Below are 71,780 nucleotides of genomic sequence, written 5' to 3' on the forward strand. Positions count from 1 at the left end.
CACAGCTTGAGATGTGGTCCTGTGCTCAAGAGGTTTACAGTTTACCTGAAAACCGAACCAACCCAAGATAAAAATTAGTGAAAAATAAAGGACTAAACCGGTGCCTGGCACAGAGTAGGCATTCAACAGGTTTGTCAATTAAAGGAATGTGTGAGTGACCAGAACTCAAGGTACAGAGGGCAAGTGCCCAAGGAATTCAGGGGAAAGAGAAAGCTGCGTGGGTGTCTCCAGGGGGAAAGTGCCAGAGGCTCCTGGCTTTTCTAAGTATTCCAAGTGCCCAGCGCGCACCCTGGGACCAGGATGTCTGCGGAAGACGCGACCTCGACCCCCACCTCCGGTCCCAGTCTTGCCTTGCGTACCGGCCGGTCCTCGCCGGCTGAGCCGAAGTGAGGAGAAACGAGCGGCGGTTTCTCACTTCCCCCCATGCGGTGGAGGGTCCAGAAAAGTGCCAGAGGGGAGGAAGCGCAAGTCCACGGCCCGCCCCGTTGCGTCCCACCCCCTGCGTCCCCTCCCCTTCGGCCACGGGAAAAGCGGCCGCGGGCGCCGCTGCTAGCTGTGGGGTAGGAGGACGCGGCCGAGACGGAGCGCGGCGGCCAGCGGACGAGATGCGAGCGCGGCCGCTGTGGGCCGCTGTGCTGGTGCTGGGGGCGCTGGCGGGCGTCGGCGTCGGAGGTGAGTGAGGCTCTCGCGCGGCGGGGACGCAGTCAAGTGTGCAGACTTCGAGCGGGGAAACCGGGCGGGCGGGTCCTGCGCGGCTGCGCTCCGAGTGCGCGGGGCCAGCCTGGGGCTGTCGGAGCCCGGAGCTGGGGACCTTCCGGGCCCCGCTGTGGGAAACGCGAGAGGCTACCTAGGGGCGGGTCCTCCGGGACACCGAAGCCCTTAGCCAGATTAGGCGCCTGCTCCGGGCGGTCTCAACGTGCGCGGTGAGGTGGGCGCATCTCTGAGCCCCGAGTTCAGCCCCGGCTGCGCGCATCGCAGGTGGTCCCGGCCCTCTGAAGGCAGACTGGCTCTGGAAGCCAAGGCGAGCTGGGGCTTCCCGGGGCTGTTCCCGCGCGTTGGCAGAGGGATGCGGTTGTAGCTTCTCGGATGAGAGTGTGTGCGCCCCCGGGTTTGCCGGTTACTCGACATTCCCCTTTCTCTTTGTGTACACTTTCTCCCAAGTTTCTGTTTGGTTTTTGCTTGGTGGCTCCCTGCGAGAACGATTCGGAGGAGGATGAGGGCTCTGCCTCCTACAGTGTCCTCGGGTGGCAGCGGTGCCTCAGCTTCCGGGACAAACCCAGCATCCGAAAAATCTCTACTGTATGCGAGCTGCTACGCCAGGGGTCCCTGGAGCTGGCTTGGCTCCCTGGCTTTGTCTCTCCTACTGCTGCACACACTATCAGCTGCCAAGGCAGCTGGCATTCGGCCTCCTTGGTGCTGGGAGGGGCAGAACAGAGCACAGCCCAAGGGTGCTGCCCGTGATCTTTCCGGAGCCTGGGTGACCTTCCCAGGGAGAACTCTGGCTCCTGGTCCGCTGTGTTTCTCTGCAGAGGACGCACAAGTGTGCATATACCTACTTTGAGTGAAAGAGTAGTACTCATTGTAAGGCAATTTAGTTCCTGCAGAAGATATTTTTTAAAAAGTAAGATTTATTGCTAAGGCCATTTGGAAGATAGCTAGTCAGAAATACTTGATGACTTCCTTCAAGACTCGTGCATGTATAAGAGATTGTGCAGGAGAGGGCAACAGCATCATTTTAAAAAAACACTTTATTGAGGTATGATTGACGTACAAAACTCTGTATATATTTAATGTATATGACTTGAATTTGGAGATAAGTGTACACATGAAATCATCACCACAATTTATGACCCATAACTTGATGAAGGAGTTAGAGATAATATATAGGGGGCTGTTTAAGTTATTACTGCTGAAGCTTCCCATGTGACACATGCTCAGACAGGTCAGCTGATGTCTTTAGCCTGCAGTGAGCACCCTGATGACCATGGCATGGAATTATGAATCTCCAGCATTCAACCCTGGGAGAGGTTAGAGCCTTGGTTCAGATGCTGCCTGAATGGAGAAATCCAGAGGCAATTCAGCTGTCTCCCACGGAGATGCCTGCTTCCATGAACTTAGAACATTTTTGCTTTTTTTTTTTTCCCCACATCTACAGCTTCCTGAATTTCGGAATGATTTCTGAATCTAATCATTATATTTTCTTAGTTTTAGAAGTAAGTAAGGTAACACAAGATAGAGCCTAGCATGGTGCTTGGATCAATTAGTGAAAATGAAGAACGTATTTGTTATTTTGGTGTCTCTCTCTCCACCCCTGAGTATACCTTTTGTCGATCTGTTTTTTTTTTCAATAATCCGTAGAGGATTCCACTGCATTGACATACCTAAGTTTGCATGAAATATCCTCTTGGGGATCTGTTCACAGATTCATTGTTGTGATTGGGGTGATTCCAGAAGTGGTGATAGGTTGTACTGAGCTAGCCTCAGACTCCCTCTGAGAGGCAGGATAGAGTCATATTTAAGAGCATGGGCTCTAGAGCCTCCAGAGTAATAAGCCCCCAGTAAAAGCAGTTGCAATTGTAGTTAAATCCCCCATCTCAGTGTTGGGGGCTGGCTTGAAGGTAACATCAGATCCCTGGGAAGCAGACACAGGATAAGAGTTGGAGAGCTATATTGGGATACACAGTGTTGAAGAGACAGAGACAGAACTGTGTGGGGGTGGTACAGAGGGGCCGCCCCAGAGTGGGAGAATCTCATACGGGGAATAGAGAGGTTGTTTGAGCGTAGACTTGAGTTTTGGAATTTATGTGCAAAGGTGATCTTTTTAGCTTCACTCAAGAGCTCTTGGGTCTTGTGGCTTCCCCAAATATGGTTCTTTTTTAAAAAATAAATTTATTAATTTTATTTATTTATTTTTGGCTGCATTGGGTCTTCGTTGCTGCACACGGGCTTTCTGTAGTTGCAGCGAGCAGGGCCTACTCTTTGTTGCGGTGTGCGGGCTTCTTACTGCGGTGGCTTCTCTTGTTGCAAAACACGGGCTCTAGGCGCGGGTTTCAGTAGTTGCAGCACGCGGGCTCAGTAGTTGTGGCTCGCGGGCTCTAGAGCACAGGCTCAGTAGTTGTAGCGCACGGGCTTAGTTGCAACGCGGCATGTGGGATCTTCCCGGACCAGGGCTCGAACCCGTGTCCCCTGCATTGGCAGGCGGATTCTCAACCACTGAGACACCAGGGAAGCCCCCAAATATGGTTCTTTATTCTAATCTGAGAGCTACTGAGTAACAAGTTTTGTTTGCTATCACCATCTAAATTGATTAGTTCTGAGCTGAGGTGCTGCTTTCTCCTCCTGATTTATATCCTGGAAACTCTCCAACTGAAACCCTCTGCAGGAACCCTCAGAGCCTGGAGAGACATAGGAGGAAGCCTTGTTGGCTAGGGAAGGGGACAGCTATGATTTAAAGCCAATCAGATGTGGGTTTAACTCTTGATTTTGCCTCTTATTATCTGTCTTACTTTGGGCAAGTGACTTAATCTCTTGGGTCCTCAGTTTCCTCATCTGTAAAGTGAAGGAAATAATACTTCTATGATTGTGCCAATTAAATGAGATAAAGGCACAAAAAAAGTTTTCAATAAATGGCATTATTCTTCCTATCCTTAGTAACTACAATGTATTGGAGGTAAGGCTGCTACTGCTTCATGCATGAATACAATCCAGGTTCCTAAATGAGACCCATGGGATCCCTTTTCCCATGCCTATGTGACAGGGAACTCCTCCTTATTTCAACCCATTCTGCATTTGTGGCTTGGCATATCTCAGCCACTCCATCGCAATAAGAATTCACAGAAGAGTCCAAGAGGAAGAGAGGCCCATACATTTGCTTTATCCATGAGAAAACCTTAAGTCCTGTCCCTGGGAAAAGAGGAAAGTAAAATACATTCACAGGTTTTGAGAAGAAGGACATGTCTATTTTGTTTGACACTCTATGCCCAGTGGCTGACACATAGGTGGCAAAATACGTACCTATAGAAAGCTATGAAAAGGCATCTAGAGGAGATGTGCCTCGCCTTAAGATACCCAATATTTGAATATCTGTATTCATTCATAGACGATCCTCAAGTGCTCCATCTGGACATTCTGGAGGCTATTAGAATACAGTCAAGACCACGAGTTCTTTGGGCATTTGGACCTCTATACTTTTGCACCATTTAGACCTCTGCTCTGAGGGTGCTGGAAACTCAGGGGATCCTCTGTGAAGTGTTTGCTTTTCCCCCCACCTCCTGGGAGAATATACACAGGAGGGCAGCATTCTTCTTTACCACCTTCAAAACTGTGAGTGTGAGTGGCTGAGGTATCCTGGGCACAACATAATTGGGGCAAGGAGGTAACAGTGAGCAGGGGGAGTCTGGATATGACTCTGGAATTTTCTAGTAGAAATTCCCCCTCTACAACTCCCCACCCCACTCAGGATCTCTGGTTATCATCCCTTCCCAGCCCTAAGACTCCTTCTGCCCTTTTTGGCAGGGATAGCCAGGAAGCATGCCCACAGAAACCACAACTCATGAATCAGCAGACAGATAATTAACTGGGGGAATGACTGAGCGGCTTCAGGGATCAACCATTTGGCTTGACCCAGCCCCCTCTGCTGCCCACAGAGCTGGCCTGCTGCTTTACCCCATCACCTCTTCTCTCTTCTCCTGACCCCTGGCCCTTTCTGAGTGCGACAATCATTGTGGCTGATGGAGCTCAGGTCACAAGTGGAAATGCAGGTGGAAGCAGGGAAATGACACTGCCTGTTCTCCCTGTGTGAACTGCTCGTGTTTATTTAAATGGGAGACTCTGCAGCAAAAATTTATAAAATCTGCCTTTCTCTGCATTCACACAGTATCGCCAGGAACACTCTTTTCTTTATAGTTAGTTTATTTAGGTATAATTTATGTACTGTAAAATTCATCCTTTTTAGGTGTACAGTTCTATGAATTTTGACAAATGCTCACAGTCAAGTAACCATCAGCATAATCAAGATACAGAATATTTCCATCACCCTAAAGAGTTGTCTTGAGCTCCTTGTCAACAATTTCCCTTCCCCACCTTTATTTCTTGGCAGATCTGTTTCCTGTCCCTACAATTCTTCCTTTTATAGAATGTCATATCAATGAAATCATACAGTGTGTAGCCTTTCAAGTCTGGCTTTTTTCTTTTTTTTTTTTGCGGTACGCGGGCCTCTCACTGTTGTGGCCTCTCCCATTGCGGAGCACAGGCTCTGGACACGCAGGCCCAGCGGCCATGGCTCACGGGCCCAGCCGCTCCACAACGTGTGGGATCTTCCCGGACCGGGGCACGAACCCGTGTCCCCTGCATCGGTAGGTGGACTCTCAACCACTGCGCCACCAGGGAAGCCCAAGTCTGGCTTTTTTCACTTAGCATAATGTGTTCGAGACTCATCCATGTTTTTGCGTATATCAGAATGCTAAGAGGTTATCCCAGGCTACTCTGTCTTCCTCAGGTTCTGAGACAGTTACCCTGAAAGCAGGGGGCTATATCTGTTAAACCCAGATCCAGCTTTCAATTTCTAAATTTTGAAATTGGATAGATTCATTTGCAACCAGCACTATTATTATCCTTGGTCCTAAAAGCAAATGTGGTCAAATATGGTATGTCACAATCTTTGGAGCTAGAAGCTAAGTAAACTGGGGCTATTTCTACCTTTTAAATTTTGAGGTAACATCTCTGAAAAAAACAACCCACCATAAGTCTTCCTTTCTGGTTTCTTTCATGTTCCCACAAAAAGACTTCTCTTCCTCCCTGCCAGCATTTCTTAGTTCAACTAGTAAAGCTATTTAAACATTCACGGGGTGAATGAGGTGATATATGCTCATTATATGAAAGCCACATATTGGAGAGTAAATGGCTGGTTCCCCTCTAATTCTGTTCCCCCCAATGTTCACTATTAATTAGATGGTGTGTTCTATTCATATTTTTTTGTAAAATCTTGCATATGTAATAATTCTTGCATATGTAATAATGCAAGAATTTTTGCATTATGTAATAATGTATGTAATAATTCTCATGGGTATGTGTATTCCTTTACCTAAACTTGCGTATGTAATATGTATATGTAATAATTCTCATGGGTATGTATATATGTAATAATTCTCATGTGTATGTCTATTCTTTTACCTAAACTGTGTTACATCTTTTCAACTTACAAAAGCCACTTCTTTTGTTCATATAGAGAAAAGCCCCTCAGGGTGAAAAGAACTGTGGGTCTGGAATTGAGAAACCAATATGCAATTCATAACTCTACAGGCTTTTCTGTCAATTTGCTGGGTGATTTTGAACAAGTCATCTTACCTCTGGGCCTCAGGCTCTTGGGGTCTCAAGGGCTGCAAACGGGTGAATGTGTCAAAGGGAGAGATGTCGGTTTGCTCTTGCCCTTCCCCACCACCAACTGGAGAAGTTTTTCCTTTAGCTGATTAATAATGTGGAAGTCCGTGTAAGGATTTCTTTGTGGGGGGAAAAAAGGGAGGTCTGCAGTTAAAAACAAGCTTGAAAAACTTCGCCCTGGAAGAAAGCTCCAGAAGTTTGGCAAAAGGCACATCTGTTTGCTGATGGGATTCTTGGATAGAGGGAACCCAGGTCTGTGAGAACTGCTGATTTCAAACCCCTGCTTTAGCCACTGCACGTGATAAACTCCTCCAGGTTCAACCTGGGCTGGAGCCACCTGCAAGGGGCAGGTTTGACCAACTCCCTGGGAAGGTGGAAGAGGAGGGAGTGTGGTGCCTTCATTCTGGGACTCCTACAAATTGAGAATAGACCACACTCTCCTGGGAGATTCCTGAAGGCTGTGGGAGTGGGCTGGACCAAGTTTCTTCTGGAGTTCCCCTTGAGCTTTGGGATTCCAAGAGGTTACCGGGTTTTGGTGCTGAAGGTGCTTGCTTGTAGAGAGCCTGGCATGCCCTGGGGAGCCTACATTTAAATGAATGCAAATGTGGAGACTGAGGCAGAAGAGAAGACATTTAAAATTAGCTTTAATTTTTTTTTTTTTTAGCTTATAAAACGAATTCAGCTTTTTGTGGGGGAAAAAAAAAATCAAGGACATTCCCTGGCCATCCAGTGGTTAGGACTCAGCGCTTTCACTGCAGTGGACAAGGTTCAATCCCTGGTCAGGGAACTAAGATGCCACAAGCTGCATGGCACGGCTGGAAAAAAAAAAAAAAGTCAAGCAGTATAGAAATAGAATAATGTAGAAAGTACAAGTCCCTTGTAGTCTTGTACGTAAAGATAACCACTGTTGACAGTTACTCCAGAATTTTTTTCCTATGTATATGTCACCGTATATAATGATTTATCATTATTGTTGTTTCTCAAGCAGAATCATCCACAGTAGGATCATTGTCACTTAATAATATACCGTGGGCATCTTTTTATATCAGTGCATGGCCTTCCATTACTACTTATGCCAAGAGCTGTAACTCTAGCCAGAAGGCATATTGCTATATGGATATACCTGAATTTTCTTCACCAATTCCCTGTTGATAGACATTGGGATCACCCCCAATTATCTGCTACTACAGATAAAGCGGCAGGGGACATCCTTGTTCATTATTATGCACCTTTGTTCAAGTGTTTCTGCAGGCTGAATTTCTTTTTTTTTTTTTTTTTTTTTTTTGCGGTACGCGGGCCTCTCACTGCTGTGGCCTCTCCCGTTGCGGAGCACAGGCTCCGGACGCGCAGGCCCAGCGGCCATGGCTCACGGGCCCAGCCGCTCCGCGGCATATGGGATCCTCCCAGACCGGGGCACGAACCCGTATCCCCTGCATCGGCAGGCGGACTCTCAACCACTGCGCCACCAGGGAGGCCCAGGCTGAATTTCTTAAACGAAAGCTGCTGGGTCAAAGGACACGAATATTTTAAATTTTAATTTTAATAGGTTTTCTAAATTGTCCTCCAAAATGGTGGGACCCATTTGCCTTCCTACCAAGACAGGCTGGAAGCAAGGGCTGGTGACAGCACCACCGCCTGCTGTTTATACCCACAAGATATGAGCCGCAGGAGGAAAAGTAGCAGAATTGGACAGTTGAATGCCAAGGAGGTCACCAAAAGGGTGCTGCTGGGCTGGGCCTCAAACAGAGCTTGGTATGGGCTTGCCTCTTTTCTATACTGAATGAGTCAGATGGGAGGTGGGGCCTGTGCTGATAAAATTTTCCAGAACTTGAGATGCAACATTTGAGTCAAATATTAGTTAGTCCGTTAGGAAGAAATGGACATGTGTGCAATAACTGAGGGGTCTTGGGCCCTGGGATGTTAGGTTTCCTAGAGTATTAGTCAGCTTGTTGATGCTTTCTGCTTGGAATATATATACTTCCAGGGCTGGGCAGCTTGAAAATCATCTAATGTAATACCGTTTGTTTTACAGAGAAGCAAAAAAGGAGGTCCTGAGAGGTGAGGTGACTTGCCCAAGATAACACAACTAGTTTAGTGGCATTGGTGGGGTCTAGCCCTGGGGGCTCCTGTCTCCTGGCCAGTGATTCTTCACTGTATCCTGTAGAGACCAAGGACCCTCTCTCATCTGACCCTGAGGCGGGTAGGGGTGTGGGGGGGATGGGCATTCCTAGTGCAGGAAGTGATTTGCATGAAGGTAAGTAGGAAGGAAACCAGCATTTACTGAGCATCCACTATGCTATCCGTGGTTCTTTCATCTATGTTATCTCATTTAATCCTAACAACTCCTGACGTAAGTGTTCCACCCATATTTGGGAGCATGGGGGAAAGGAAGGTCTCCAGTGCTTGGCTGATGTGGCTGGGTTGCACCTGTTAAATAGGAGGGAACAATGATAAGTTCTCGAATAGGGATGTGACAGAGACTCAAAGAGTCACTGGAGCTTAGAGAGAGCACCAGAGAGATGAAGGGACATGCCTGAGGTCACACAGCCAGTGGAGCAGTAAAAGTGGTTTTAGACCTGAGGCCTCCTGTCTGCTGTCCCACCACCATGCTTCCCCCACCACATCCACCGTTACACTGTTCATCGTTTCACTCCCCCTGCCCTCAGGGTGTTTTCCAGGGGCTGGGTGTTAATTTTAGATAATAACTACACAGAAGACAGGACTCTGTCCTTTTTATGCAGTGTTCAGCGTAAAACATGGTGACTTAATTATCCCAGTTGGAGAAGATAACAAGACATGATCTGGCTTCGCTTACGAGGGCAGGGCCTACTGGCTGAAGAAAGGTCAGTGAAAGGGCATGGCCAGTGGTCAGTACCTTTGAACTTTGTCCAAGGGGATCCACTTGCTCAGGGAGAAGTCCTTCCTGTCTTTCGGTTGTGTCCCTCATGCCAGTGGATCAGCAAGTCCTCAGAGAACATCTAGGGTCTAACCATGCCATGGATACCACTACCATCCAAATCCAACCCCCTGCCATCTGCTGCCTGGATGGTTGTAATGCTTCCTAATTGGTCTCTTTCTGGTCTTGTTCCCCTACTGTCTGCCCTCCTTTCGTGGCCAGGATGATCTTCTTCTGCTCACCTCTGCTCACAGCCCACCAACGGCTTCCCACCACATGGAGAATGACAGCCACACTCCCTACCATGGCTACTGCTTCCCAGTATTATGGCCTGTGACTGCGTTTCCAACCGCCTCTCTATCTCTCTCGTCTTCCCTCTCTCTTCCTGCTGTTTCTTTAAGAGGCTGAGGACCATCTAGCTGCTGTGGGTTCTTTCTGGAATACTCGTCCCCTGGATCTTCCCATGACTCACCCCTTCATATCATTTTGAAATATCACTCAGAGAGGCCTTTCTTTAAAGGAGACACCCTCCCCTTACCGATGCTTTGTCCTGCTTTATTTTCTTAGTGCCTTTGCCCCTGTTTGAAATTGTACTTTTTCGTTGTGTATGTTTTGGCTTTCTGTTGAGCATGTTTGATTTTCACTAAACTCTAAGCTCTACAAGAGTAAGGGGGTTGTTTATTTCATCAGTGTGTCTCCAGTGCTTAGCAGAGTGCCAGACACAGGTAGGTACTCAGTGAATATTTGTTGTGTAAGTGAGTGGATGAATGAATGCCAACACCATTGGTATATGTTAGCAGAAAAGTATAAAAGAAAAGTAAACACTTTTCTGTTATCCATAGGTGGGTTAACCATTACAAAATGGTTAGGCCAGCTTTTTTCAATCATGCAGAGTATTTCAGAGCAGTGTTCCTCAAAATCATGTCATATATGCTATGGAAATGCAAATGCATTTTGTATTATTAGCTTCTTAGGGCTGCTGTAACTGGGTGGCTTAAAACAACAGAAATTTATTCTCTCTGGAAGCTAGAAATCTGAAATCAGGGTGTCAACAGGGCCATGCTCCCTCTGAGACGCTGGATGGACCCCTTCCTCATATCTTCCTAGCTTCTGGTGGTAGCTGGCAACTCTTGGCGTTCCTTGGCTTCCAGCTGCATCACTCCAATCTCTGCCTCTGTCTTTATACGGCAGCGTTCTCATTGTCTGTCTTCACGTGGTGTTTTCCTCTTGTGAGGACATCAATCATGTTGGATTAGCGCCCACCCTAATGACCCCATCTTGATCACATCTGCAAAGACCCTATTTCCAAATAAGGTCATAGCTGTAGGTACTGGGGGTTAGGACTTCAGCAAGTCTTTCTGGGGGACACAGTTCAACCCGTAACACGTTTTAATATTGGTCGAGGCAAATTGTACACAAACGGCTTCTGATGTTAAGTACCATATTTAATTGGCTCTGATGCACTTTGTTTTTAAACATTTGAAAATCCCTGAAATCAGCATGCCTCCTGTACGGTAGTTTGGACTCCCTACTGCTTTGGGCGATGCTTACTGAAGCTTTCTGCTCAGAGCACAGAGGTACGTGTTACCTTGAATCCCACCTTCCTGTCTTCTTCCCCTTCCTTGGATTACTGAGCTGCTGCTGCATGTAAATGAAAGAACAAAAATAAGATCAACTTTCTTAACAACGTGTTCTAGAGAAACCACTTGTTGCATCCATAGCACCGTTAGCCTATGTTTTGTTCTTGGATGACTCACCCAGCCAGGTGACTGCAATGGAAGATCAGGCACTGCCTGAGTCACCCAGTGTCCCCATGGACCTATTTGAGAAGTCACTAGTCAAAGGTCAGTGGCGGGGCTGGAGACCCAGGCCAGAGCTCCTCCCTGCAGATAGTAAGAGAGATGTCCATGGTGTCTGCGGTATGGACAGTCCTCCCTTCCACTGAACACCTCTCCTGCTGACTGAGCCCTCTCCTGGAGTCCCCTGGCCTCACTGGGGTGGCCCGTTCCTGGCTAATTGGACAGCATATCCTCAAAATATCTCTCATTGACTCATTATGACTTCCGCTGGTTCCAACTCCCTTCCTTGTTCCCTTTTTTTTCTCCATTTTCCCCACCCTTTGTCTCTCTTCTGGTTCTGTGAATTGGGCTGATGTGTCAAACCACAGCCTTCTACTTCTACTTTCCAGGCAAAGTTCTTTGCTGGTCTTGTCTATGTTTTCTAATTGGCCTTCTCTTCTTGGCCATCCCTCCTAGATAATATTTTTGATCCCCTGCCTTCAACTGCGTGGGCCTCAGGATAAAAACAGCAACAATAAAAACAATAGCAACCATAGCAGCAGCAGCCTTTATTGAGAACTTTCTGTCTTGCCAGCTGTTGTGCTCAGAGTGTGACAGGGATTGGTTGCTTTATAACTACACTGGGAGGACCAGGGCCAGTCCTCCTGTTGCCTCGCTGTGGCTAAGCTGTCCAAGAAAATGGGTGCTAGGGGTTGTTAATTTGTTTCAGTGACAAAGTTCTGATGAAGATCCTTGATTCTCCAGCAGAGCCGAGTCTGGGCCTCCGAGGCTGAGCAGGAACATAGGCCTTATGAATGACTGGAAACAGGCCCAAACTCCTTCCACATGTTTGGGGGAAGGGGTGGCCTCAGAGCAACGGCTCATTGAATCAGCATGGCCCAGGCGCAGAGACTTCTGATGACTCAGTCACTTTCAGCCACTGCATTCTGGGGAACCTGCCTTTGGTCGCAGGTCTTGGTGGGGGGCATCCCAGGAAACGGGTTGGGGGGGGAATCATTGATTCTCATGAAATCAACCTGTGATTCATTAAAAAGGAGAGGTAAGGGGAGCTGGGTAACCGTGACTCCCCAGCCATGACTTCCTAAAGAATAAGTCCCAGCAGCTTATATCATCCTCTGGGGTCAGGGACTGCCCGTTCACTGCAGGGGGGCCTGCTGTTGTTTATTTCACATCTGGTAAGGCTTTCTTTTGTGGCTATGAGTCAAGGACTCATGGGGAAGTGCTAATTTGAGAATGAATGGATGGCTAAATGGATAGACTGGGAAAAGTTTTCAAAAAATAATTAGACAGCGCCCACACCTCCCACGGCCCTCTTCTCTCTTCTGACTGTGCCCGCGATCTTGTGCTTCTCTCCCTACCGAAAATCCATGTCACTTATGTCCAGAATTACTCCCATGGATGTAGATTCTCATGGAAACTTCAAAAAGGGATGCCTAAAATAGTGCAGGCTATGCTTCTCTCAGAACTCTTCCAATAAGGCAGTAAAGGGGGGATGAGTTCCCATCTGGCTGAGAAAAGAGCAGTTGTGAGCTAACAGATGGCCAGGCAGCCCATGTAGGGAGAGGCCTTCAGGCAGCCCATGTAGGGAGAGGCCTTCTGGATGCATTGCTGGTTCTGAACATTCAGGCATTCTGAATCTGGCAGCTCTGGGAAGATTGGCTACTTTTCTTCCATTAGAGACAGTACATGGCTGAGGGCCACGCCAACTCAGAGGTGGCATTGGTGCCTTAGGGCCAGGTCTGGAACCACCCGTAATTTCCACCTCGCAGTCCTCGTATCACACGCTTAGGTTGGAGTCAGTCAGAGGCTGGAGCCCCAGAGGTTACTCAGGGGCTCACAGTAGCCTATCACTTGCAGAATTTTAGGGTTGGGAAAGGCCTTTTTAAAAATAAATTTATTTATTTATTTATTTTTGGCTGCATTGGGTCTTTGTTGCTGCGCTTGGGCTTTCTCTCATTGTGGCGAGCAGGGGTACTCTTCGTTGCTGTGCACGGGCTTCTCAATGTGGTGGATTCTCTTGTTGCAGGACACGGGCTCTAGGTGCGCGGGCTTCAGTAGTTGTGGCACATGGGCTTAGTTGCTCCGTGGCATGTGGGATCTTCCCGGACCAGGGATCAAACCCATGTCCCCTGCATTGGCAGGTGGATTCTTAACCACTGTGCCACCAGGGAAGTCCTGGGAAAGGTCTTTGAAGTTAGACAGACTCAGGGCTCTGAGGAAATGTAGGGCTTCCAGAAGGCGCTTCAAGGACTCCACATATAACCTAGTGTTTTGTGGAGAACAATGAAAATTTAAATTGCCCAAGGAACAGTTTCAACCCATTTGCCTGTTTTATATTGGAATTCTATGCATAATTTGGAGAAATGAGCTCAGTTGCTTAAAAAACAAAACAAAACTGATCTAGTCCAATACCTCTCAATTTGCTCTAATATATATTTATTGAGCATCTCCTTTGAGCAAGGACTGAGGCTGGGCTGGGCAGAACAGGCCTCAAGAGGCTTAAAATCTACTGAGTGGCAGTGCTGTTAAGGCAGATACATAAATAATTATAAGTTGGGAATACTGGAGTGAAGAAACTGAGACTGAGAGGAATTAAATGACTCATCCAAGGCTATATTATTAGTGGGTGACTCAGTTAGGACCACAGTCTACTGACTGTGTGTGTTCCTTTTCTGTTAGGTCACTCTGCCCTGAGATGGATACTGTTAAAGTACAGTTTTCAAAGAGTTAAAACTATGATTCTCATACAACTATAAAATGAACATGTGTCAAAGATTTCATCCAACATAATGAGGGAACCAATAAGATGACTAGTTCAAAAGAGAATTCAAGTAAGGGAGTTATAGTCGGTCAGTCAAAGGAATGCTGAAATCAGTTACCTAACAGATTCAAAATTGGTTAATGTTCTACAAGGCAATCAACCTTAACCTTTGGGGGTTACCTTTTCTGGATATTTATGACAGAAATCACTTACGTTGCTGTTGGATAAGAATCATATACGTTGCTCTCCATTGTTGTTGGTTTTCTACAGGTCAACCTCTATTCTTACAGAATCATAAGATAGAAGTCAAGCAAATGTACACATCCCTGGAAAATCAGATAATCCCTAAGCATGGTGGGTCTACTAGTCAACCCTTTGCATTACCTTGAAAGGACACCCAGTACTCCCTTTGCCTATTTCCACATTTTGGATAATTTTTCTTAACAATATTTTGTGTATGTGTGTACACACACATTTGCTGGGTGTTTTTTTTTTTTTTTTTTTCCCCAGATGTTGAAAGGGAGTTCAGCCACGCTGTTATAAAAGGGACTGAGAGAGCTCCATAAAAAGTTTCAGGGACACTGGGAAAACATCACAGTGATGAGGTTGATTTCCCCCAAATATATTTGCTGGTCTTACGAACTGGGGGCAAGGGACCACTTTAGAAAATTGGATAAAGTAATTGTCAAGATAATTGGGTCATAGTAGGAATGGGTCTCCCTCATTCTGCTCTTTGCACAGTCGTCCCTCGGGATCTGTGGGAGATGGATTCCAGGCTCCCCTGACAACCAAACTCCAAGGATGCTCAAGTCCCTTACAGAAATAGTTTAGTGTTTGCATATAACCTTTGCACATTCTCCTGTATTCTGTAAATCATCTCTAGATTACTTACAATACAATGTGAATGCTATGTAAATAGTTGTAAATCCAGTGTAAATGCTATGTAAATAGTTGCTGGCACGTGGCAAATTCAACTTTTGCTTTTTGGAACTTTCTGGAATTTTTTTTCCTGACTATTTCCAACTCGTGGTTGTTTGGATCTGCGGATGCAGAACCCACGGATATGGAGGGCTGACTGTACTGCAAAAGGCCTTCCTGGGGCCCTGGAGGTTTACCTGACTGAGGCCAGGAAGGCTAAGCTGGGGGAAGGAGGGAGGATGGGGACTTCTGTCCAGGCAAATGTCTGGGGTTTGCTTCCTGGTTGGGCTTCTCAAGGCTCTTTTCTTGCCTCTGGTTGTCTCTGCTCCTCCCTGCAGCTTTTTCTCTGTCCTTTGACAGTATGAAGACTGTTCACGCTTGAGTGGCATTTTGTAGTGTACCCAGTGCTTCTCCTTTACCTCACTGACTTCTTTGCACAAATCCTATGAGACAGATATTATCACTTCATGGAGGTTAACTAACTTGACCAAGGTCATGACACCTAGTAAGAAGAGCATTCAGAATTCAAATACAGGTCTTCCAACTCCAAAATTCCATGCACTTCCAGCTTATATCAGTCAACTTTTTCTAATATTTCTGCGGTTTTCCCTAAAGCATTCTATATACTTGGATCCCAAGATATATGTATTGGGAAGCTTGAGAAGATTTGCTTTCCCCTGGCAGGCCAGTAGGACACCGCCATGGCAGTCACCCCCCACCCCCATATTTAGACTGTGTGTTAATGTTAGTGCATCCAGGCTCTGAATTCCCTGTGTAGCGGCTGTGACTAAGTCACTAGAATAATTGGAGAGAGGGTACGTTGCCATGGCTCTGGGCCTGAGATTTTCATTTGTACAATGCAGGTGTCAAATCAGTTGTTAATTAAAGCCTTTCCATCATTTATGATCTGACACTTGCTCCATCACTTGCCACCACAGTGACCTCATCAGTTGAGGGCCATGATGAGTTTCTCCTGACCTTCCTCATTCTCCTTCTCCCTTACCAAACAGCCTGTGTTTGGTAAATGTCTATGGGATGGTTAAGGTGTATTTGTGTGCATCTGAGAGCTGTAAACCTGGGCATTTGGGACAGCTGGGAAAGGATGGGGGAAGACCAGGTACTTTGTCATGTCAAATGAGATACTAATGCCTCTGTCTCTCTGTTGCAGGGCCCAACATCTGTGTCACACGAGGTGTGACCTCCTGCCAGCAATGTCTGGCTGTGAGTCCCATGTGTGCCTGGTGCTCAGATGAGGTAAGGAGCAGATATCCGACTTTATTTCTTCCCCAGACTTAGCTGCTTTTGTGTAGAGAGAGACCCATGGGGATATCTCCTTCCTCCTAAGTATACAAGCCCCTTGTCCCTGCTGAGCAAAACTAGGAAGAAGCCTTCCCATTGATGGGTGTCGAAGGGAGCTGTCATGGGCTGTTGCTGGGAATGCCATCCAGAGTGTATCGCATGGCCCCGGCCTTAGGCAGAGTGATTAGGCCTGCTGGCCTCTCTGTAGCCATTGCCATCCTTTACCACACTTTGCTTGATTTTTGTTGGGGTGCAACACCCTGAGAAGCAGGGCCTCGGGTCTCAAAAAGGGAGGCATGAGAGGGTTATAGGTACAAAGGGGATGTTGGCTTATGAACATTCCAGAACTTTTAAAAGGCAAGTAAGAGAGGGGTCTTGCACTTGTGTGGGGGGCTGTTTAGACAGAGGATCTTTTCTCTTCCCTTTTCCTGTCTGATGACTGGACCCCCATGGCTTTACATTTTCCCCTTTCTTTCTCCTCTTCCTCTCCTTCCTTCCTTCTCTTGGGAAGGTGTCAATGAAAGAGCTGGGCCTATTTGGTGAGGCTAGGAGGGTGACAGGAAAGGGTTAGCTGTGTCTAGGCAGAGGATTTGTTGTGTCTGGGGCCCTAGGGAATGAGTGTGTCTGAGGGAATGGCTGTGTTTGTGGCTGGGATGGGAATTTGGAGCTGGCAAGAGCTGGGGGGTGAGTGTGGCTGGAGAAGGTCCAGTGATTACAGAGTCTGGGGCTGAATCATGGGCCTGGTCCCCGGCAGGTGGTTACCTGAACTCCTGGCCTGGCTGCGTGTCAGCCACCTGAGGCGCCCTCTCTGTCCCTGCCCTCTGCAGCTCTGTGACTGCTCTAACTCAGGCCCTCATTCTCTCTGCTTCTCTTCCCAATCTGCTGAGTTTCCTAAAAAGGCAACCTCCCTGGAAGGCTGGTGGGGGGTGGGAGCCGAGAGGCTGTGTTTATCCCTCAACGAGAGGACAGCCAGAACGACAGAGGCCAGCCCAGCACACTGCTTTGGCCTCTGAGCAGTTCAGCACGAGAACTGCTTCCAGAGGCAGCTGCCCAACATCTGGGCCACACTGACTTCATTTAGCAAACGAAATATTCCCTGGGGCTGGGAGTTGGGGATGGGGCTGCGTTGAGCGAGCCCTTCCCCTCCACCCCCGCAGGTTCTCCACCCCTCTGGGCTGAACTGGCTGCTCAAGTGTGATGTGGCCTCCTCCCTTCTCATCTGCCGTAGGCTCCTTCCCTGGGTCACCATCATGATATTATTAAGCTTCTTTTATGAGGAAGTTGGAATTCTGCAGCTGAATCCTCGAAGAAGGAAGAGCTGGATGGGGAGGGTGCCTCATTGGATTGGATGGCCTGTAGCTGGTTGGAGCAGTGGGGTAGCCAGGGCAGAAGCCCTAGCATCACTCAAAAGATGCTGCCCTCTCTTCAACCCAAAGCAAGACAAAATTGGAGAAACTGTGGTTCAGAGGAGTCTGGGATTCTTGGAATGTCTGTCACCTGTCTTGATCTGCATAGGAACAAGCCAGGTAACTGGCCTGCTGAGGCCATGCTGAGGCCTGACCAGACAAAGCCCTTAGGTCATGTGACCAGAATTTGGAGATATATGTAGAATATTTATTGATGGCCGTGGTGAATTTTTTCCCATGGGGCATACCAAGGTGGGAGGAGGGAAGAAGGAGGGTGGGAAAGGCACCAGGTAGGATCAAAATATAATGTAGGACTAGCCTAGGGATGGGGGATGGAGTCAGAGAGAAGATGGGTGTATCCAGGACCAAAGAAAACTAATGAGAGGAGATAGATGGTCCAATAAGATATTTTCTAGGAGGATGGAATTTAAAAAGGAAAGTTTTTTTTTTTTTTTTTTTGTTTTTGTTTTTTTTGAGTGATAAAGTCAGATTTACTGCTCCGGATTGAATCCGTGGACAGGACCTAGGGAGGGGAAGGGGGACACAGGAAGTTAGTGAAGCATCCTCCTGGCCTTTGCTGAGTTCTCAGCACCCTGGGGAAGCGGGAGGGCCAAGGGCTTAGTGAATGACTACCGTTATCTCTCTAAGAGGGGAGGAGGGGGAGCAGTGGAGACCAGTGTGGGTTAACATTTGTCAACCAGGGAGAAATGGGAGGTGGGAATCCCGGACTGTAACTTGAACAGGACTGCTGTTTTTTTTCCTGAGGGCTTCCCCTGTGCTGACCAAGTTTAACTGCTGGAAGTGTCTTGGCTGTTGATTTTAAAAACCAAACGTGAACCATCTGGGCCATTTTGCACGTGATTTGTTGAATAATCAACCCTGGAGAGCCCTCTGCCCCTGCCTCTCCTACCTTGGCTGTTACAGGCGGAGTTGGCAGTGCCTGGACAAACAACTGGTTGGGCTCAGCTTTCCCTGGTCCTGGAGGACAGCAGCTCTGGGTGTGGATAGCAAGCCCTTGGCTGGGTAATAGGAAAACATAGCCAACGTGGATGAGTGCAGAGTTTTGGGCTCATCTGCATAGGGTGTGTTCTTGGGGGACTGGACACTGATACGGGTTGGGGTGGTGTGCTGTCTCTGGACTGTGAATCTAGCAGAGAGACTGGCTTCACAGAGAGGTTCAACTTGTGGTCTTGGCCTTGGTGGCATCGTGTTGGGATCTAGAACCTTCCAAATTTGCCTGCTGGTAAGAATCACCTAGGGTGCTTGTTAAATATAAAGGTTTCCAGGATGGACCCTGAACCTATTGCATCAGAATGGGTTGTTACAATAGCAAGTTTGGCAAATATTGCTAATGGAAGGGGCTGATCATTGGGGTCATGATGGGTGGAGCTGGAGTTAAGGTTGCCAGATAAAATACAGGTCACCCCAGTTAAATTGGAATCAAACAACAAATACTTTTAGTGTAAGTATGTCCCAAATACTTTTAGCATAAGTATATCCCAAATATTTACCAAATTTGGCAACCCTAATGTGGAGAGAAATACTAGGAATTCTTCTATAGTCCTGAGTGCACATCAGAAGGTAGACCTGCTCACACTCAGCCTGACATCCACAGATAAAACAAGAAGAATGGGTTTGGATCCCACAAAGAAGAAGACTCTAATAGGACTTACTTCTCATTTTCTTCTCTGCCTTTTTGGTGTGGGGAGGTTTAGGCTGCTGTTTAATTCCTTTTTAGTCACTAATATAATTTCATTCTCACTTCTCTGCTGCTTTTTCTTTCTTCCTATTTTTTTTCTTAATCTGGAGGGCAAACTCTCATCTTGAGTGTTTTGCCCCAATTTTTTATCATAAAAAAAAGGTATAGGGCTTCCCTGGTGGCGCAGTGGTTGAGAGTCCGCCTGCTGATGCAGGGGACACGGGTTCGTGCCCCGGTCCGGGAAGATCCCACATGCCGTGGAGCGGCTGGGCCCGTGAGCCATGGGCGCTGAGCCTGCACGTCCGGAGCCTGTGCTCCGCAAAGGGAGAGGCCACAACAGTGAGAGGCCCGCGTACTGGGAAAAAAAAAAAAAAAAAGGTATAATATTAAAAGTGCTCCTCCTTCTGTAAACAGTGGGGTGTGAGTATCAATAACCATAAACTAAAATGCTTTCCTTTTCCTCTCCTTTCTCTCCCCTCCACACCTCTCTCTCTCTGTATGTTCAAGTGATTTCTTGTCCTTACCAGATGTCAGGAGAACAATGTTAATTTTTTTGGATTGGAGGCATTTGTTAGCACTCTGGGGAAAACAATGTACCACGACCTATTGTTCCTGTCCTCCAAGAAAGATTATGCAATAATAGCAGTAGTTAGAATGGTAATAGTAAAAAAGAGTCACCTATTTGAATTTATTCGTTTATATCAGATCAAAAGGATTTGAGTCTATTTGACTTTCGTTGAGATTTTTATATTTTGAAAGCATTTCCCATTCACAGTTTTATCCCCTGTCCAACCCTGTGAAATAAGTAGAATAATGACAGTTATTCATGCTGTACTTTCCCAGTTTCTAAAATGGGATTAATGGAGAATGGGACTAGGAGCTGAATTCCCGCCAGGAGAGGGCTTGCTGCAGGGCTGGGACCTCCCACTGCTGTGCTCCGGCTCTTCCCCTGGGTCTTGGTTATCTTTGCCCTTTTTGTGTAACATCTGGTTTCACTGGGAACTGGAACTTGAACACTCCTCCCCCGCTCCTTCCAGCTTTCTCTCTGAGTAACCTGGACACATTCCTTTTACCTTCTCGGCCTGGGTTATTAAGAAAGGAATGTGGCCCAGATGTGTTGAGGTCAGTGCCTTGGTGTCCTTCTGGGACAGCAGGCTCTCAGGGAGAGCGTGGCCGAGGAGCAGGCCTGTTATGTTCCTGACCCCTGAGGTCAGCGACCAGAGAGGGAGGGAAGGAGACAGTGTTTGTTTCTTAGTGTTTAGATTTCTTCGGAAATTCATAACAAACCATAAGCACTGTCAGCAAGGCTTGGCACTTCAAACTTTCTTCTAATAAACACCGCCACGTTAGGAAATGGGGGTCAGGAAACCCCCTCCAAGATATTCTCTCCCTTCACCGATGCAGCCTGAAGATACATGATGGCCTTGCTGTTCTCAGTGTTTCCTGGGCTGCCCCTTCCCTCTCTCTCCTTCAGCATCTGTCTTAGTCCTGGAAAGGATCAGCAACTCAGGGCGTCTCGGTCCATCTAATCATTGCCTTTTTTGGAAGGTTTTCTCTCTGGGGTTTTGTGGGACCCTGGAATCAGAGATACAGTAGGGAGGTTTTTTTAGCAAGAAAGAGACTGCTTCCTGAGAGAGAAGGGCTGGGAGAGATGGACGGAAGCAGCAAGAATTGGGGCACAAAAACGTTAAGTGTTCGTGAGTTCTCCCTTCTGCCATTCTGTCCCTGGCAGAGGGACCTGGCTGGGTGAGGGGTGGGGATTTTCATCTCTCTGAGGAGCTCTGATGTCCTGTTGGGATCTTTTGAACCAGGAAGACTAAGTCTCATGTACCATTTCCCATTGCTGATGCCATTTCTCTACCTCAGACCCGTGACGAGGAAGAAGGAAGCTGCTGGCTTCTGGAAGCTCTTTCCACATTTTGCCTGGGCTAGGGCGGTCCTCATGCCATTTGGCTTCGTCCGTTCAGGCTGCTGTAGCAAAAATACCACAGACAGGGTGGCTAAACAACAAACATTTATTTCTTACAGTTCTGGAGGCTAGAAAGTCCAAGATCAAGGTAGCAGCAAATTCAGTGTCATAGATGGCCATCTCCTCACCGTGTCCTCCCATGGTGGAAGGGGCCAGGGAGGTGTCTGGGGCCTTCGTTTAAAATAAGGGCACAATCCCATTCACGAGGGCTCCACCTCATGACCTGTCACCTCCCAAGACCCCACCTCCTAATACCACCACCTTGGAGATTAGGGTTTAATATATGAATTCTGGGGGGGACACACATTCAGTCTGCAGTACTGTTGGTGTTGTTCATGGTCCCATCCACATGGGGAAGCCTTTCCGCCTATCAGAGGAGGGCTGGGCAGGAGTGGGAGAGGGACGTTGAGCATCGGGAGGGGTTTAAGCTACAGAGTCCTGATTTTTTGAGTATGGATGTCTCCTTGTGGCCCAATCCCTCTCCTGGAAACATGGCTTCCAGTCACCTGAGGGGCAGAGGAGGCAGAATGTTATCTATCCTTCCCACACCTCCCTTATCCCCATCTTGCATCCTGTTCCCTACCTGGTGCATTCTCAGGTGTGGCTCTTCCCGGGACTGTTTCTTCTACATTCCTGCTTCTCTGCCTTGATTCCCACTCTACACAGAATGCAATACAACTTACCGTTTTATGAGGATAATTACAGTCAGACAATCCACTGAGCATCTCACTTCTGCAACTTCTTAGCTCTGTAGCTTTGGGCAAAATACTTAATTTCTCCAAACCTTCGATTTCTTACTTGTAAGATTGGGTTCCTCATTTGTGAAACCTCCAAGCCTCAGGTTTGCAATTTGTAAAATAATAATAATTCCAGCATTACAGGACTGTAATCAGGAGGACTGCAGTAATCCATGTAAAGTGCTTCTTTTGGTACCTGACATGCAGTGAGTACTCCATACATGTTAACACTAGTTGTTTTGGGATGTTGGTATGGGTTATTCAGCTGACTTCTGGAAGTGGTTGTGAGAGGGGGTGGGTAAGGATGCGGGGGATTGTGGGGTTGAAGGCCTAGATATTTCGAAATAGGTCCAAGGAGGAGTTTTCTAGCTTTCCAGGCAGTTCCCCCAGCCTGGCAAGAAGCCCTTATGGGCTTGTGCCCACACGGTGCTGGCTAAGTTTGCTGAATGTCAGAGCAGGAAGGGACTGAAAACACCATGTCATCTAACCCCTTTAACAGGGGTGAACAGGTGAGGAAACTGAGGTTCAGTGGAGTGAAATGACTTATCTGAGGTCACAGGCTGGTTAGTGGCAGACCTAGGATTGAACCCATTTCCTGATTTCTAGTGTTCATTCTGATGCAGCATGTCCCCCGTTCGATACTCAGGTGGAAACACACACTGAACCCCAGAGGGCTGTGGGATACACACCGGGGTGTTTGGAAGGGCACTCAGTCTGCCATTTGGCCAGGGTGAGGGAGGAAGCTGAAAGTGATAGGACAGGCTCTGGTCAGTGGCTGGACATCATGGGATTTGCCTAAGCTTGTGAAGTTTATTCAAAATTAATTTATCCAGGAACTATTTATAGAACATCTTACAATAATAGCTAAGATTTATTGAGCCCTTACCCTATGGCAGGCACCGTGCTATGTGTTTTACACTCACTGTCTTATATGGTCTTGCAGAACATCCCTGTGAAGCTGGGGCTATTATTATTTTCGTGTTATAGATGAGGAAACGAAGCCTGGAGACTTTAGGTGACTCACCCTAGTAACCAGCTAGTAAGAGGCAATGCTGAGATATAGTCTCAGCCAACCTGTGCTCTTAGCCCCTGCTCTCTGCTGCTTCCCCATATCCTCCCCCCATCACTTAGTCGTCAGTCTCACATTGTGTGCTGGGAATAGAGGGGAAATGAGACACACATAGTCCCTGCCCTCGTGGATCTCACACCCCAGCCAGTGTTTTACCACAGTGCCTTCCAAACTGTTTTGACCCTGACCTACAGAAAGACGTACATTGTGTATCATTATTTATTATACATACTATACCCTACTCCCCAACATATAAACCTTTCCCGGGACTTCCTTGGTGGTCCAGTGGGTAAGACTCCACGCTCCCAACGCAGGGGGCCCGGGGTTTGATCCATGGTGGGGGAACTAGATCCCACATGTTACAACTAAGAAGCCCGCCTGCCACATTGAAGATCCCTTGTGCCGCAACTAAGACCTGACGCAGCCAAAATAAATGAATAAAATAAATAAAAACTAAATATTAAAAAAAAGAAGCTTAAAAAAGATTGAAACTTAAAAACTTAAAAAATAAATAAATAAACCTTTCCCAAAACAATATTTACTTTTACAACTTACATACTTTGATACTTTCTATTCTATTATGTTGCATTTTAATAAATTGGTGGTTGAGACCTACTACATTGATTTTTGAGACCCACAGGTGGGTTGCGCTTTACAGTTTGAAAAACACTGGTCCAACAGGCCTCTTATTGTACTGTTCCTCTTCCTACCTACCCATCCAAGAACAGGCACTCACCCAACCTTTCTGATGCCTCAGTCTCCCCCTTCTGTACAACAGGCCTAGGGGCTATCTTAGGAAGGACCACACAAGTTCATTTATGTTGGTTTAGCTCCAAAGTGCTGGGTAAGCTCTAGGCTGCTGGGATGTGGCAGAGCCTGCAGGAAGCAGAGAACCACCGTAGCTCTGATCACAGGGCTTCCTCTCGTCTTACAGGCTCTGCCTCCGGGCTCGCCCCGCTGTAACCTGAAGGAGAATCTGCTGAAGGATGACTGCGCCCTGGAGTCCATCGAGTTCCCCATCAGCGAGGCCAGAATCCTGGAGGCCAGGCCCCTCAGTGACAAGGGCTCTGGAGACAGCTCCCAGATCACTCAAGTCAGTCCCCAGAGGATTGCACTCCGGCTACGGCCAGGTAGGGATCCTGCAGAAGTAGCTCACCGTGGAATTGGGGTGGGAAGAGAAGGATGTGGAGGGAAGTGTGGGCAGGAGAATGGAAGAAAGTGGAAGGTTTGGGGACTTGAAGTCAGAAGATCTGAGTTTGAATCTTGACTCTTCCATATATTAGCTGTTTGACTTTGGGCAAGTTACTTAACCCTTCTAACTCAGTAGGTACACAAAATATGTTTGTTTCTTCTTTTCCCCAATGCCTGTTTTACCCAGCATACAGCTTTTTATTGAGGCTCAAGTGAGTCTAAGATGAGAAAGCAACTTGTAAGCTCGTTCTCCATGTAAGATTGGGGCAGGGCATGCATGGGGGCAGAGAAAACAGAGGCAGGAGACCTTCAGAGGGAGGAAGGATTAGGCTAAGAGACAGGATTTTTTTTTTTTTTTTGAGACAGGCTTTTAAAAAAAAATTTTTTTTTTGGCTCCATTGGGTCTTTGTGCTGTGTGCAGGCTTTCTCTAGTTGCGGTGAGCGGGGGCTACTCTTTGTTGCAGCGTGCAGGCTTCTCATTGCGGTGGCTTTTCTTGTTGCAGAGCATGGGCTCTCGGCATGTGGGCTTCAGTAGTTGTGGCACGTGGGCTCAGTAGTTGTGGCTTGCCAGATCTAGAGCACAGGCTCAGTAGTTGTGGCTCACGGGGTTAGTTGCTCCGTGGCATGTGGGATCTGCCCGGACCAGGGATTGAATCCATGTCCCCTGCATTGACAGGTGGATTTTTTTTTTATTAGTTTCTGCTTTATAACAAAGTGAATCAGTCATACATATACATCTGTTCCCACATCCCTTCCCTCATGCATCTCTCTCCCTCCCACCCTCCCCATCCCACCCCTCCAGGCGGTCACAAAGCACCGAGCCGATCTCCCTGTGCTCTGCGGCCGCCTCCCAGACAGGTAGATTTTTAACCACTGTGCCACCAGGGAAGTCCAGAGACAGGCTTTTCTGAAGGACTCATTTTGACTTTTCAATTAAGTCAAGAATTTAAGAAAGTACCTTCTACGTGCAAGGCGTATATTGGTAACTATGGGATTCAGAGAAGGGTGGGACATAGTTCCTACCTTTTACAGAGTCTGAAGTGTAATAACTGCCAACACTTCTGTGATTCAGGGTGGTAGACCCTTGGGACCCAGAGGACTAGACAGATGAGGATTTAGAGAGGGTGGAGACTTTTAGAATGGAAAAGAAGAGGTTAAAAATAGGAGGGTCAAGAGATTGGAAGAGGAATAGAATTGCAAGGGGAGAGGAAAAGGGACCAGGGCTTTCAAGTTTGGTTTGATTAAAAAGTTACTTCAGGAAATTCCCTGGAGGGCCAGTGGTTAAGGCTTGGTGCTTTCACTGCCAGGTCCCGGGTTCAATCCCTGGTCGGGGAACTAAGATCTCACAAGACAAGTGGTGCAGCAAAAAAAAAAAAAAAAAAAGGTACTTCATCCCAGCTGTGTCCAGATCTACTTAAGTCTTAGAGGGAGAAGAGGAGAAGAATTAACGTCCTTCTGCCTTGCAGATGATTCGAAGAACTTCTCCGTCCAAGTTCGGCAGGTGGAGGATTACCCTGTGGACATCTACTACTTAATGGACCTGTCTTATTCCATGAAGGATGATCTGTGGAGCATCCAGAACCTGGGTACCAAGCTGGCCTCCCAGATGCGTAAGCTCACCAGTAACCTGCGGATTGGCTTCGGGGCCTTTGTGGACAAGCCCGTTTCACCATACATGTACATCTCCCCACCAGAGGCCCTCAAAAACCCCTGCTATGAGTAAGTCTCTCTTCTAGAAGCCAGGGCAGCATCTCTCCCCATTGCCCCAGACAAATCCAAGTCCTGCTTCCTCTTTCTAGTCTAGGGTAGCTTTGTTGGCTGCCTTCTGGCCAAATCATATCTCCTCTCTACCATGGTCTCCCTGGCTGGCAAGTGGGCCAACCCATTGATCTGGAGTGTTGTATTAATAGAGTCCAAGGCTGTTTGGAGACCTAGAAAGGAAATCCATCAGCTTCTTGGTCTAGGCCACGAATAAATAGTATAAGTAGTTAGAGGAGTTATGATTTCAGAATGATTGATTCCATTGCTATTGTCATCATTGTCCTCGTTATCCAGACTATGAGTCCTGCAGGGTTAAAATGCAAGGAATTAAGTCCTAGAGGAATAGGAAAGAGTGGAAATGATATTTGTTGAGCCCTCTAATAGCATAAGTTGATGTGTCCCTCTGTTGAGAGTTTGACTTACGACTGAATGGCTTATTTATTTGTTGGAGACTATGCAAATCCATGGATTATAATTTAAAGTGATGGTCACCGAGCCTGACAAGGTATGAATTTACTTTTTAGATTCGAGAGTTATATGATGTGCCTTTTTAACCTTCTGTCTGGATTGTAAGGTTCCCCAGAAATTGTGTCAGCCATCAATTAAACAAACCATTGGGCTGGGGACAGAAATCTCCTGTTCGGCACAGGTCTATCAATTTATTGATAGTTCAGGGACATTGTTATTGATGAACTTTTGCTTTGTTGTTGTGTTAATGTTACTTTAGAGAAGTGTGAAGTATAAAGTGATAGCAACAACAACTAGAGCCTCACTGTGATCTCAAAGCTTTACATCTATTAACTCATTTAAGCCTCACAACTCTTATGAGATATGTGTTATCATGTCCCCACTTCTTTATAGGTTAGGTGTAGAGAAGCTTGCCTAGGGTTCCATGACTAGTAAGTCAAGGAGCTGGGATTTGAACCCAGGGAGTCTGGTTCCACAGTTCACTCCCTTATCCTCTGATCTAGCTGGAGATTAGGTCAATGTGATGCCTAGGTAATTTGAAGGGTTTGGAGTCTTAAACTGTCTGGGTAATGGTAGTTGTATAGAACTCGCCTGGGCATTCCACTGTCTATATCTGTCCCCCTCTTTTCCCTCCCACTCCCCATGCAGCCTTTTCCATCAGATGTCTGCTTAAATCATTCCTTCCCTCCCCAGTATGAAGACCACCTGTTTGCCCATGTTTGGCTACAAACATGTGCTGACGCTAACGGACCAGGTGACCCGTTTTAATGAGGAGGTGAAGAAGCAGAGTGTGTCACGAAACCGAGATGCCCCAGAGGGTGGCTTTGACGCCATCATGCAGGCTACCGTCTGTGATGTGAGTTTGGAGGGCATGGAGTGCCAGGTGTGGGTGGTGCAGATTAAAACGGGGAAGGAAGTGGCTCAACTGTGGGGATTTCTATGTGAAATACGAGACAGGAACTAAACAGAGCTTTGTACAATTTGAGCAACAAGTTGCTCCTGATCAGCAGCCTCTGCTTGTATCCGCTCCCTGGCCAGAGCTGATACTTTTTTTTTTTTTTTTTTTGCGGTACGCGGGCCTCTCACTGCTGTGGCCTCTCCCGTTGTGGAGCACAGGCTCCGGACGCGCAGGCTCAGCGGCCATGGCTCACGGGCCCAGCCGCTCCGCGGCATGTGGAATCTTCCTGGACTGGGGCACGAACCCACGTCCGCTGCATCGGCAGGCGGACTCTCAACCACTGCGCCACCAGGGAGGCCCATGAGCTGATACGTTTTTGAACCTCAGTGGTCCCAGACGTTTTCTGGGGAGAGGATCTTCTCTGGACGTGTATCAGAGTCAAGGCTGGGTTCACTTAACCTCAGCAAAGTGGGCAGATGTCCAGATCGGATTTCTTCTAGCCCAACCCAGCTCTGCAGATGCAGATGGGTTTCTAGATGGGCCATGTGATTATCATTGAAGAAGTTCTATTTGGAGTTGAAGTAAGTGTCTTTCAGCTGCTTGAACTAATGAGCCCTGAGACTGTTTTCCTAAGAGAACAGAAACCCCTGAGTTGGAAAACTCTAGCTTATGTTCCAAGGACTTGACTGAGGCCCTTCTCCAAGACAACTTGTCTAGCCCTTCAGATGGGGAGCTTCTTGGGTCTTTATTTTGTACCAGTGACATGGCTAAAGTCGCTGTCTCTCTTTTGCCTTTTTTTTTTTTTTTTTTTTTAACAGGAGAAGATTGGCTGGAGGAATGATGCCTCCCACTTGCTGGTGTTTACCACTGATGCCAAGACCCATATAGCGCTGGATGGAAGGCTGGCTGGCATTGTCCAGCCCAATGATGGGCAGTGTCATGTGGGCAGTGACAACCATTATGCTGCCTCCACTACCATGGTGAGATTCTCGGTACCACCTATGGTTCCTATTCACTCTGGCCAGGACTGCCCTAACCCAGGCAGAGTCTTTGTGTGAATATGAAAATGGCAGCCCTTCCTCTGGGCAAGGCTCAGGGCTCTTTTCAGCTCGCCCTCACCTTTCCCACCTACTGGACACCCTCATCCAGGGTACCACCCGTACAGCCATTAGAGATGGTCCTGACTGTGGTCGGTGTTACCACTGCCTCCAGCACCAGCAGCATCGTCATGGCATCCAGAATGGACCCAGAGGACTTTTGCAGGTCCAGCTGGAGAGCAGGCCATCCTGTCCACTGTGCATGGATTAGCCCCTTCTTGGAATATCATGCTCACTTGTGGTTATTGGAAGAAGACAGAGGAAAAAGAGACAAAGATCATCAAAAGCATAGAAAGCCAGTCCTGTGAGGAAACGTTAAAGGGCTCAGAGTCATTTAGCTGGAATAAAAGAAGGCTAAAGGATGGTTTAGCTGATACATGAGAAGACTTTTTTTTTTAATTTATTTTTTATTGAGGTAACATTGGTTTATAACATTATGTAAGTCTCATGGGTACAACATTATATTGCTACTTTGGTGTATGCTACAGCATGCTCACCACCAAAAAGTTAGTTTCCATTTGTCACCATACAGTTGGTCCCCTTTACCTATTTCTCCCTCCCCACAACCCCTTCCCCTCTGGTAATCACTGCTCTGTATGAGAAGACTTCTTATAAGTTGTTTTCTGTATAAGTTGTTTTTATTTAACCATAGAAGGTTAAATAAGAGGAGAGGAGTTTACATTGAAACAGGAGAAATTGCAGTAAGCCATAAAGAAAACGTAGAGCCCTGCAGGATGCTGATACTCTGAGTATCTAGAGGGAGGTGTGAACTCTTCATTTCTTAAACACAATATAGCAACTACCTCATCTAGGTGGCTTAAAGGTACATCTGTGAAAAGGAACCTGAGTTGCATGATCTCATGAGCTCCCTGAAAGGTCTAGGATTCCAGGGACATGTTCATAATTTACCAGCACCCCCATTTTGGCTTGAATTCTTTGGTGTCAGCCATATACAGGTTGAGCACTACCAGGCAATGGGCGAGTCTGTAACGATTGACACCTAGTCTATGCAGGGCCTTACCAGGGGCCAAGGGAGATAACAAGACTATAGAAGGTCCCACCCTTAGGGAGATTTTGGTTTAGTCCGAGGAGATGTGGTACCAATAACAGAAGATGCATGATTACTGCTAACTGGATAGAATAGTTGATGAGGATTTTAGGTATTCAAAAGAGGAAAGCTCATCATGAACTGGGATGATCAGGGAAGGCCTCCTGGAGAAGGTGGGACCTGAGCTGGATCTTAAGGAAGGAGGAGGATTACCAAAAAGAAGGCCACTCGAGATGGGAGAAAGACAGTGGGCCAGCTCAGTGGTAAGTAGAAGGGGGAGAGAGGTGAATGATTGGAAAGGAAGGTTGAGACCACATGGTGAAGGATTGCAAGCAACAACCCAAGGCATTTGTCAGTAGCTGCAAAATGGGAGGAAGCTTCAAAACAACGAGGTCTGGCAGTACCTGACCCAGGGAAGCTGCTCCTTGGTACGAATACACTGAATTTGAGTAGGAAGACAGAGGTGCTTAGTTTTGGCACTACCAGCCTGTACCTCTTTATCTATCCTTAGAACTCACAACTGGGTTTGTGTTTGCCTCACATTGTCATGGGGTGAAAAGGTCTAAGTCCCACCACTGTCAGAGCCATGGCCCAAATCACCCAAGTCCTAAGGCTTAGAATCCATGGATGTATGTGAATAGACTTCTTAACTAACCTCCACATCCCCTCTTTTCATAGGATTATCCCTCTCTGGGGCTGATGACCGAGAAGCTGTCCCAGAAAAACATCAATTTGATCTTTGCAGTGACTGAAAATGTAGTGAATCTCTACCAGGTGACTATGCCTTTGGGGCTTCCTGGAGTGGGAGTGGGGCCTGTGATGGGTGGACTTGTCTCAGGGAACCAGCCCACACCAGCTCTGGCCATGGTCCCTAACTGGGAAAGACCCAGGAGCTCATGATTCCTCTCGACGGTCTCTCTCCTCCAACTTTGAACCTAGCAGGATAGGGGTGTTGATGTTTGCAGTGGTGGAGGAGAGTAATTCAGTGGGGAGAGGGGTGTGAGAGGTTGTCTATAATTTTGCTCAGTGCTGAAAAACTGCTACATATATTCCTGGCAGTGACAAGTAAAATATCCCATCCTTCCCTCAAGTTTCATTTCAAGACCCTCAATCTGATTTGAGGAGGGCTTTTGGAGACCACCAGCTTCATCAGTCATCCCCGGACATCTTTGTCTTCCTTTCTAGAACTATAGTGAGCTCATCCCAGGGACCACAGTGGGGGTTCTGTCTACTGATTCCAGCAATGTCCTCCAGCTCATTGTTGATGCTTACGGGGTAAGTGTCTTACACTGGGAATGGGCCTGCTAAGAGTCCACTTCACTTGGCATTACCCAGGAGCGCTCAGATTTGGGAGTCCTGGCTGCACATCCACCATGCAGCTTTCACTGCCTTCCTCTTATTCTTCCAGAGGCCAGGAAGTGATAGCCAGTGCTGGGAGGACGGCAGCCTTCTGAGACAGAAACGGCTCAGAAAGGAAGGCTAAGGAGGCTTAGGAACAATGGGGGAAGAGCTTAGAAAAGATGGAAGAGAAAGAGAGGGTGGGGATGGTGATGAGGAAGAGCAGGGCCCTGAAATTGAGGGGGGCGGGGGCAGAGTGATGGAGATCTGGGCCCCAACAATAGAGCAAAGAGGGAGCTGAACCATGGGGAATGTGAGGTTGATGAAAAATCAGGTAGAAAGTGCTACTAGCCAAGGTGACCAGTATTAGCACTCCCTTCTTGCACATCCGTGAGGCCTGCAGGAGGGCGTAGCTGGTTTAGATTTTACCCAGACTCACCTAGAAGCAAGTGGAGAAAGAGAGAGAGCAGGTCTTGGGCTGGAAATATAGCAGGAAACAGGCTCCTAGGGATGCTCTGGCAGCTTGCAGGTGGACCTCAGCATCTGGCACTGCAGGTGAGTCCAGGACCATCTGGGAGGTTTTGCTTGGGATGTAACTGGCTCCTACTGATTTCCTCTCAGCCCATTTTCTTATCTTCTCTTGCCCTTTTTCTGCTCAGAAAATCCGCTCTAAAGTAGAGCTGGAAGTGCGTGACCTCCCTGAGGAGTTGTCCTTATCCTTCAACGCCACCTGTCTCAACAACGAGGTCATCCCAGGCCTTAAGTCTTGTGTCGGACTCAAGATTGGAGACACGGTGAGGTGGGCTGGGCAGGGGCTGAGGCTGCAGCTCTGACCTTAGCCTCTGCCCCAGAGCGTCTGTGGGCACCCACCCCTTCCTTCCCTGTACCTTCTTTCTTTTTTTTTTTTTTTTTTTTTTTTAATGAATAGCAAATTGATTTATTGGTTAAATTAGCAACTATGGAGCATCCTGACAACAACATAAAATTAGTGGATAACTCACCAGATACTGGCTCCTAGATTTTCATTTTAATTACCACTTTGAAACAACATAATTTAGTACCAAAGGTTTAAACACCCAGTATAATTGCTAGACTGTGAAATCAGCATAATTTATATCTCATCAGCTATACAAAACTCATCAATTTTTCTTTTGAAAACGGTAGTAGAAATCCCAAAGAATAAGGGAGAGACTACTAATTAAAGGCCATGTTTACTAATCTAGCACCATAATTCCATTCTCAGGACCTCCCAAGTGGCTGGAAGGAGGAAGGGAAGAAGCGAGGATGTTGGAAAAGTAAGGGCTGTTCTTAACTTGTGGCCCCATTTGTGCTGTAAGGCAATGCAGGGTCTAGCAAAGAAGAAAATTGCTGAGGCTGGAGATGAAAACAAAAGCTTTTGGTTCAGATGGTAAAGGAGGCCCTCAAGAACAGCAGAATCAGTTTATCCAGGAGGCAATGCTGGAGTCAGCCTCATGAACTAGGGGGTTTCTTCTTGGCATCCACGTCCTTTTTAATTTCTTCAAGTTTTTTAGCCAGGTTTGGTATGTCATAGTTCTGAGCCAGATACATTCCCACCACGTTGCCAAGAGTAAATCCAAGCAGGAACTGGAGCATAGTGTCGGCAAGGAGGACGTGTAGGTCAGCTGCACCTCCGTGGGCCGTCCGAGAGTGCCTCCCCCGGCGCGACGGGCGGAGCCCGCGGCCGACTTTGTACCTTCTTTCTGAATGTCCTTACAAGTGAGGTGTAATGGAGCTGCCAGCCTTTTCCTCTGAGGCTTCTGTTGCCTAAACCTTCTCTATCCGTTAAGTAACTTCACCATCAGGATTTTTTAAAACTTGCATTTAGGTTACCTCTGTTTATGCACAGTTGATTGCAAATGAAAATATTTCCACCTTCAGCCCCTAACGGGTCTCCAGCCTCCCCTAAGGTAATGCCTTTCTTTGCTTCACAAGGTAAAACGGCAGTGTCATCTATAAATATTCATTGACCACCGACTTTGTGCCAGGCATTGTTCCAGCTGCTGAAGATTTGGCAGCAAACAGAATAGGCAAAAATAGCCACCCTCGAAACTAACACAACATTTTAAATCAATTATACCCCAATAAAAATTAAAAGGAAAAAAAAAAATAAACACATACACACACAAAATACCCACCCTCCTGGAACGTCAGAATGCAAATGTTCATTTTGCCTCTCCAGTTCGTCTATAGTTTTCCTTCCTTAGTGGCTGGTTCTTCTCTGCTTCTGCCTTAGGGGAGAGGGGTTGGTGAAAGGGGTGGAAAAAAAGAGGGGATATCTATAGCTATATCTACATCATCTCTGTCTATATATCTGTTTCCATCCATCCATCTCTCTATCTTCTAGGCACATGTGCACATACCCTATGTAAAAAATATTGGCCTGGAACATGTTTGATTGCATAAGTGATGAAATGTTTTGTGGAAATTGCACAGTAGACCCTGAGCCTGTGGTTGGCCACTGTGTGGTGTGAAATAGTGCTTTGTATATCTTGATGATATTACGTAATCAGTCCCACTAGCTTATTTGGCCACGGCAGAGCGTTTGCAAGATCAAAGGTTCTTTTCTGCTTGAGCTGGTTTATTTTCACGTATGGAATTTTAGAAAAAAGCGATCTCGTGATTGTAAACCATGTCTACACCCAGCCAGATATGCCCCAACTGCACAACTATCCCCAGGCTCTTGCTTTGGCTTTGCAGACCGTGGTGGTGGGAAGGCTGAGGAACTCCAGCTTGCTTGGGGACAGGACCCCCAGTTTGGGTATTCCTGGGCAGGGCAGGGAACAGCTTCTTTCCCTCCAGGGCTGGAGTGTCAACAGGGTCCACCTGTGTCTGAATGCGATCTTACTTTCCATCCAGGTGAGCTTCAGCATTGAGGCCAAGGTGCGTGGCTGCCCCCAGGAGAAGGAGAAGTCCTTCACCATCAAGCCTGTGGGCTTCAAAGACAGCCTCACCGTCCAGGTCACCTTCGACTGTGACTGTGCCTGCCAGGCCCAGGCTGAGCCTCACAGCCACCACTGCAACAACGGCAATGGGACCTTTGAGTGTGGGGTGTGCCGCTGTGGGCCTGGCTGGCTGGGGTCCCAGTGTGAGTGCTCAGAAGAGGACTACCGTCCCTCCCAGCAGGACGAGTGTAGCCCCCGGGAAGGCCAGCCCATCTGCAGCCAGCGGGGCGAGTGTCTCTGTGGCCAGTGCGTCTGCCATAGCAGTGACTTTGGCAAGATCACGGGCAAGTACTGCGAGTGTGATGACTTCTCCTGTGTCCGCTACAAGGGGGAGATGTGCTCAGGTGAGTAGAACTGCACACCCCTCCCGTCCTGGTACCCCCACACACTCACACATCTGCAGCCTCTAGAAATGGATGCAGGCCAGGGCTTGAGGTGGGCACAGGAAGGCCCGGGGGCAGAGCGGGTAGATGGTGTGCCACTCCAATGGCAGGAAACAGAAATGAGTTTCTCTTTAATCCTCTCAGCTCCCTCTGCCCTTGCTCGAGGGGCACAAGGAAGAAAAATGAACATCTGCTTCCAGGGACTTCTCTCCTAGAAGAGGGTGGGGAGACGTGGGGAAACTTGAAAGTGAAGATAGTTTTTTTTCTTTTCCTTCATCTGCCCTTCTGCTAGTATTTTGTCACTGGTTCCTAATCTTTTCGAGGATATGGACCAACCCCTTTTTAAGTTTAAAAAAAATCACTGACATCAGATGAATGGATAAAGAAGATGTGGCACATATATACAATGGAATATTACTCAGCCATAAAAAGAAACGAAATTGAGCTATTTGTAATGAGGTGGATGGACCTAGAGTCTGTCATACAGAGTGAAGTAAGTCAGAAAGAGAAAGACAAATACTGTATGCTGACACATATATATGGAATTTAAGAAAAAAAATGTCATGAAGAACATAGGGGTAAGACAGGAATAAAGACACAGACCTACTAGAGAATGGACTTGAGGATATGGGGAGGGGGAAGGGTAAGCTGTGACAAAGCGAAAGAGCGGCATGGACATATATACACTACCAAACGTAAGGTAGATAGCTAGTGGGAAGCAGCCGCATAGCACAGGGAGATCAGCTCGGTACTTTGTGACCGCCTGGAGGGGTGGGATAGGGAGGGTGGGAGGGAGATGCAAAAGGGAGGGGATATGGGAACATATGTATATGTATAACTGATTAAATTTGTTATAAAGCAGAAACTAAAAAAAAAAGAAAAAAAACCTACAGTGAGGTATCACTTCACACCAGTTAGAATGGGCATCATCAGAAAATCTACAAACAACAAATGGTGGAGAGGGTGTGGAGAAAAGGGAACCTTCTTGCACTGTTGGTGGAAATGTAAATTGATACAGCCACTATGGAGAACAGTATGGAGTTTCCTTAAAAAAAAAAAAAAATCACTGACAGATGGTAATTAAATTTTTAGTATATATAGGTTTGGAAACTACATGATGTCAGAATATGCAGTGAAGTTAGTAACAATTATTTATTTATTTTCAAACAATTATTTTACGTGAATTTATTTTTTCATCACAAAAGACGTGGAAAATAGTAGTGTATATGCAAGATATTGGAGCACATTTAATGTGCCAGTATACTTAGGACAATGACTGGAAAACAGTGAGCTCTTATTAAATGTTGGTACTATTTTGTTATCACTATTGATACACTATTACTTTTTGTACTCTAGATCGCTGTTGTCCAATATGGTGGTTATTTAAATTTAAATTAATCAAGAGGAAAGTTTAAGTACATTTAAATCTAAATCAAATTCAATAAAAAATAAAAAATTTCATTTCTCTGTCACTCAGGAGCCACATGTGGCTAGCTGCTGCCCTTTTGGACAGCACAGATGTTTATTGGATAGCACTGCCATAGAGAGTCCCAGCCTGCAGATTGGGGGTTATGAATTTGAGTCCTTCTACCTGCAGGTTACTGAGTTTTGCCCTTCTCATTACAAAATTCAGTAAAATCTTGAGGCCCACTGGTCATCTGAAGCTGGTTTCACATTGCCCCAAAGCCCACTCCTGGGGTACTTCGCCAGCTAGAAGAAGTCCAGCTAATGTGAATGTAATCTTTATCTGCAGACACACTGACAACACTCCCAGAGGCAGTTAGGCAGTCTGAGTTGTTCCTGGGCACTGGGGATACATTTCTGCTGGGCTGTAGTCACTGTGGCTTAATCCCTCTTGTGAGAGATAGATTGGAGATATTTGCAAATTGGTTGGGACCGGTTTGTGGGTGTATTGTGTGGCCAATCAAAGAGAGATTATAATCGGCTTCTGGGGTGATCAAATCCATGACCCAGATTGGCTTCACTTGCATTGGGGTTCTAACCAGCTGAGCTAATTTACCCAGATGTTCACTTTAACATCAGCCTTTCAGAAAGCCTGATGAGGAATGTAAATGTGTGTCATACTAAAGCATGCCCAAGTAATACAAAAATGGCTATTTATTATCTACAACATTGTTTCCTTTACTCTTTTTTTTTTTTTTTTTGCGGTACGCGGGCCTCACTGTTGTGGCCTCTCCCGTTGCGGAGCACAGGCTCCGGACGCGCAGGCTCAGCGGCCATGACTCACGGGCCCAGCCGCTCCGTGGCATGTGGGATCTTCCCGGACCGGGGAACGAACCCATGTCCCCTGCATCGGCAGGGGGACTCTCAACCACTGCGCCACCAGGGAAGCCCATTTACTCATTTTTTAAAATTAATTTTTATTGGAGTATGGTTGCTTTACAGTGTAGTGTTAGCCTCCACTGCACAGCAAAATGAATCAGCCATACACATACAGATATCCCCTCCCTTTTGGACTCCCTCCCGTTTAGGTTACCACAGTGCATTAGGTAGAGCTCCCTGTGCTATACAGTTGTTTCCGTTACTCATGCCAACAAAATTTGAGAGAGAGATTGGAGAAAAATGGTATCAGAGAGATTATGGGAAAGTGAGATCAGATACGCACAGACACACAGACAGACACACACATACACACAGATCAACCTGAATTAGGGTGTGAGGCAGAAATTTCAGTTCCTTCTAATATTTAATAGTATTTACATCATATTCTAGTTTCCAGAGGGAATGGTTAAGTTTGACATGGGAGACCCATGAGGAGAAGTTTGGGGTTGGGGGGACGAGGGTTACCCTAGGAGAGGCCTACACATAGCCTACGGGGGCACCAGGGATGGAGGGAGGTCCTCTCCTCCTCTGTGGCCTGATTGTTCCTGGTCTGATTGAGGCCTGTGGGAGGGACCCTGGCCAGAGCGTGTTTCCTTTGGCTGCCGGCCACACTGAAGCCACAAAACAAAGCTGCCGGGGTCAGCAGTGCTGGTTCCTGCCTCCCAGCAGTGCAAGAACAGCCCGTGCTCAGTGTGCTCCTGCCAGTTCCACGAGGGAACCCAGGACAGCCGCTGCAGCTTCTCAGAGGCCTCCCTCTCCCTTCCTGCCAGGGTGTTGGGTGCCCACTGGCCTCAGGTCTGCATCCTGTGGTGCCATCATCACATTCTCCATTGACAGATACTCAGGAACACATGCTCCTTGAGCACCTGCTCTGTGCCAGGCACTCGATCCATATGGGTGAATGGGGCTCATGCATGATTCCTGACCTGGCCAGGCTTATAGCCCAGCTCGCCAGTGTCCCTGCCCAGAGCTGCTGGCCTGGTCTCTTCTTTGCTCAAGCAGGGGCTCATGAGGCAGGAGCACTTGCCTTGGCCATTGTTCCAGCCCCTGGACGTCCCTGTCCTCTCCTCCCCACCGGAGGCATGGTCTTCGTGGTCGCACGGTATCAGCACCCCTCAAACGTCAGGGCGTGTGTCCTTGTCCTCAAGGGACTCTTCCACCTGCCACCTCCATGAGCATAGATTGATCAGGCACCCACGTGAGCCAGGTTCTGTGCTGTGTGCCGTAGTGTTGTGGGATAAAGAGGCAGGAATAAGACAGTTTTGCTCTCGATTAACTTACTTAAGGAGAATTCACAGCACGAGGCAGAACCTCCCAGATCCCGGAAGTGGGTGTTATAGGAGTCCTCCGGAGAGAGACTCACTGTGGACAGGGGAGGCCTGGGTGGCTTCATGGAGGAGGTGGGAAGTCAGAAGAAGGGCTGGCTTATAAAGGAGGGCGGTGCAGTGAGGCGCCAGCCCAGAAGGTCAAGCTATATAGGGAGGGTGACCTCATTCCTTCTGACCTGGAACACCCGCCCCTCCCTTTCCTCCTCCCTCCCCCGCCCCTCCCCTGCTGCCTTCTTCCCTACCTCCCTCTTCCTTCTTACACTTTCTCTTCATTTCCCACCCTCCTCCCCTGACTTTCCTGTGAACCCCTTTTGCTGGAGGGGTGCCAGTCCTGTGACATTACCACACTGTGGCTTCCTTTTAAGGGTTGACCCTGCCGGGGCCTTGGAGTCAGCCTGCCACTTCCACTCCCAGCCTCACTCCCTGGCTGGCCTGCACACGTCTTCTCAAAGATCGCTTTGTTTAGCCTCACAAAGGAAACACTATGGGACAAGCGTTTCAGAGGAGACTGAGGCCTCTGAGTGCTGTCAGGCCTCTGTGATGTCTTTTCCTTATCCGGGAGGTGTGACCAAAAGCTGGGTGTAGTGGACACTGTGGGGTCCCACTCTGCTGGCTGGCCCACCCATCCCCCAGCGGCTGGTAGGGCTACTGATAACACCTCATAGCTGCCCCTTCTCTGGAGAATTACATTCAGCTGACAGGAGCTGGATTGCTCTCAGGGCTTGGCTAATGACTGATGGACAGTGGGGTTACACAAAGCCATGAACGGCAGTTCATGCTCCTGAGCCCACCGTGGGATCAGGTGGAGGGGAGTCTCCGGATGAGACCGCATTCCTGCCAGCCTTTGCCCCCTGCCCTGTCCTGCTTCCCTCCTTCCCTTCTGCTTCCCCAGGAAGTCCCTGGAGCAAGAATCCTCGCCACAAGCTATACTACCAGGGAACCCCACCTCAGAATGCAGTCTTTCTTCTTTCTCCACCCTTCTGCCAGCCCGGTAGCTCTACTTTCTAGATGTCCTTGGCAGCTGGGGCAGAGGAGGTTGTATTTCCCTTCCTTCTCGGGAAGCAGACACACACACAGTGAAGGTGTGTCTGAGTCTTGAATGCCAGTGTGGTTCCTAGAGGATTATGCTGGTATCACTCATCCTTAGTGGGTGATACCCGTCCAGAGGGACCCATAGTGGCCAAGGGACATCTATCAGACCCACTGGGGTCACCAGGGCTGCCAGCTAGTTGCTATTTGAGCTTGGCTGTGTACCACCCTCTCCTCCACCATCTTGGGGCCCATCTGCTCACACAATGGCATGGTTTTCAGACCAGTTCAGGTTACTTCCCCCTTGCTCCCTGCCTTTCCTCTGATTAACAATCAGATTTCTATGATTCACCCACTTCTTCCTGATTCAAAATCCTGCAGAATGAGTCACCTTTCTGTAGGGTTTAGGAGCCAAGTTTTAAAGCCTTGGTAAATGAATATTAGGGGAATATAGTGTTGAGAGTTAATGCCTACATTTAAGCCATCCAACCCCCCACCCTAGTCTCTCTGTCCCGTTCCTATACTCATGTAGGAAAGTGAATAGGTCTTTCCTACTGACGGCCCTTTGCAATACTATGATAATACAACCCAGGGCACATGTTGGTGGAGGTTTGTGTGAATTCCCAGGAATTTAACTAGGATGTAAGCCCCATGATAGTAGGGACCTTGCCTGTCTTGTTCGCTGCTGAGTCTCCAGTGCGCAGGTTGTGGTATGAGCTCAGTAAATATTTGTTGAATGGATGGATAAATAAACATTAATGGCATGCCTACTCTGTACCAGATGTTATGTTAATCACTATTGTTGGAAAAATGAATATGATATGTGCTCCCCCATCAGGGAGCTCACAATCCAGAAAGAGAAACAGATAAGCAAGCAAATGGGTTGAACATCAGGGTTGAAATAGAGGTATTTATAAGTGCTGGGAGAGCACATGGGCAGACAGTTGATTTGGCCTGGGGAGGTCAGGAAAAGTTACGGAGGGAAAGGAACATTTGGGTTGGGCTTTAAAGGGTGAGTAGGAGTTTGGTAGTGGTCACAGGATGAAAGGGCATCTAGGCATAGGGAACAGCAGGCAGAGAAGCACGAGGCTATGAGGACAGTGTAGAAGATGATTAACGGCTCAGTGTGGGGGTGAAAGTGTGGCAATGTGAGGAGGGGTAAAGCCAGGATGCTGTCCTGGGGTGGGGCCTCACTGGCTGGTCTGCCCCCTTGGGCTGTGTGTTTTCAGGCCATGGCCAGTGCAGCTGTGGGGACTGCCTGTGTGACTCCGACTGGACCGGCTACTACTGCAACTGTACCACACGCACCGACACCTGCATGTCCAGCAATGGGCTGCTGTGCAGCGGGCGGGGCAAGTGTGAATGCGGCAGCTGCGTCTGCATCCAGCCGGGCTCCTACGGGGACACCTGTGAGAAGTGTCCCACCTGCCCTGATGCCTGCACCTTTAAGAAGTGAGTGGGCAGAGGCGTGAGTTGGAGAGAGTTGAGTGTCTGGGGGTCCCCCAGGCTATGCAGGTTCTCCCTTACTCACCAAAGCTTTAGGGAGAGGAGTCTGTTACAGCAAATGACTAGCTTTCCTCTTTCCATTGAAAACTTGGGGGAAAACTGGAGGTAGAGCCAAGCGTGAAGGGGACAGAGTAGTACCAGCTGGACTGCTGTTGGAGAAACCTCTCTTTTAGGCTGGATCCTGAATCCCTGAGTTGGGAGGAAGGCTAAACCAGCTGACTCCTGGGGAGTGTTCCAGTGCTGATGTTCTGAATCTGTGCGGGATGCGGGGCTGGGGTTACGGAGGACACTGTGTGAAACAGGAGAAGTTCACCGCTGCAAATGTCCCTCATCTGGGCGTCAGAGGAAGTCCCTGCTAGCCCAGGCCTGTGGCATGGCTGTTTCTCTTACTACTTTAAGCAGAGCTAGATTCATGGGCGTGCAACCTGCACATTTGTACAGAACCCTGTGCTTGGAAGGGCTCTACACTTCGTTTAATGTTCTGCTGTCACTGTTTTGAAATTCCTACTAAGTTTTGAATGAGGAACCTGACATTTTCATTTTGCACCGGACCCCCAAATTATGAGACCATTTCTGACTTTAAGGCTCCCAGAAGTGGCGTAGGGTTCGCCCTCCTGTCACAGTCTTGGATGGGACATACAGAAGTTTAATGAAGTTACCGGGGGCCTCTGCCTACCTGGCCTTACCTATAGGTGAGGAGGGCACTCCCACCCCGAACTCCAGACGTGACTATCTGGGACCCCAGGATTGTCTTACAAATGTTTTTGTTTGTGTTTGTTTTCTGGGGTGGAACAGTTTTCCTGGTGTATGGCAGGCAGAGCCAGACTGAAACACATTTAGGTTTGTTCTTTCCCTGCCTTCATCCCTATGTCCTCTCTCCTTTAGGGAGTGTGTGGAGTGTAAGAAGTTTAACCGAGGAGCCCTATACGAGGAGAATACCTGCAACCGTTACTGTCGTGATGAGATTGAGCCTGTGAAGGAGCTTAGTAAGTTCGGCATGTCATAGAGTTGCACACACCCATGTTCTAAATTTTTCCGATTTAATCCCATAATTCCTACCTCAAAGGCATGTTGTGCAGGCCTGATGTATAGTAGGCACTTAAAAGCTGGCTTTCTTGAGAGTCCTCCTGCATCTTTACTAATCTGTTCAGCAGTCCCTTCTCCTACTGCTTCCCAGAGCCCACGGGCTCAGCAAAATCCTGCAAATATGTCTAAATCAGGCAACCCTAACTTTACCACCCCAAGGAAAGGAAGATAATGTACCCCATTTTACAGATGAAGAAACTGAGGCACAGAGTGAGGAAGTGGTTACCCATGATAATCTTAGCTTAGTAGGCTAGTAATCATTTACTAAGTTTATCTAACTAAGAGTGTTAAGCAATGCCCGGGCATACAGCTTTGCTGGTTTAGAGGGAAACCTTCGCCCTTATGGATTTGTAGCCAAAATCATTAGCCTGAAGCCCTTTTGGCTCTCCAGAGCCCCTCCTGGAGTAAGACAGATAGAAACATGATGGAGAGCAAAACTCTTGCCTGCAATTATTCGGGTTTGTATTTCATCTTGACTTAAAAGGAGATGATCTTTGCTGCTGTCACATACCTGACGTGGTTATCTGGGCCAGCTAGGCATTGGGTGGTGCCAGGAGATGGCAATCTCTCTGGAGATGGTGATCTCCCATGAAGGCAGGAAACACATTTTCAGTGAGAGCCACAGTAAGACATAGCTAGCCAGCCAGCTTCTGGGTGGGGTGTTATGGGAAAGAGTTAGATCTCTGGACCCTTTGGCTAATATCAAAAGTGGGGCTGGAGTGAGGGTAGTGATTTGGGGATTGAGTTTGGAGAGACTGTTTTTCCTCTGGAGGAGACCAGGCTTCCTATGATTAGCTTAGATGGAACAGGCTGCAGAGATAGGAGGTATTTTTATCATCTAGACCAGATGGGTATTCCAAGTTAGTCGATAAGTACCCCAGCCCCCCACCATGATAACCATAAAAATAAATGCTTCTTTGTGTGGAATTTTATAACTCATACAAATTATAAAAGTATCTTTTCATGCACATTATCTTATTCTTCTCCCAACAACCTAGTAAAGTAGAACTTAGTACTATTGTTATCTTCATTTTGAGGATAAGGAAATTGAATCTCAAGAAAGTTAAGTAACTTGCCCAAGCACATTAGTGGTGAGTTGAGACCAGAACTAAATCCTGAAATCCTTACTCTTTCCACTGTCCTATAACACTGCTGGTTTACTGAAGGCATATTGAGTTAAAGTCCATAGGATGTGCTTTGAGACTCACATCCTAGTCCTACTCCATCTCTTATTTGCTGTGTGACCTCGGCACATTTGCCTAATCTTGTAGGGGCATAGTGCAGCTGGTGGAGGGTAACCCATAGTTTCACAGTCAGAATAACAGGTTTTAGAATTAGAAGGGATGAAGCCAACAAAACATGATGGGAGTCAGAGAAAAGGAGATGTCTTCCCTGGAGAGGAACGCTGGACCGGAAGCAGAAATAGAAGAAATATAAGGGCTGAGTAAACAAACGATTGAGAATCATTGAGCAAGCAGAGAAAGGAAAGAGGGGGAAGGGAACGCCCACTGTGTGTTAGGTAGTTTACTTCATGCTGTTTGATTCTCAACCACCCCTGTGAGTGAGGGTATCTTTTCTTCAATTAGAAGAAGAGAGAGATTCGGCGAGGTCAAGTAACTTAGCCGAGATCACATAGCTGGTAGGTGATAGAGCCAGGTTTTGAATCAGATTATGTAATACTTTTATGTCACGTCCCTTCCAGAGGAAAGAATAAGAACCGAAAGGGGCCTGTGAGGGACAAAGTACATCAGCGAGGGTCATCGAGAGGCAATTGCCAGGCACCACAGCCCTCGCAAATCTAGGCATCTTGCCTAATGTCAGGCATACGGTTTCCTGTCACGTGCTTTCCCAGACGTCCCATGACTGGCTTTGGAGGTGGCTCCATCTTTCCGGAATTGACTTGTTTTTCATCCTCCCATCTTTCCCCCTCCCCCAGAGGACACTGGAAAGGATGCTGTGAATTGTACCTACAAGAATGAGGAGGACTGTGTCGTCAGATTCCAGTACTATGAAGACTCCAGTGGAAAGTCCATCCTGTATGTGGTAGAAGAGCCCGGTGAGTGAACCCTGAGGGTCCCAACCCTGCCCCGCAGGGAGAGGGAGACCAATATTAGGCAGTTATTTCCACCCATCACTCCTCTTAAACAGGGCAGCCGGGTTAAACCTGACCTACAAGTGATAAGTCAGGGCCTATTATCTGGGTGTGGGGGTATATACATACAAATATTAGCAAGAAATTACTTGCTAATTTAGGAGATAGAAAAATAAGAAGGTGGGTAAGGAGAGGAAGAAGGGAGGTATGGAGCTCATCAAGGAACAGAGTATATATAGCATGGAGTCTTTTGAGGTTGATAATGTTAAGAAGTAAGGAATTTCAATTCTAGCACTTTCCAGCACAAGGCATCTGCTCTTCTAAAAGTTAAATGGTTGCCAAGAGCAACCTGCTTGCCGCTTCAGAGGAAGGCCTGAGGTTTGATGTTTGAGGGCTTGAGGTTTGAGCTGCCCTTGCCAGCTTCACCACGAGATGTGGTTAAGGGTTTGAGGCACCGGCCCAAGGCTGCCTTGAACGCTGAAAAGTTACCTCTTGTTCTCAAGACCCTCTGGAAGCAGGGGAGCTCATCCCGGCATACACAGACCCACCACAGATTTGTCACCATCCAGCATGGTAGATTTGCTCGCTTCCCCTTATTTCCTTCATCTCCTTTCTTTCCCTTAAACAACGGACTAAGTAATGAATCATTTGACAATATTTTTGAGTACTTATTATATGTCAGGCAGTGGGCTAGGTGCTGGGGATATAACAGTAAATAAGGCAGATGTGGTACTCACAGACCATGGGGGAGAGAGGCATGTAAATCGGTAATGACACTGCAGAGGGATAAAGGCTACAGTAGGGCGGGCGTTGGGGGTTGGAGGGGTGAACAAGAACTTTCAGGAGTGAAGGAACAATTTCTGAAGGCAGAGGGTAGATCAGTTGGTCGCTGGACATTCTTTACAGCCGTAGGAATTTCTTCAAATCATCCTTTAGACCAGGGGCCAGCAAACTTTTTTCTGTAAAGGGCCAGATATTAAACATTTTAGGCTTTGTGGGCCAGATGGTCTCTGCTGTGACTACTCAACTCTGACACAGTAGCAGGAAAGCAGCCATAGACTATAGGCAAATGAAGGGGTCTGGCTGCATTTACAAAAACAGGTGGCCCGTTTGCTGACCCCTGCTTTAGGGCAGTGGTTCTGAAACTTTTGTATGTTCCCTTGTTCAAAAATCCAGAGTCCTGAGCCCTGTCTTACTTCCACAAGCCTATGCCTCTGTATTCTTTGTTAATGCTCCTGGTAATTGTGACATATTCCCCAATGTTTGAATGCCTCTGCTTTAGATATATCACGTCTCCTGATGAGCCATCTCAGACCTCCTCCAGCCTCCATTCCGATGACTAGATTTGGTGACCTGTTTGATTCTCACAGCAGCTGTGCTTCCCTTTACATGGGCCTTCATCACACTATCAAATTGCTTCTTTTTTTTTTTTTTTTTTGCTGTACGCAGGCCTCTCACTGTTGTGGCCTCTCCCGTTGTGGAGCACAGGCTCCAGACGCGCAGGCTCAGTGGCCATGGCTCACGGGCCCAGCCGCTCCACAGCATGTGGGATCTTCCCAGACTGGGGCACAAACCCATGTCCCCTGCATCGGCAGGCAGACTCTCAACCACTGCGCCACCAGGGAAGCCCAAATTGCTTCTTTAATCACCTGTCTCCCTCAGCTGATCATAAGTTCCATGAACACAGGAATGGTATCTGTCTTATCTACTGTTATATCCCCATACTTGGCTCAGTCATTTACAGAGAAGATACTTAATACACAGTTTTTGAATGAATTAATAGGACTGATTATTCCTAGGAGACAGACAGACTTATATACATCTTAATATCTGTTGGGAGAATTTTAGCTGCTTAAAGAAGGGAGGAGTTGAAGGTGGGAAGAGGGCTACATCTATGTCACCCAGGGTGTTGCTGTCCCCGTGGGTAGAGGAAAGCATGGGGTCCCCATTTGTGATATTGTTCATCAGCCTTCCCAGAACTCTCATCCTTTATAAGGGAGAAGGAAGGTAAGGAAAGGGCATCACCTGTTTTATTTTGTGACTCAGGGAAGTCTGGCATGGGGAAGTGGAGAGAGAGGAGTCTGGGTATATCTCTCCGGGGGAGCAGATGTAGGTTAGTTGGGCCAGGACTTCCTCACACTTTCCCATCCACCTGTGTTAACACTTTAAATGGATTTTTCCACACCCTCCCGATCTGTACCATTGTCCCTTCTCATTACAGAAGGGCAGTGTGTTCTTGCTTTGGGGTTTAAGATTACTTCATCTCTTTGTTATAACAATCCGGCTGGTGCTCCTGCTGTATCACTTACCAAAATCATTTGACCTGGTATTCTGAGACTGGAATCTACTGGCTGGAGTTGTGGGGAACGAAGATGATGATAACTGGGATGGTAACACATAACTAGTTAACAGAGTGGAGGGTAACTTTTTAGGCTTACTGCCAGTAGACCCCTTCCTCCACATTAGGAGATGGGACCCTAGACCTACGTTTCCTACCTTGTAGTCCTGGAGTTCCAAGTTCTGCCTCTCCTCTCACCCCAACCTCCAATCATTTTCAGGGTCTCTGGCTTTTAGTAGAAGGTAGCGTCTGGGGCCCTGAGTGTAGGAGGAGATTATTCTCATTCTCTTCCCTAGCTTATGCCCTTGCAGATGTCCTTTTTGAAGGGCTGAGCCACAGCAGGGCAGTGAAGAGGGCACCACCGGAGTTTGACATTGGCCAAGTGGTGTTCAGCCCTCAGGGTATGAGCTCCCCTGAGCTGAGCCCTCATCACTTCCAGAGAGTGTTGCCTGATAAAATATAATATGTCCCATGCAACATGTGGTACATACTTAAAAAGTTATTTGTTGTTCATCTGAAGTTCAAATTTAACTGGACTTCCTGTACTTTGGTTTGTCAAGTCCGCTAACCCTACCCTGTCTTCCCTGACCTTGGGTCATCACCCGCCGTGGGTCGTCATCACTGTGGCTGGGAGGGCTCTCCAGAGACCACCTGATCTTGTGTCTGCTTCCAGGAAGCCTGCCATCCACCCCTTTCAGGACAGACGGTTAAGAGATTTAATTTTTCCCCTGAAGATCTGGCATTCTACCTGTCCTGCCTGTACTGACATGTAAAATTGAAGAGATTCCACTTTGAGGTTTGAGGGTCAGCCCTACCCCAGTCTTCCAGAGAACTTGTAACTGCTTTTCCCAGAAGAACGGGGGCCCTTCACTCCTAGGACCTCGGACACTGGAACCTCACAGTCTCTCTCCAGACATTTCTTTAATTATAGACAGGTGGTAATTTGGTGGGATGGGAAATAGCCAGCTTGGATTCTGGTGGTGGCTGTTTTTGGGTAGTGTGTGGTGAGCATAGTGTATATGTTTAGAGAAGAAGGTGGGAGACAGTGTGGGAAGTAGGTGTGACTCCTGTCCAGGCCCATCAATACTCACATACACAAACACCTAATTAAATAACACCTGAGAAGTTACTGGAGCGAGGTCACTCATCAGACATCTGTGGTTGATGGGAAGCAGAGCTGTTCAGAGCATACTCATCTTGGCCCTCAGAGGGGTGACGTACCTCTGTTTACGTTGGTTGTTGACTGGGATTGAACAGGAAGTCAGTTCTCAATAGGGTTAGGATTTTGGATGACTAAATATTTTGGGAAGAAACCCAAAATATTGTCTTGGCTGGCAGACCTCCTAGTCTCAAAGTATGCTAAAATGGTCATTGGTTCTCAGCCCTCGGGGATGTTAAATATCTGAACTAGGGCAACTAACTCAAATGCCTACAGTAGGAGCTGGGTAAGTAAATTAGGGAAAACAGCCACGTGTAACAGGGACACCAGTAATAATGGTAGCTGATATTTATTGAGCACTGACTCTGCCAGGCACTGTTCTGAGTTCTTTCAATATATTTAACTTAATTATTCCTCATAATAAATTTTTAAAGTCAGGGCTATTACTGTTAGAGATGGAGAAATGGGAAACAGACACCAGAAAGGTTAAATAATTTATCAAAGGTCACATAGCAGAGTAAGTGGAAAGCCAGGATTCACACCCTGGCAGTCTGGCTCCAAAGCCCACAGTGCCACAGACTCAATGACAAGTCACACTTTGCCTCTGTTTAGTGGAGAAAAGAGAGAGTAGTGAGGAGTCTGGCAAACTAAAAAACATGTCCCATCTAAAAGGGGCAGCTGCTCCTCAGCCCTAGCCATTTACAACCCTATAAAAATATAGGTTCAGTGGTTCTAGGTCTTTTGACTTTTTTTTTTTTAAGAGAAGAAGAATCTGAAATTCTAAGGGGAGAATCTCCTGATTATTCAATGTTGCCCACAAAATCAAATTTTTAATTAACAATTGTGTGGGTCTTCCCTGGTGGCGCAGTGGTTAAGAATCCGCCTGCCAATGCAGGGGACACGGGTTCGAGACCTGGTCCAGGAAGATCCCACATGCTGCGGAGCAACTAAGTCCGTGCGCCACAACTACTGAGCCTGCGCTCTAGAGCCCGTGTTCCTCAACAAGAGAAGCCCCCGCAATGAGAAGTCCGCGCGCCACAACAAAGAGTAGCCCCCGCTTGTGCAACTGGAGAAAGCCCGCGCACAGCAACAAAGACCCCACGCAGCCAAAAATAAATACATTTATTTAAAAAAATTAAAAAACAAAAACCAATTGTGTGAACTCACACAGAGTAGGCTAGATTCTGCCTGTGGGTGACCAACTAACAACCTCTCATTTAAAACAATCAGGACGGATTATTGCTGCTCTAAAGCTTGTACCCCACCTTTAAAAAATTAATTGGCTTATTTTATAAGTCCTGTTCCCTTTAGATAACTTTCTAGTGTGAGTTGGCCAAAAAGTTCGTTTGAGTTTTTCATAACATTGGCCAGAAAACCCCGAACGAACTTTTTGGCCAACCCAATACTTTGTTACTTTGTCAAGAAGACCTTACTTATAGCCAATTCGAATGATTCCTGTTCCATTGCCAACCACCCTGCTCTGTGCTCTCTCCTGACAGAGTGTCCCAAGGGCCCTGACATCCTGGTGGTCCTGCTTTCAGTGATGGGGGCCATTCTGCTCATCGGCCTTGCTACTCTGCTCATCTGGAAGCTCCTCATCACCATCCATGACCGGAAGGAGTTTGCTAAATTTGAGGAAGAGAGAGCCAGAGCCAAATGGGACACAGTAAGAGGCTGGGCTGAGCTGGGCATTTTCTTAAGTCGCTGGTTCAAGAGTCTCAAGAGGAAGCAGCAGATGCTTATTTAGGGTGGCCAGCTTCAGCCAGCACCATAGTTTCCCAGTTAGCCTCTGTTCTGGAAATTGAGAGATGGTCTAACTGTCCTGTTGTCCGTATGCTTCTTGGAAACCACCTGATTCTCTCTCTACTGCATCAGTGAGTATCAACTGAGCACAGATAGGGCTCAGCTCTGCTCGGGACACTGCGAAGTGATGAAAAGGAAACTTATTCTCTGAGTGAGGGAGAGAAGACAAACTTGAGAATCCTACACTGAGGACATATAGTAATACATTATATACTACTGATGAAAGCACTAAACACAAACAGAGACAGATAATAATAACTAACATTTACTGAGGATTTACCATGTACCAGGAACTGTTCTAAATGCTTTTTACGTATTAATTTATTTCATCTCTATAACAGCCCTATGTGGTAGGCAACATTATTATTCCCATTTTATACACCAAGAAACTGAGTATAGAGAAGTTAAGCAGCTTTCCTGATTGTGGGGCGGGGGGATTAGGTTATGATAGGAATTATTTTGGGTCAGCCTCTTAAAAGTATGCTCCCTGAAGTTTATCCTGATTGAATCCAATCAAACAAGCATTTATTGAGAACCTTCTATATACTTAAGTTTACTCTATTCTCCTTTGGCTCATGTTCCACATTTTAACTTTTTTCTGGACCTTCCAAATGACCGACTCCCTGAATATCTGAGGTTAGGCTGAAAGTTTGTTCCCATTTGATGGTGACCTCAGGCCATTGTACTCAAGGGTCCCAAGAAACTGAGATGTTTCTGTTCGGATGATGTAGAAATCCTGACTCTCTGAGGCACATGAGAATGTGCTCTGTTTCTTGAGGCTACCACTAAGGACTACTAGACCTAATGGGATTTGTCACTTTTTGTTAGAAAATAATTTGGGAAGCCAAATTATTGTGAGGGCCTTTTTCCTGATAACATGACAGTTTGTGGGTAGTGCTTGGGGGATGAGATGAAAACAGATTAAGAATTATTTGAGCAAATGTGGTCCTATATGTTCCAACCACCACCTGCTACATTTCTCTTCTCTGCCCACACTCCCAAACACAGTCACAACAAAGAAAAAAAGGGAGAAAGGCAAAAGAGAGAGTTCATAGGGAGGGAGGAAATAGGAAATATTGGCTAAAAGCTATCTTGAAGTGTTCTGGGATCACCAAAAGTGATGGGCTGAATTTAACCCCTTAGGCATGGTGGCAGGATAGCATCCCACTTTATCTCTCCTCTGATTTCCTATCCATTCCCTCCTTAAGAGCAAATGTGTGAGTTCTGTGAGCATCAAGCTGTCCATCGATGGTGCATCCCAGAGAAGAGTGTCTTGGGTAAACATCTCAGATGACATGTAAACCCTGAGGGTAGGGAAGAATTGAGGAATTCGCTGTAAGACACTTTTCTGTTCTCTCCGCAGGCCAACAACCCACTGTATAAAGAGGCCACGTCCACCTTCACCAACATCACCTATCGGGGCACTTAATGACAGGCAGTCATCCTCAGATCACTATCAGACTGTCCCAGGATTGTGGGTGTCTCTGCTGTCGTGTTTACAGGGGCAATACCTGTGGGGCGGAATTGGGGGCTTGGAGTGGGGTGGGTTGGAAGAATGTGGGTCTCTGTGCGTGTGTGCATGTGAGTGTGCTGCGTGTGGGAGAGTGTGTAACTTAAAACTTGTGATGTGTCCCAGATCAGCAGAGCTCCTCAGCCTTTGTCCTCAGAAGGCCTCCTTCAGGGGGTCTACCTGCTTAACCTGAGGGTGACCTACGTAGCTGAGCAGGTATTCTTCATTACCTCAGTGGGAAGCCAGCTTTCCTTCTCAGGCCATTCTCTTAAAGAGGAGGGCAGGGCCAAGGCCTCTCATTTCAGAGAAAGGGACCTTGATTTACCCTGCGTTTATGGTTCTTGGGCCTGACTCTCAGCAGCTCTGGTAGGAACTGCCAGGCTTTGCAGCCTTGCTGTGTCATCCATGCCCCTAGCTCCTCTCCCTTCCCTCAGGCAGAAGGAGAAATCTGGGGAGAGCTGAACCATCAGAGCTGCCTGTCTTTGCCATCACCTCAATCCAGCATGGTTCTCTCCTAAAGGAAGTCCTTGCTACCTATTCTTCGGTCTGTTGGGAGTGAGGATGGCAGGGTCACCCACGGGTCATGCATGGCCTGGGGTTAAGGTGCCTGAGGTCCCCAGTTCATAATCATAACCCTTCAGATTTGCCTCATTGACAGCTCTGCCCTAGTGATTCGTGTAGAAAAAGTGTGTCACCCTTAGCCCAGCAACACCTCTTTACCTCCTATTCCACCCTCTCACTACTATAGACATTTGCTACATACTGGGAATTTCTCTCATGACCAGAAGCTTTTCCTTCCAGGGAGGTGCTATGGTTAGAGCCAGAGGTCTGGCCTCACCCTTCAGGCCTTCTGTCTCGTGTCCAAGGCACCTCCACACACCCAACCCTGTGCTTCTGTGTGCTACATCCACCCATAGGGCTGATTGCATTTATCTACCTCTTGGGTGTCTTGTGAAGGAGTCATTCCCATGGGTCTTTGAGTCTGCTGGGCATAAGTGCCAGGGTGGAATGATGGGCCAGTCGTATCAGCGTGTGTGGCCCATTCTCCTGTGGGCCGGGCAACCTCATTTTAACTCAGTCTTTAATCTGAGAGGCCACAAGTGCAATTTTGTTTTATTTTTCTCATTGGGGCACCTGAAACCATGATGAGGCTTGTTTAATCTAAAGGAACATAGATATAAACACACTTGCATTATATTTGTAATTTTATTTGATGATGAAGAAGAAAAGGGTGAAAAGCCACACAGACCTGGGCTGGATGCAGACACTCCCACTTGGCATCATTCATAGCAAGTTGCTGCTCAGTTGCTGGGTCTGTAAGGGCTGTCTCATCCCTGAAGCCTGCGGGGATGGACACATGGACATGCTGGACCTTTCCCAAGCAGGAGGAGGTAAATGAGCTGTTCTTGTTTTCTAGCAAAAGCAGAAAAACTCCATTGGTGTTTACATTCGTTCAACGTTAACCACCACCACCACTCCCCAAGAAAAAGGGAAGGGCCTAAAAACAGTGGTCTGTTGGTCAGAAAATCTAAGTCCTGGCCTCAGTGTTGCAGCTAAGGAACTTTAACCTTAATTAAGGCAAGTTACTTTCTTTTTCCTGGGGCTCAGTTTTCTAGTTTGAAAAATGATGGGTTGGGACTCTATCAACAGTCTGTGATGCTGGGACTTACTGTGGCATCAAACATGCAGTCAGGATTCTGTGGGATGTTGATACTGTTTGTTTTTTCAGTTGGGAGACCTGGCTCTGGCAAGAGCAGATGTCATCCCATATCACCTTTCTCAATGAAGAAGCTTCATTCTATTGTCTCACAGAACCCCTTTTCCAACTGTTGTTGGTAGTTACATCTTCTGATGTAGCACTTAAGCTCCACTTAGTTATTATTTCTTTGTTCACTTTGCACATGGTTTCATCCACGAATCGGGGAAGAGGACTCCATAATAACTAGCTGAAATGCGTCTTCTGTATCCATGTGTTAACATTGAGAATAAGCCTTGGGGTTAGGAACAGGACAGATGACCGAGCCCTGCCTCACTCGTGGATTACACCTTCCTGTTGAGGATGGTAATGTTGTAGAGGGATAAATGGGGAGGGATGATCATGAATCCAAGAAGTTTAGAATCTAACTATAACCTTTGGCTACTGAGAAGAGACTCCACTGGAGTAACAGTTGGTCACTTTCTTTAGATAAAATGGTTTATATGAAGAAACTGTATCAAAGGAGGAGGAACATATATTCAAAGGATGAAAAAAACAGTAAGAATCTGGTCTGAGTTTCTGGAATGAGGCTCATAGTCTTTGAAGATCAGTACTGTTTGTATGTGGGGAGAAGCTGTAGCTGTGTTCCCGAGATAGCAAACAGCAGTCAGTTTTGGCATTGTTGTAGGGTGAACATCAAAATAGTATTTTAGCTTCAGACAAAACAGCCTGAAGAAGTTATTTGTGCCTAGCTTTTTGGGAGATATTTTACGCTCAATCTCAGGGTCTGTGGACAATAATGGGAAATTCTGAACATTCCTGACAAGTTGTCACATAAGAAGTCAGTTCTTTACCTCTCAGATATTCCTAGACCATCCATGATTTCAAGATACTTCTCTTTGTTAAATATTCCTGGTTGAAATTACCTACCTGACTTCCTAACCACCTCCTCTGTTTGAGTTGTGCAACGGTGAATTAAATGTGCTTTCCAAAAAGAATTGGCTTAAGGCTGCCCAGTGCTTCCTGTGTTGTTATTTCTGTTTTCTTTGGGTGAATAAGAGTAAGTGTCATTGCCTCACAAATGATTATTTTAGAACAAGCCTGCTTCCAAATATAACAGAATGATGACCATTTCGGGAACTGAAGTTAGTTTTGGAACCTAGAGCTTTTCTTTAGACTTTAGTAACAAAATGAGTACATTTTTACTGTTATGAGAGTCAGAGTTTTGTTTTGTTTTTTTAATTGGAGATTTTTTAGGAACTTGTATAATCTCAACAGAACAGACTGTCAATTTAGTCTAGGTTTTGTTTGCAGGAAGCATAAATTAGTAAAATAAAGGCTTAATGGCAAATTACTTACAGGACCATTTAAATGCCCAACTTTTATTTAAGGCAGTGGGTTTCAAAGTGTCGGCCCTAGGACCAGATGATCTAAGTCCCCCTGGTGATTTTTTTGCATGCTCAAGTTTGAGAACCACTGATTTAAGGAATCACATACCTATCCTTTCTGGCTTAGAAAGAAGTTTACAATAAGTCAGCTCAGTTACTAAAAGAACATACCTTGGCTGATAGATTAAGAAAACCAAATATCTACCCACACAAAATGAAAGTCTACTTTCAATCCATTTTCCAAGTTAAGTAATCACAGGCTTATTGGGTTCACTCACAGCCACAAATTCCCATGAAAAACTAAAAGAAGTAATAGATCAGAATCACAGGGAAAAAAACCCGCTAACAGGATACTTGGCTGGCATAGAAGAAAACCTTTTGTGTGTACCAAGCTGAAGCAAGAAAATACTCTTACTGCATTAATTCACAGGAGATAGGATCAAAATCTTAATTATTAACAGTATCATCCAATAGGATGCCAGAATAAGACTTTAGAATTTGTAACTTCACTTTTTGCTATTTAAAATTTATTAAGCACTGACGGTGTGGCATTGAAGTACTTTTTAGAACATTTTATTATCTTTGCCTTTGAGTCTTACATTCCTTACGTAATGTACATTTTTAAAAACAATACAGTACATGACATTATAAAAAAATTATGTGAACCTAGACTGAGTCCTTATATGGTGAAATTTTGTAGGATTCGGTGTTTTATTTACGTCATGGTAACTGATGACTAAATGTCTGGATGAAAATGGAGGACTTTATGTGAAAATGAAATGGAAAGCAATATGTCAAGTATATGTGTAATCCTTTAACTCTTGACCTCTGTAGTTTGAATTCTATTATAATAGACATCTAATGACCACTGGGACCAATTATAAGCAGATTCTCCTGGAATTACCATGCCCTCATTTTTCACAATGATGTAAGGAAACAATAATATATGCTTTGCAAAAAGCTATTTAATAGTTGTTGAAAAATAATTTCTACTTGGTTTTGTAATATAATATATTCTGGAAATACATTTTCCTAATTTGTTTTAGTTTGATTAAAGCACACAAGGAGGCAGTTTTAAACATTTTTTTTTTTTTTTTTGTGGTACGCGGGCCTCTCACTGTTGTGGCCTCTCCCGTCGTGGAGCACAGGCTCCGGACGCGCAGGCTCAGCGGCCATGGCTCACGGGCCCAGCCGCTCCGCGGCACGTGGGATCTTCCCGGACCGGGGCACGAACCCGCGTCCCCTGCATCGGCAGGCGGACTCTCAACCACTGCGCCACCAGGGAAGCCCAGTTTTAAACATTTTGATCGGGGTTAACCACACTTAAATAAAATTTTAAAAATCCACTTACTGTGGGTATCCAAGAATGGATTGTGTGTGAAAGGAAAATTATAGATCAGGAACATGACTGTGTTCCTTGCAGCTGCTAATGTCATAGTGATGTCTCTCCAACCTCTTGCATAGAGGAAATATTTTTCATTAGCTGTGTATTTTCTGACAGTACACCAAAGAATGCACATGGAATGTAAGTATCTAGAAAGCAAAATTTAGGAAATTTAAGAGACTTTAGGCAAAACCTCCATTGTGAATTATTCTTTAACAGTGTCCCTGAAAATACCTTTGAAAGGAAAAAGTTTCACAATTCATTGTGTTTTACCTAATAGTTTTTTTTTGTGACTCAAGCACAATAGGCATGATTCTTTGGAGAGGTCAGAGTGATGCCTGTATAAATATCATGTGATGGCCGATGGAAATATTTTGTTAAGAAAAAGGAAAAATGTTGATGGATCTATGCCAGACTTTACTTTTCTGTACCCTTATAATCACCCACTGTGACAGAGATTGCTAATTGTGCTCCAGTATCTGTTTTCACCTTCTCACATAGTACTAGAACTCCTAATTTTTAGCTGGACACATGGCTGCTCAGAGTAAATACTGTTTCCTAGCCTCTCTTGAAGCTAGGTGTGTGATGGCCGTCTGTTGACAGATGTTAATGAAAGAGGTGCACACAACTTCCAGTAAGTGCCCCTTAAGGGAGGGAGCATGCCTTTCTTCTCCCCTTCCTTCTTCTTGCAGGCTGGAATGTAGAGATGATGGCTAGACTGTAAGCAGACATCATGGATCAAGATGTGACCTAGGGGATTACTACTGTATAACAAATTACCACACAATTTTAGCAGCTTAAAACAACAAACACTATCTTGCAGTTTCTGTGGTCAGGAATTCAAGAATGGCTTAGCTGGGTGGTTCTCTCTCAGAGTCTCTCGAGAGGTTGTAGTCAAGCTGTTGGCCAGAGCTGCAGTCAACGGAAGGTTCAAAGGGGCTGGAGGATCCTCTCCCAGGATGGTTTATTCACATGGCTGTTGGCAGGAGGCATCAGTTCCATGCTGGCTATTGACAATAGGACATTTCCATAGGACTGCTTGAGTGTTCACGTGGCATGTTATCTGGCTTTTCCACAAGTGAGTAATCCAAGACAGAGCAAGGAGAAAGCTGCAAGGTCTTTTATTACTTAGTTTTTTTAAGCGTCACATCATCACTTCTGCCATACTCTTTATTATAAATAGCTCACTAAATCTAGCCCACATTCAAGGGGAGGGAACTAGATGCCACTTCTTGAAAAGAAGAACTTTGTGGTAGACAAAATCATTGCCTGTGACCACTCCCACCCCCGGCCAAAAATATCCATATCTTAATCCCCAGAACCAGTGAATATGCTACCTTACATGGAATAAAGAACTTTGTTGATGTAATTAAGTATCTGGAGATAGGGAAATTATCATGGATTATCTGGGTAGGATTAATTTAATCACAAGAGTCCTTATAAGAGGAAGCAAGAGGATCAGAATGAGAGTAGTAAATGTAATGCTGGAAGCATTGATACGGCCGTGTGTCAAGGAATGAACACAGCCTTTAGATGCTGGCAAACGCAAGAATGGATTTTCCTCTACAGCCTCCAGAAGGAATTCAGCCTTTGATTTTAGCCGTGTAAGACCCATTTAGGACTTCTGACCTCCATAAATGTAAGGTAAAAAATTGCTGTTTTTTACCACAAACCATGATGTTTGTGGTAATTTGCTACAGTCGCAATGGAAAACTCATACAAGCATCAAAGTATTTGTGGATATATTTTAAAATCATCACAGTCCACCCTCTGGTCACAAATTATTATTTTTTAAAAACATTTATTTATTTTGGCTGTGCCGGGTCTTAGCTGCAGCATTTGGGCTCTTTGCTGCAGCAGCATGCAGACTTCTTAGTTGTTCATGCGGACTTCTTAGTTGCAGCATGTGGACTCAGTTGTGGCATGTGGTCTCTTAGTTGTGGCATGCCTGCGGGATCTAGTTCCCCGACCAGGGATCAAACCCGGGCCCCCTGCTTTGGGAGCGCGGAGTCTTACACACTGGACCACCAGGGAAGTCCCATGGTCACAAATTTATAGTCCTCCCACATGCAAAATAAACTCACCCCTCCCAAGCCCCCCAAGGCTTACCCTATTACAGCATTGTTGGAGGAGGTAGTCAAGAAGATGAGACTGCTGGATGACCCGCAAGCTGAACCTGGCCAACTGGAGCTTCCTCACTTCCTCACCTGTCCTTGGAATGTACATTTTGCCTACTGTTTCCACAGTGGGAACTTGTTCAAGGACGTAGCCTTGAGACAGTAAGGTGTTGTTGAGACTGTCCGGATGTTATATATGACTGAACCTAGTTAAAGCCTCTATATAAACTTAAAATTAAAAAAAAAAATTTATTGAAGTATAGTTGATGTACAATATTATATGTTTTAATAGAGTGAGTCACAATTTTTAAAGGTTATACTCCATTTATAGTTATTTTAAAATATTGGCTATATTCCCTGTGCTGTACTTTTAGCTTACTCTATACATAATAGTTTGTACTTCTTAATCCTCTACTGCTATACTGCCCCTCCCTGCTTCCCAGATCCTCTATATAAACTTTCAGGGTTCTGGTGGGTGGGTGCAGAGGTCTACTTGTCTTGCAGCCTCCCAAGACAAGCCTCGTATGTAAGTTCCCTTGCTTATTAAACCTGCCACCTACCAATGTGGAGTGGTCTGCCTCTTTCTTTCTTTGGTCTCTCCCTGCCCTCCGTGTGGGGGGCTGGTTTCAGATTTCACCCCGGGAAGCTCCCAAGGTCACAAACTAACAAGCATCAGCTCAAAGTCCAGGGTCTTATCCTCTAAATACATCCAGGGGTACATAGGCTTCTTGGGTGAATTCCTTATATACAGCTACTTGAGTACCTCTCAATCTGAAGTCCTGTGAACTAAAGAAAAAAGCTATATGCTTCCTTCCTACAACAACCAATGTAAAATGGTGGGATAGATGGGATAACTACTACAGACACTCCTGTTCCAACAGACAGAAAACAGGAGGTGCACAGAAGTTCCTGGTCCATTGCAATTCTCAAATTCACTCAGGTACAGACAGGTTTGCAGTTCCACCTTCAAGGCCTCAGAATAATTCTCCATGGCTCTAGGTTCTACCCTGTAGGCTCTTTGTTACACCTTCTAAGTCATCCGTTTTTCATGAAAGGTAGCCTGTGTTTGCACCTAAATAGTTTTCTCAGCCTGCTCCCTGCTCATAGAACATGAGGGTCCAAAGGCCTCTTTTCTTTCTCTACTCTCTCTCTCTCTTTGAGGCCGAGCTGGCAGTGTTTCTGACAGTACTTTAAATCGTGGTCTATTTTCAAAACACTCTGCTTGACAGAGCATTTACAACTTTAGCTTAACAAACCTTAAAGACGATTAATTTCATCGAATTGGATTTATATGACGTTTTAGGGACTCCTGCTGAAAGCCATGAACAATTGCTTTGTGTATTTTCTTTCACCAATATCATTTCATCTGCATGATGCATGAAAAGAAAAGTTGATTTTCAGCAAAGAAACAAAGTATCTGTTCCAAAAGTAGAGTTAGTCCTCTGAAGGGCAGCCTAGAACAAATCTCAGTAAGGTTGTGGGACAAACGGCTTGGAGCCACTGTCCATTACTAAGTAATAGAAGCGAAGCAGGATGGAATGCTTTAGAAGAAAGGGAGGGCGGGAGGTATTCAAAGGATGGATAGAAGATAACTTTGAAATGGGATCAGATGGGGAAGGACAGCGGACCAGAGAATGAACACAGATACCAGAAGAGCAGAGAGCGTGTAGGATGGAGGGAGAAATCGAGGTCCAGGGTGCAGGAGGGAAAGCTCGGAGATGAGCCCCGCCACTCGTGTCCAGGCCGTCGACCCCCGGCCGGGTGAGGTCACAGGCCCTTAGAAGGTGGGGCAGACGGGTGCGGCCGCAGCGCTGTCTAGTCCGGGCGGAGGCGGCGGCGACCTCAGCCGCTGCCCGGAGCCCCGGAGCCCCTGCAAGGCGGCCGTGGCGGCGGCATCCGAGGAAGCCTGGGTCCCGCGATCGCCCAGCGCCGGGTGCTCAGTGGGCGGAGCATCATGGCGGTCAGGTGACCCGGGGGCGGGGCCTCGTTGCGCCGGAGCCCGGGAAGGAGGCGGAGTGAGAGCGTCGCGCCGAGCGAGGGGCCGAGGGGCTGAGGGGCTGAAGCACCTGCGTGAGGACCCGCAGGCACCTGAGGGAGCGAGGGACGGATTTGGGAGCCGTAGGGGGCCGACGGTGGGACCTTCAGGGGACAGAGGTGGGGAGGGGAGACCTGCTAAGGCGATGGGGAGGAACAGCCTCCGAGGCTGAGAGAGAGAAGACGGCCACGCGGTGTGAGGTACAAAGTAGAACAGTTCCGGAGGTGAGTGAAGGTTCCAGAAAGGGCAGTGAGGTGACGAGGCGGACAGTCAAGGGGCAGAGTGAGGGATGACTGGGCCGGAGCCGGCAGTCCCTCAGAAATGGTGGTGGTTCTCGGAGGGTGGCGGTCACTGTGGCGGGAAGACTTCCCTGCCCCTTCGCATACAGTTAGACCTCTGTTACAGCACTTGTTGCCACCTTCGCGGGTGGTTTTCTTGTCTATTTGTCTACTTGCTTTTCTTCCCAAAGAAGTCATAAGCTTCACAAGAGCAGGGCCCCTTGGAATCCTCCACAGCGCGGGGTTTTGCGTGAAGTGGATGTTTACTTAATATTTGTTAAACAGGGCTTCCGTGGTGGCGCAGTGGTTGAGAGTCTGCCTGCCGATGCAGGGGACACGGGTTCGTGCCGCGGTCCGGGAAGATCCCACATGCCGCGGAGCGGCTGGGCCCGTGAGCCATGGCCGCTGCGCCTGCGCATCCGGAGCCTGTGCTCCGCAATGGGAGAAGCCACAACAGTGAGAGGCCCGCGTACCGCAAAAAAAAAAATTTGTTTAACAAAGGTGGCGATTGGGGGTGATCAGTAGATGCAGTGACGTGGTTATACAGTTGCATTTAATGGACGTGTGCCGTCAACAAAAGTGGAGAAGAGTGAGTGAGGCAGCTCGTGAGGGAAGCGGTGTGAAAGGGAAGAGTGGAAGGTACTTTGTGAGGGGATGTCACTCTGAGAAGCAGTCAGTTATTCTGTGGAGGTGATGATAATTCATCAAGGGAGAAGGTACAGCTGTGGAAGCGCAATGTAAACCTTAAGGCCCTAAACAAATTAAGTCTTATTTTGGGCTTTTGGAGTCAGAAGCTCTTTGTTTTCTGCCTCAGCTCTGCCTGTCGGTTTACTAGGAAGCAATGGAGTTTTACTGAACTATCCCTGAATTCAGGAGTCAGAGACCTGAATTTTGCTACTGTATATTTTCTTGTGTACTTTGTGTGCGCAAATCACAGTCTCTTTGTGCATCAGTTTCCTCATGTGTAATTAATAATTAAGGGGTTAGACTGGAAAGATTTCTAAGGTCATTCTAGCTCTGTTATGGATTCTGTGATGTCATGTAACATCAAACAAGGAGTCCCACCCCCCCCCAGCCCTTAACATATATCTTTTTTTAAAGATTTATTATTATTAATTAATTTATTTATTTTTGGTTGCGTCGGGTCTTAGTTGCAGCACTCGGGATCTTCGTTGGGGCATGCGGGCTCTTCGTCGTGATGCGTGGGCTTCCCTCTAGTTGCCGCACGCGGGCTTCTCTCTATTTGTGGCCTGTGGGGTTTCTCTCTCTAGTTGTGGCGCGTGGGCTCCAGGTCGCCTGGGCTCTGTAGTTTGTGGCATGCGGGCTCTCTAATTGAGGTACGTGAACTCAGTAGTTGTGACAGTACTCAGTAGTTGTGGGCTTAGTTGACCCGGGGCATGTGGGATCTTAGTTCCCTGACCAGGAATCGAACTCCCGTCCCCTGCATTGTAAGGCGGATTCTTTGCCACTGGACCACCAGGGAAGTCCCTAACATATATCTTTTAAGTTACAAAATTTTGAAAATTCTATACTTTGCCAAGGACTGGAAAACCATTTAGTAACAATACAACAGCTTGATCTACATAGGGAATGAATCAATCATGATATTAAAAAAATACCTTTGATGTATCAGAGAGTTTTGAATTTTTTCACTTCTTTTTGGTAGTTTTTGATGAGTCAGATGATGACAACCAAGAAGCAAAGGAAAATGAGAAAGGATGGTGTGTGTGTGGGAGTGTGGTGGGAGAATACAGGATATGGCTGCTGGTGGCTCTTTTGTCTCTTACTCTCCTAGTACCTCTGGGACCTTTGCCAGAATAGATGCCCTTTGTGCTTCTCATAGTCTTTCTAGACTTTTCTTCCTCCCATTCTCAAAACTTTCAGTTTTGCACCTCACATCAGATTATACCATGCACTACTACTCCTTAATGCAGTCAAATTTCAGCTCCAGGCTTTCTACCACTCTAGCAATACTTCTGTCATAATTCTTGTGATTTTAGTATTCACATAGATGATCCTTTGAATATCTGGTCTCTCAGTTCTTGCCCTCCTCTCCTACGATAATTTCACCTTTCCTCAGTCACGTGCTCCCTTCATAGCTTCTGTCTTATATTACCAATAACTGCAACTCTGTTATCTCAATATGCCGCACTCTCCAGCCATCACATTCCTACCTTTATTTAAAAAAAATTTTTTTAAATGTCACCCATTCTCTCTTGTCCTTACTTCCCACCCACCTACTCAGTTTGTTTCATGGTCAGTAATTAAAACCACTCCCTTGCATTTCCCCCCAGTTCCCTTACCACCTTTTCAGTTCATTTTACTTTCTTGGCTAAATCATAACCCTTGATTTAATCTAGATCTCTGCCTACTGAGTTTCAGCATTTTTGCAATGAACATGGTTGGAGGAAAACACAAAGCCATGATTACTGTTCACTTTAAATTCATGATCACTTACCAAAAGGGACCCTTTAAGCTGTCCAGCGATCATATCAGATTCCCCTGGGCTATTAATTCTATTTTTTAAAATTTATATTACCATTTATTAGTTTTGCCCATTCTTTAAATTTTATTATTTTATCTGTTGAAGTATAGTTGATTATATGACAATATTATATTAGTTTCAGGTGTACAACATAGCAATTCAATATTTTTATAGGTTATACTCCATTTAAAGTTACTACAAAATAATGGCTATATTTCCCTGTACTGCACAATATATCCTTGTTGCTTATTTATTTTATACATAGTTGTTTGTGTCTCTTAATCCCATAACTCTATTTTACCCCTCCCCAATTCCCTCTCCCTACTGGTAACCAGGAGTTTGTTCTCTGTTTTGTTACATACATTCATTTGTTTTCTTTTTAGATTCCACATATAGGTGATAATATAAAGTATTTGTGTTTCTCTGTCTGACCTATTTCACTAAGCATAATACCCTCTGGGTTCATCCATGTTGTTGCAAATGTCAGAATATCATTCCTTTTTATGGCTCAGTAATATTCCATCACACACACACACACACACACACACACATCACATCATCTTCATCCATTCGTCTTTTAAAAAAAAAAAATTTATTTATTTATTTTTGGCTGCATTGGGTCTTTGTGCTGCGCACAGGCTTCTCCTTGTGGTGGCTTCTCTTGTTGCAGAGCACGGGCTCTAGGCGCATGGGCTTCAGTAGTTGTGGCTTGCTGGCTTCAGTAGTTGTGGTTCACAGGCTCTAGAGCACAGGCTCAGTAGTTGTGGCATGTGGGCTTAGTTGCTCTGCGGCATATGGGATCTTCCTGGACCAGGGATCGAACCCGTCTCCCCTGCATTGGCAGGCGGATTCTTAACCACTGCACCACCAGGGAAACCCTATCCATTCGTCTTTTGATGGGCACTTAGGTTGCTTCCATGTCTTGGCTATTGTAAGTAGTGCTGCTGGGAACATTGGGGTGCGTATCTTTTTGAATTAGTGTTTTCATTTTCTTAGGATACATACCCAGCAGTGGAATTGCTGGATCGTGTTCTATTTTTAATTTTTTTTAGGAACCTCCATACTGTTTTCCATAGCAGCTGCACCGATTTACAATCCTACCAACAGTGTACTTGGGTTCCCTTTTCTCTACATCCTTGCCAACGTTTGTTATTTGTAGACTTTTTGATGATAGCCATTCCGACAGGTGTGAGTTGATGGGACTATTACTTCTTCCACTCTCCTAGATGACTGTTTTATAACAACGCCTCTCTCCTCAAACCTCCAGCTCTTCCTCTCACATCCTCATTCTCTGTTGATTACTTTGCTTCCTGTTTCACTAAGGAGACTAAAGCAATCAGAGGTGATTTTCACAAGCTCCCACGACCATACCTACTCACCTACTCTGCATGTAATTATGCCCAGTTACTCCGCCATGTCTCCTACCACTGTGAATATGTGCTAAGCTAAGGCCAGAGCCTCCCCTTCTGCTCTAAATCTCATTTCCTTTCTCCTACTTGAGAATATTGTTCCAGTAACTCTCCCCTCCTATATGATCAATTTTTGCTCCTCCACTAGATTATTTCTATCAGCATATGAACATTTCTTTATCTTTCCCCATCTTAAAACCTCATAACCGCTCTGACCCCTCAGCTACTACCTCATTTCTCTTTCCCTTTATAGAATAACTCCTTGAGTCATCTCTTCTGGCTGTCTCCAATTTCTGTCCCCCATTCTCTCTTGAACTCACTCCAAGGACATTATTTTCATATTATAACACCCAAGTGACTCCTCTTAGGGTAGTTGGTGTCCTCCATGTTGCAATATATGTGTGTTGAATTCATGGATGGAGGGATGAATGGATTGGAGAAAAGGGATATGGCTCTTTTTACTTTCCTTGGTTTGCCCTTGCAAGTTCACATATATGTCATAGGATTAAAAGAGTTAAGAAACTCTGTTGTCAGAGTTATGGGAAAGAGACTTCCTGTGCTATTTTTTCTCTTAGCTTGGAGAGACTTATGTGGTATCTGATTTATCCAGCAGATTGAGCCCTGCCAACTTTTTGATAATCTGATCAATAATTATGAAACAGTTCTTCCTTTCAAAGTTTATTTAAATCGTGCTTACTCTGCTTAATTAAGTACTTTGATGACCTAAGAACTCTTGGTGAGTAAGCTCAGTAGGGACAGAATTCCTTCCTCCCTTCCTCCCTCTTCCCTCCCCCTCCCTCCCTCCTTCTCTGCCTCTCTTCTTCCCTCCCTTCTTTCTTTCCTTCTTTTACAATATGTCTATAGCACTGTGCTTGGTTCTGTGAGAAATAATTCAAAGAATGATGAGATACCAGCCCATTCCTTAGAAATTTAGGCTTTAATTGGTGTAAGAGCTATACATGTGATAATTAAATAAAAATACAAGGCAAATGATTAATGCCAGTTGAATAATGAAGACAATAAGAAAAATGAAGACAGTAAGTGCTACGCCAAGAAGTTTAGAGGTGAAAATTGAACTGGTTAGAGAAGCTTTAGAAGAGGTTACATAGAGTGGGTTGCTGGGGAAACCTGTGCAGCCTTCTAATGTCTTCTGAGACAGGTATTTTTAATGTGGTTTCATTTTATTTTTAACATGTTTTGAATTCCAGTAATGTTGGGCATACCACATTCAACAGTAATTACAATAACATTTACAGAAATAAATTATTTTAAAGTACTATCTCTCTATTAGACAGAATATTAATATTTGCAGTTAAACTTCACAATATTAAAAAGATACCAATAATTGCAACTAACAATGTAATGTCAGTACCAGTGTAATAAACCACTCATCAAATGTGACTCAGATATAAGTAAAAGATACTGTGAAAAATTTGGGAAATTCTAAATTTCTAAAGTTGGTTATCACATTTACATAGTGTAGAACTGGCTAAAACATTTTTTGTTTGCAATAGTATTGTTTTGAGAGGCAGTGTTGTGTGGTGCTGAAGACCACAGGCTCTTGAGTTAGGCTGCCTGAATTCAAAATCTGACTCCACTGTTTGTTGGCTGTGGAATCTTGGGCAATTTGATCTAAGTTTTTATTTTCCTCTTCTGTAAAATAGAGAGAATGATAATTCCTTGAAAGGTAGTTTTCAGGAATAAATGAAATAATGCAGGTCAGAGTGTTTATCATAATGTCTCACAGTAAGTATTTAATAGCATTAGCAATTACTGGCTATGTTAGTAGTTCTGCTTAACTGGGCTTATTTGAATAAATACATATAACAACTTTCTGCTTTTCGCGACATTTGAATTTGGGTTTCTATTCTCCTCCTTATACTACAAAGGTAAAGTTAAGGGACTGGATGATCTCCTGTGATTTATGATCTATTAACTGCCTTTTCTAGCTTTTGTATAGATATCTGAGTTGGGAAATGTCTATTAGGTATCGTACTATAAGTGAGTGTTACATTGAAAGAATAACTTAAGATAGTTAAATATAATTACTTATGTCTCCTAAACAGGGATATGATTTTTTAATTTTTCTCTTTTTTGCAGGAAATCATTTTTTAAAATAAATGTATTTATGTGTTTGTTTGTTTATTTATTTATTTTTGGCTGCGTTGGGTCTTCATTGCTGCGCGGGCTTTCTCTAGTTGCGGAGAGCGGGGGCTACTCTTTGTTGCCGTGCGTGGGCTTCTCATTGCAGTGGCTTCTCTTGTTGCGGAGCACGAGCTCTAAGTGTGCAGGCTTCAATAGTTGTGGCTTGCGGGCTCTAGAGTGCAGGCTCAGTAGTTGTGGCGCACGGGCTTAGCTGCTCCGCAGCATGTGTCATCTTCCGGGACCAGGGCTCAAACCCATGTCCCCTGCATTGGTAGGCAGATTCTTAACCACTGCGCCACCAGGGAAGTCCCTGCAGGAAGTCATTTTGTGCTACCGTTCATTCACACTTGTTCATCAAGTTCTTTGAGGCCTTAAGGGCAGAATTTACCTCTAAACAGAAAGATGGAAACTAAAGTACATTTATTTTGCCAGGTATTTTTCAAAACAGTTTCTAAAGGTGCCTTCCTTTTCTTTCTTAAAAATTAGTTTACATTACCTCACACCCATAATCAGTAAGCAGATTCATAGCAACATAGTCATATGATCTTGCTTAATAACTGAGGTGACCTTTGAACTCTTTTAGTGGATATATGTTGAACTCTCATCCCAGCAACCCATGTAGTATCAAGAGATCTGTGATGTGTGATGAGAGTATTTTTTGGGAAAGGGACAGGGACAATTTTCCAGGAGACCAAAGGATTTAAACCCACATGAGAGGTTGTGGACAATATAATTAATAACATGACAGTCTAATCAAAAGGTAATTTAAAAGATACCAAGTTTCTCTAGCCCTCTTATCTGTGATTCAGGGGATATTCTTATGTATTGGCCAGTATTGTGTCAATAAAAACAAATCTGGAGTTAGTATGGAGAGACTTTATTCAGAAGGATTATTGTAAGGGAGGAAAGAGACTATTGAAATAGGAGGAGGGGGGGACTATTGCAATAGGGAGAACACTGTGACCATAAGATCTGCAAGCATCTCCAAGGTTTAGGGAAAAAGTGTTTTCTTTTCTTTCTTTTTTTTAAATTTTATTTTATTTTTAAATTTTTATTTTATATTGGAGTATAGTTGATTAACAATGTCATGTTAGTTTCAGGTGTACAGCAAAGTGATTAAAAGGGTTTTCTTTTGTAGAGAAGAGTAAACAAGGCTAGGAAGAACAGGATATGGGGAAATGGGATGTTAGAGTGGTATGATCGGATAAATAGATCAGAGAATATTTTACTGAGAGGCCAGCCCTATTTTCTGGAGGGGCTGCATGCTGACTGGCTCAGGCTGAGGGTGGGCCAAAGTTCAGGGGCTTGGAGAAGGAGAGAAGCTTAACCAAAGCCTAGTTAATAAGCATTTTGTCCTGATTAATTGGTGAGGATAAAACAGTTCAGCTAACCATTTATGAGGCAAAGAAAGGAAAATTTGAAGGTGTTTGGCCTTGTCATAGGTAAACAAGAGGGGTATGTGGTAAGTCTTATCTAAATCATTTGAGGAGGGGTGGTTCTTTGCAGTCAGCCATTATCCAGAACACAAAAGAGTGAGGGAATTCTTCTTTCACTGTTTTTCAGGAGCACAAGACTCAGGTAGAATTTAACATTGTCAGTTGAGAGTCTTAATCTTTTTTTTTTTCATATCTGAATATGGACTTTCAAAATTATTTTATTTTATTTTTTAACATCTTTATTGGAGCATAATTGCTTTACAATGGTGTGTTAGTTTCTGCTTTATAACAAAGTGAATCAGCTATACATATACATATATCCCCATATCTCCTCCCTCTTGCATCTCCCTCCCACCCTCCCTATCCCACCCGTCTAGGTAGACACAAAGCACTGAGCTGATCTCCCTGTGCTATGCATCTGCTTCCCACTAGCTATCTATTTTACATTTGGTAGTATATGTAAGTCCATACCACTCTCTCACTTTGTCCCAGCTTACCCTTCCCCCTCCCTGTGTCCTCAAGTCCATTCTCTACATCTGCGTCTTTATTCCTGTCCTGCCCCTAGGCTCTTCAGAACCTTTTTTTTTTTTCAGATTCCATATATATGTGTTAGCATACGGTATTTATTTTTCTCTTTCTGACTTACTTCATTCTGTATGACAGACTCTAGGTCCATCCACCTCACTACAAGTAACTCAATTTCGTTTATTTTTATGGCTGAGTAATATTCCATGAGAGTCTTAATCTTTTAAATTTATTCTTTCAGTGGATCTGGTGCCACCATATGAGACATGTACCTATACTGTAATTCGAAAAAACAATTTCAGGGGCTTCTTGCTAAGTACTGAGACATGTAATATATATGTATATATTAACCTGTTCCATCCTTTTATATGTAATACTTTATTGATTGTACCCTTATAAACTGATTTTGAAGATGAATTCTTAAATATTAAAAAAGTGAACAATATTAATATATCATACCAATTTATTCCCTTAAACTACATAGTTTGTATTTTACAGATGGTTCACCTTTATCCGTAGAGTTTTAGAAATTCTTTTCTTCCTTTTCTGTGTTGGTAAAGTTTCTATTCACTATTTGTTTCTATTCATCAGGCCTTTGATAACAGGTTTTTGTGCCCCTCAGTCTTTTTAGATCCCCTTCTTTTTTTTTAATGGTTTCGATTTTGGGTCATTTTTCTTAACCTCTCTGCTAATCCTTTCATCATTTGTAATAAACATCTCATCAGGGCAGCAAATCAGATTGCCTTTTTGAAACAAGTTTTTAAAGGTGTGTCTCTGTTGTAAGATAAATGTGTGCAAATTCTAAAAGTCACTGAAATAATTCTCTTAATTTCTATCTAATGAGGAAATAAAGGTCTCTCTAAACTCCCATGGTAATCTGCATTATAAATTGCCTGTGTAATCTGTTCAGGGATTAAAAACTAATGTACCTTTGATCAACTAGATGCAGTCCAAACTGCAAACTGCCGTATTTCAAGAAAGAGAATATTTCCAACTTCATTCCTCTTTTTCTAAACATGTTAATTGCTCTTGGGCTCTAGTTGTTCGTTAGTTTGTTTTTTGAGGGGGTTCTATTTAGAAGGAATATAGATTTTTTTTAAGAGACTTTATTTTTTAAGAGCAGTTTTAGATTCACAGCAAAATTGAGTGGATAGTACAGAGAGTTCCTATATACCCTGTGCCCCACAGCCTCCTCCACTATCAATACCCTTCATCACTGTGGTCCATTTGTTATAACTGATGAACCTGTACTGACACATCATTATCACCCAAAGTCCATAGTTTGTATTAGAGTTGACTCTTGATGTTGTACATTCTATGGGTTTGGACGAATGTGTGCTGACATGTAGCCACTATTAAAATGTTACGTAGAATAGTTTCACTGCCCTAAAATCCTCTGTCCTCTGCCTATGCATCTCTTCTCAGCCCCCACCCACCACTAGTAACCACTGATCTTTTTATTGTCTCCATAGTTTTGCCTTTTCCAGAATGTCATGTAGTTGGAATCATACAGTATGTAGCTTTTACAGATTGGCTGCTTTCACTTAGCAGTATACATTTAAGTTTCCTCCATGCCTTTTCATGGCTTGATAGCTTATTTCTTTTTAGCACTGAATAGTATTCCATGGTCTGAATGTATCACAGTTTATCTCCTGATCTACTGAAGAACATCTTGGTTTTTTACAAGTTTTGGCATTCATGAATAAAGCTATAAACGTCTTGTTCAGATTTTTGTGTGGATATACTTTTTCAACTCCTTTGGGTAAACATGGAGAAGTGCAATTGCTGGATTGTATGGTAAAAGTATGTTTAGTTTTGTAAGAGGCTGTGAAATTGTCTTTCAAAACAGCTATACCATTTTGCATTCCCAGCAATGAATGAGAGTTCCTCTTGCTTCACATTCTTGCCAGCATTTGGTGGTGTCTGTGTTTTGGATTCCGGCTATTCTAATAAATGTGTGGTGGTATCTTGATATTTTAATTTGTAATTCCCTAGTGACATGATGTTGAACATCTTTTCATGTGCTTGTTTGCCATTCGTAAGTCTTCTTTGGTGAGGTGTTTGTTAAGATCTTTTGCCCATTTTTTAATTGGGTTGTTCTTTTTCTTATTGTTGAGTTTTAAGAGTTCTTTGTATAGTTTTGAATATACAAAATAAAGATACTTTGATTACAGTCCCTTATCAGATATGTCTTTTGCAAATATTTTCTCCCAGTCTATGAGTTGTCCTCTCATCTGCTTGACAGTGTCTTTCACAAAACAGAAATTTTTAATTAATGAAGTTAAGTTTAATGATGCCTTAAGAACTAGATTTAATAAGTGTTAGATACATTCACGAATGCTGTGCATTTGTAGCTGCATAATGCACTAAGGAAAGTTGGAGTCATTTAGAATATATACTTAATCCAGACTAATGCATTAACTAACTCTTTTCAACGAAATTCTTTTCGATAGCACCATCTTAGAGAGAATATTGATCTAAAATGAATGATTTGACCCAGAATGTCATATTTAATTTTTTTTTTTTTTTTTTTTTGTAGTACGTGGGCCTCTCACTGTGTGGCCCCCATATTTAATTTATGTGTGCAAAGAGAACATGGCTGACTATGGCTTTTGATTCCTCCCCAGGGAGAAGTAAATACTGATTTATCAGATGATGGCTATAATTTTTTTGCAACTGACTTGCCATCAAGAAATATTGACAGCAAGAAATACATCAAGTTTTCTAAAACAACAGAGAAGAGAATTTCACCTGAAGTTAGGGGTTTGAGCCCAGATCACACAAAAAAGTAAGTTAAACTGTGAGGTTACTTAATTGAATTATGCTTTTGCCAGTTTAAGAGAACCAAAAATGTAACTCATGTGTTCTCATAATATACTAAGTATAGTGGATCACGCATATTGGTGGCCATTCTTTTAGGGGCGTGGTTTTAATCCCTAGATAGCCATTCTAATATTTTTCTCACTTCTCTCACAGCCATGTGGAAGCCTATAAGTTATCATAGGTTTCCAGTTATAAGAAAGTCATTATCCATATGTCTGTTTGTCCTTTTTTTCTTTGACAAATAAAATTGTAATTTATTTAAATGTACAATGTGGTGATTTGATGTATATATTCATTGAGAAATGATTACCACCATCGAGTTAAGTAACATATTCATCACCTCACATATTTACATCATCATCATCATTATTATTATTCTTTTGGTGAGAACACAAGTTCTACTCTCAGCAAATTTCAGTTATACAATACAGGATTATTAACTATAGTCACCTTGTGACTTGGCTTTTTTACAAAAATCATGTATAAGTGATGTCCTATAGTATTTGTCTTTCTCTGTTTGACTTATTTCACTTTACATAATGCCATCAAGGTCCATCCATGTTGTTCCCTTCTTTGTCATGGCTAAATATATTGTATTCCATTGCATATACCACATCTTCTTTAACTGTTCATCTGTTGACAGACACTTATATAGTTTCCATATCTTGGCTATTGTGAATAATGCTGCAGTGAACATGGGAGTGCAGATACCTCTCTGAGATCCTGTTTTCGTTTCCTTGGATATATACCCAGAAGTGGAATTCCTGGATCATATGGTAGTTCTGTTTTTAATTGTTTTCAGGAACCTCTCCATACTGTTTTCCATGGTGACTGTACCAACTTATATTCCCACCAACAGTGTATAAGGGTTCTCGTTTCTCCACATTATTGCCAACACTTGTTATCTCCTGTCTTCTTTTTTTTTTAACATCTTTATTAGAGTATAATTGCTTTACAATGGTGTGTTAGTTTCTGCTTTATAACAAAGTGAATCAGTTATACATATATCCCCATATCTCTTCCCTCTTGCATCTCCCTCCCTCCCTATCCCATCCCTCTAAGTGGTCACAAAGCACCAAGCTGATCTCCTTGTGCTATGCGGCTGTTTCCCACTAGCTATCTATTTTACATTTGGTAGTGTATATATGTCCGTGCTACTCTCTCACTTTGTCCCAGCTTACCCTTCCCCCTCCCCATATCCTCAAGTCCATTCTCTAGTAGGTCTGCGTCTTTATTCCCGTCTTGCCCCTAGGTTCTTCATGATCATTTTTTTTTTGTTTTTTAGATTCCATATATATGTGTTCGCATATGGTATTTGTTTTTCTCTTTCTGACTTACTTTGCTCTGTATGACAGACTCTAGGTCCATCCACCTCACTACAAATAACTCAATTTCGTTTCTTTTTATGGCTGAGTAATATTCCATTGTATATATGTGCCACATCTTCTTTATCCACTCATCTGTCGATGGACACTTAGGTTGCTTCCATGTCCTGGCTATTGTAAATAGAGCTGCAATGAACATTGTGGTACTTGACTCTTTTTGAATTATGGTTTTCTCAGGGTATATGCCCAGTAGTGGGATTGCTGGGTCGTATGGTAGTTCTATTTTTAGTTTTTTAAGGAACCTCCATACTGTCCTCCATAATGGCTGTATCAATTTACATTCCCACCAACAGTACAAGAGGGTTCCCTTTTCTCCACACCCTCTCCAGCATTTATTGTTTGTAGATTTTTTGATGATGGCCATTCTGACTGGTGTGAGATGATATCTCATTGTAGTTTTGA

The 71,780-nt window shown here is 45.3% G+C and overlaps 2 protein-coding genes across 2 annotated transcripts; one reads left to right on the top strand and one right to left on the bottom strand.

Moving 5' to 3' along the window:
• Window positions 1-480: 480 nt before the first annotated feature.
• Window positions 481-50,191, top strand: ITGB3 (integrin subunit beta 3; the record flags this gene model as incomplete). The annotated part of the gene is made up of 15 exons (XM_079726143.1): window positions 481-672; window positions 15,921-16,006; window positions 23,866-24,061; window positions 25,589-25,841; window positions 27,045-27,207; window positions 28,068-28,229; window positions 30,073-30,168; window positions 30,580-30,669; window positions 31,392-31,526; window positions 33,610-34,039; window positions 40,008-40,230; window positions 41,170-41,270; window positions 43,307-43,426; window positions 48,459-48,625; window positions 50,126-50,191. Exons 1-15 carry the CDS (start codon window positions 606-608, stop codon window positions 50,189-50,191), a joined length of 2,355 nt encoding a protein of 784 aa, XP_079582269.1. The 5' UTR covers window positions 481-605.
• On the bottom strand, window positions 31,740-32,380 carry STMP1 (short transmembrane mitochondrial protein 1). The gene has a single exon (XM_079726223.1). It carries the CDS (start codon window positions 32,344-32,346, stop codon window positions 32,203-32,205), a length of 144 nt encoding a protein of 47 aa, XP_079582349.1. The 5' UTR covers window positions 32,347-32,380; the 3' UTR covers window positions 31,740-32,202.
• Window positions 50,192-71,780: the final 21,589 nt, after the last annotated feature.

Source organism: Hyperoodon ampullatus (assembly GCF_949752795.1).
Source record: "Hyperoodon ampullatus genome assembly, chromosome: 19".
Classification (NCBI taxonomy): Eukaryota; Metazoa; Chordata; class Mammalia; order Artiodactyla; family Ziphiidae; genus Hyperoodon; species Hyperoodon ampullatus.

Coding starts and splice junctions, on each gene's coding strand:
- STMP1 (XM_079726223.1), bottom strand. CDS start 32,346: ATGCTCCAGTTCCTGCTTGGATTTACTCTTGGCAACGTGGTGGGAATG.